The sequence below is a fragment of the Drosophila takahashii genome, chromosome 2L (assembly GCF_030179915.1).
Source record: "Drosophila takahashii strain IR98-3 E-12201 chromosome 2L, DtakHiC1v2, whole genome shotgun sequence".
NCBI classification, from domain to species: Eukaryota; Metazoa; Arthropoda; class Insecta; order Diptera; family Drosophilidae; genus Drosophila; species Drosophila takahashii.
This window is the reverse complement of record NC_091678.1, coordinates 11,069,872-11,138,932: the sequence shown is the minus strand read 5'-3', so window position 1 is coordinate 11,138,932 and position 69,061 is coordinate 11,069,872. Positions and strand designations below refer to the sequence as shown.

General features: G+C 40.3%; 9 protein-coding genes across 11 annotated transcripts; 5 read left to right on the top strand and 4 right to left on the bottom strand.

Annotated features, from left to right (window-relative positions):
* Positions 1-12,151: 12,151 nt before the first annotated feature.
* lace (serine palmitoyltransferase long chain base subunit) lies at positions 12,152-17,461 on the bottom strand. Its single transcript, XM_017147442.3, has 4 exons — positions 17,182-17,461; positions 13,434-14,549; positions 13,114-13,376; positions 12,152-13,043 (listed from the first exon to the last, which is right to left on the bottom strand). Exons 1-4 carry the CDS (start codon positions 17,392-17,394, stop codon positions 12,827-12,829), a joined length of 1,809 nt encoding a protein of 602 aa, XP_017002931.2. The 5' UTR covers positions 17,395-17,461; the 3' UTR covers positions 12,152-12,826.
* Positions 17,462-17,753: 292 nt separating this feature from the next.
* Positions 17,754-20,479, top strand: LOC108061338 (PAT complex subunit CCDC47). The gene is made up of 4 exons (XM_017147463.3): positions 17,754-18,181; positions 19,087-19,635; positions 19,701-20,048; positions 20,105-20,479. Exons 1-4 carry the CDS (start codon positions 17,885-17,887, stop codon positions 20,342-20,344), a joined length of 1,434 nt encoding a protein of 477 aa, XP_017002952.2. The 5' UTR covers positions 17,754-17,884; the 3' UTR covers positions 20,345-20,479.
* A 466-nt stretch (positions 20,480-20,945) lies between these two features.
* LOC108061331 (myosin-6) lies at positions 20,946-23,896 on the bottom strand. The gene is made up of 2 exons (XM_017147456.3): positions 22,452-23,896; positions 20,946-21,946 (listed from the first exon to the last, which is right to left on the bottom strand). The coding sequence occupies exons 1-2, from the start codon at positions 23,642-23,644 to the stop codon at positions 21,082-21,084; spliced, it is 2,058 nt and encodes a 685-aa protein (XP_017002945.2). The 5' UTR covers positions 23,645-23,896; the 3' UTR covers positions 20,946-21,081.
* Positions 23,897-24,420: 524 nt separating this feature from the next.
* On the top strand, positions 24,421-26,851 carry LOC108061333 (myosin heavy chain, clone 203). Of its 2 annotated transcripts, XM_070211748.1 has the most exons (3): positions 24,421-25,525; positions 25,708-26,055; positions 26,107-26,851. In XM_070211748.1, exons 1-3 carry the CDS (start codon positions 24,608-24,610, stop codon positions 26,698-26,700), a joined length of 1,860 nt encoding a protein of 619 aa, XP_070067849.1. In that variant the 5' UTR covers positions 24,421-24,607; the 3' UTR covers positions 26,701-26,851. The 2 variants fall into 2 exon arrangements, with proteins under 2 accessions (XP_070067849.1, XP_017002946.2); XM_017147457.3 differs by having other exon boundaries at positions 24,427-25,525; positions 25,708-26,850.
* Positions 26,852-31,353: 4,502 nt separating this feature from the next.
* Positions 31,354-33,122, bottom strand: Sr-CIV (Scavenger receptor class C, type IV). The gene is made up of 3 exons (XM_017147338.3): positions 32,828-33,122; positions 32,134-32,620; positions 31,354-31,996 (listed from the first exon to the last, which is right to left on the bottom strand). Exons 1-3 carry the CDS (start codon positions 33,072-33,074, stop codon positions 31,354-31,356), a joined length of 1,377 nt encoding a protein of 458 aa, XP_017002827.2. The 5' UTR covers positions 33,075-33,122.
* A 1,732-nt stretch (positions 33,123-34,854) lies between these two features.
* LOC108061320 (TLR4 interactor with leucine rich repeats) lies at positions 34,855-38,160 on the top strand. Its single transcript, XM_017147441.3, has one exon. It carries the CDS (start codon positions 34,980-34,982, stop codon positions 36,975-36,977), a length of 1,998 nt encoding a protein of 665 aa, XP_017002930.2. The 5' UTR covers positions 34,855-34,979; the 3' UTR covers positions 36,978-38,160.
* Spindly (spindle apparatus coiled-coil protein 1 spindly) lies at positions 38,128-40,946 on the bottom strand. Its single transcript, XM_017147440.3, has 6 exons — positions 40,327-40,946; positions 40,108-40,273; positions 39,835-40,050; positions 39,598-39,739; positions 39,359-39,457; positions 38,128-39,294 (listed from the first exon to the last, which is right to left on the bottom strand). Exons 1-6 carry the CDS (start codon positions 40,843-40,845, stop codon positions 38,232-38,234), a joined length of 2,205 nt encoding a protein of 734 aa, XP_017002929.2. The 5' UTR covers positions 40,846-40,946; the 3' UTR covers positions 38,128-38,231.
* A 24-nt stretch (positions 40,947-40,970) lies between these two features.
* Positions 40,971-43,575, top strand: IFT57 (intraflagellar transport 57). The gene is made up of 5 exons (XM_017147355.3): positions 40,971-41,006; positions 41,506-41,851; positions 41,910-42,590; positions 42,665-42,746; positions 43,307-43,575. Exons 2-5 carry the CDS (start codon positions 41,555-41,557, stop codon positions 43,462-43,464), a joined length of 1,218 nt encoding a protein of 405 aa, XP_017002844.2. The 5' UTR covers positions 40,971-41,006; positions 41,506-41,554; the 3' UTR covers positions 43,465-43,575.
* An 8,665-nt stretch (positions 43,576-52,240) lies between these two features.
* Positions 52,241-62,230, top strand: drm (odd-skipped family member drumstick). 2 transcript variants are annotated; one of them, XM_070219498.1, is made up of 3 exons: positions 52,241-52,380; positions 58,371-59,113; positions 60,551-62,230. In XM_070219498.1, the coding sequence occupies exons 2-3, from the start codon at positions 58,893-58,895 to the stop codon at positions 60,573-60,575; spliced, it is 246 nt and encodes an 81-aa protein (XP_070075599.1). In that variant the 5' UTR covers positions 52,241-52,380; positions 58,371-58,892; the 3' UTR covers positions 60,576-62,230. The 2 variants fall into 2 exon arrangements, with proteins under 2 accessions (XP_070075599.1, XP_017002938.1); XM_017147449.3 differs by lacking the exon at positions 52,241-52,380 and adding an exon at positions 52,758-52,958.
* Positions 62,231-69,061: the final 6,831 nt, after the last annotated feature.

Sequence of the window (69,061 nt, the reverse complement as noted above, 5' to 3'; positions counted from 1 at the left end):
TTTTATTCTATTTTAGCTTCAAATAGTTAATAAAATAAAATAGTACCAGCCTGACATATTTTGTTGATTTAATTATATTTTCTTATATTTGATTATATTTTATTAAATTTGCCTACATTTTATTTTAGATGGAAGAGCAACTGTAGTTTGTAGATCGCATTTCCACAGCACTGGTTTTACGCCTTCCGCTCGCCGGATTGTTGAAGTTGTTATTTAATTTTTCACTTGCACTTGTGTTTCCCCAACCCCAGCCAAACCAAACAAGACCAGAACAGACCGGAGGACCCAACCCGACCCGAACCGATCCGATCCGGCCAGAGAGAAACCAGCTGATGTCTGACCACCGAAGTAAAGTTAGCAACTATAAATTCTAGTGGAGCTGCCGCTGCTGCTGCGGTTGGCAGTGGCCAACTTTAAGGCATAAATCGATGTCAACGCCGTTTAAAATCCCATTTCGAGTGGCCCCGCAAGTGCGCAACTCTAATTATGAGTGCCACTCATTTCCATGCCGCAGAATCCGACGATTCCATGTTTGATTAGGCAACACTTACGGACGAAGTTCTGCGACTCTTCGGCTAATGCGTTTTCAATCATCTCAGTCGAGAATGTCAATTCGAGCGCATCGAGAGGACGTCTAGAGCTGCGGGATTTTATCCTTAATGAAGGATGCTGAAGAGTGTTCGGGCAGCAGCGGAATTCATTTCAAAAGTTTTCCTAATGGTTATAAGCGTAATGAAGCCGGAAATTAGTACACATTCCGCACTGCGGATCGAGCTTAAAGACTATTGGCAGTTTAGGGAGATAAATTTCAGGGTTTTTTGGTAAGCAAGATTTAAATATTCAAAATAGTTGAATTAATTTAAAGGGTCTGAAATGCTATGAAAATTATCTTGACAGGAAACAATTTTTATTAGCAGTATTGCCTTTTATTAAAATGATTTTTAAATTATAAAGAGTAATTTAATTTAATTTAATTTAAATTGAGAGCCAGAAAATTATATTATTTAAGCACATACTTATACCACAACAATATTCTTTCATCAAAAACATTAGCAAACTTTTATAATTTTCGTTTATTAACACTAAAAGTATAAAATGGAATATAAAAGAAATGATTAATTCTGTTCTTAATTGCTTGGTTAAGCGGATAATAAATAATCTGTGAAAATTGCGCAACCCATTCGCCGTTTATCTCGCCTTGCGGTTTTTCCACTTCCTAACAGCCTTTTCTATATTCCCATCTCAAAGATTCCTCCAGCGGCTTGTGCTAGTTAATTCGTTTTAAGTTTGAAAACTAAAAGTTTCAGTGTTAGCGCTTTGAATTTCGCCAAAATGGATAATTATTTTAGCAAATTGCGCGAAACGCTTAAGCAAAAACTTGCAGACTCTTGGCTGACTTGCCAAGTGGCTCACCTAACGCGAGGTGTCCGCCCGTCATTAGGATCCTGGATCCAGGATCCAAGGCATCTAGGCCCCGAGTTCAACAGTTAAACAGTCAACAACAACGGCGGCTAAAAGTCATAATTCAACTCCGACTTTCGGCAGACACGGAGAACTTTTAAGACGCCCCACGCCCTGTCCACATTTTAATTAGTCGCATTTGTTGCAAGCCAACCGATTTAATGCACTCGAAATCATTTCGCAAAACTTTCCAGCGGCAACGGTTGCGGGGCAAGGCACTCAAAACCTCCTCTTCGAAATGAAATAATTGCTAAACGTTTTCAGAATGCAAAATAGGGATAGTTAACGGAGTGGATGTGTAAGCGGGCAAGTGTGTGAGTGATAAGAGAGCTGGGATGGGAGTGTTCTCCGTTTGGAAATCTACTAAAAATATTTTATATCAAGTTTCACTTGCATTATTAAATTTCTTCCTATGCTAGGAATCCTAACATTATAGGTTAAGAACATTTTGAATTGTAATAATATTTTTATCCACGTTTGAATTTTATTAGATCTTTAGACTATTGCAGTCTTACCATTATATTTTTGGATAAATTGAAATTATCAGTTAAGTGTTATTTTTTTGTATTTCACCGTCAATAATTACAATCGCTAATATGAAGAGTACGCAATTTATAATTTAACTATTTTAATGTTCTTACAAATAATTTCCTCATATAAACTGTTAACCTGTAATTCCAGAATATATAAAATATTTATTGAAATTATAAACCTATAATTTGTGGGTGGATTTTGGGAAGTACTCTGTTTCCGGAACACATCTCCCCACATAAAAGCACGTGTAAAAGTCTCTCACAGAAATCGGCGACAGCGGGAGATACAACCAATCCCACGGATGCCACAACTCCCCGGGAGTTGTCGCTACGTGCAGTGCATGGTGAATTGCGGAAAGTCCCCGCATTGGGCACAACTTTTAACACAATTTATAAATGCTACACAATTTATAGAATTTTTGAATTAAACGCAAAATGTACTTCGGTGTGTGTGTCGCCTGGTGGCACCGCCAGCCATCATAAAAGTTGAGACGGCCGCAAAACGCAAAAGTTGCCCAGATTCAGACTCTCGCAATTGTCGAAAACAAACAGCCAGTCGCTTGTGGCAATTACCGCTGTCAAACGGGCGAAACGAAAAAGTTCCTCAGACTCGCCAGCTGGGCCTAAACTCTTAAATTCTGGACCCAAAATGCAATTACGAAATATTTACGCATGCATTTACATAATTATTTAATTGGGTTATCAAACATAAACCGATTTGTATTTGCATTTATGTTTTACTTTGCGTTGCCCACTTGCAGCTTAATTGGTTTTTCACGAAGCCAAATGGGAAATCGCAGCCCACAAACAGAAATATCAATTACTATTAAATTATAAATATAATTTCAAATTATTTACACCAAAATCAAATCAAATTCAGTGATAAGGCACGAGTGGAAAAAAACGCAGGATTTAATTTGTAAATTCCGAATTTATGGAGAAATTGGCAAAATGTTATTGTGCGGCGTGAAGAGCGTAAATTGAAAATCTATTCAACGGAATATTTAATTAGCAATCCGAGGGACTAATGCAAAGTGCTTGGATGCATTTTATATTAAAATATGTAGTATTGTTGATAAAAGTGTAAACATTCTGTAATAATCTTATTTTAAAAATTAACTTTTACTTTGATTTTAAAATTATATTTATAATTCAATGATATTTTTCAATAAACTTGAAATTTTATCCTTGAAAATGATTTCATAGCTAATCTGATTTATTTCATTTTAAATATTTTCGAGGGGATGTTACAATGGGCGTGAGAAATGGAGTTTACTAAACAAAAATCGGGTCTTTCCCAATTTGGTATAAATTTACAATAAATTGGCGCACGCAACTCCAGCGCCGCACAATGGAAATGAAGACATTACGTATACGGCACTTTGTACCTGCCAGCGTGGAACGTGCTCGCCAAAGCCGAGAACGAAAGGGGAAATGTATTAGAAACGGAAACAGCTCAAGGGAAACACTTGAAGGGGCAAAATACGATTACGATTACCCCCGAAAGAAGGTCGATTTCGGTAAGGGGGGAAACAATTTGTTGAGTGCGAGCAACAAGTAAGCGGCAAGGACGAAGGTCCTGTCCCGGCCAAAGACCAACTATCGAAACTAGGCAACTGTAACTACGGAGCGACTTGCTCCTCGGAGCGACGATGGGAGGACGATGGGCGGCACATTCCTTGCAGACGGCGCGCCGCATAAAAATTTATGATTATGTTAAAATGTAAAAGTGGCAGCCAGGCGAGCGACGGAGATGCGGAGATCCTGGCACAGCGCAGCAGGTGAACGAAATCGTGTTAATGTCCTTGCAAGGGATGAGCTAAAAACACAGCTGAAAACGTCAGACAATTTTTCTTGTACTTTCATAGAGTAATATTTATACGAAGCCTCAAAAACTGGTACTTCATATTGGGAACCACTTTCGTATTATTAAATGCCAATTTTATTGCCATAAAATAATACTGTTATCGTTCATGAAATAATTAAAAAAAAACAATCATTTAATCCTTAATTTAATTATAACTAAAATTAAAAAATTTTTGTTATTTTGTTTCTTTAATTTACCATCTTTTTAATTTTTTCACCTATTTTAGTATTTTCTAGCTATAACTTGCCGATGGAGTATAAAATACGAAAGGCACGTGCTCCTCTCTAGGCAGCTCACTCTTTTCTTGGCCAACTGGGTCGCCTTGTGGAATATAAAATATGATTTTTGTGCTTAACAAAAATGCGACAAAACTGATGACGGCAACATCGCGGGTATTATGGCAAATAATGACACTACAACGGCATCAGTAAGACCAACAAATGATAGCAGCTTGCTGCATTATAGCAATTTTTAGCATTTTCTTCGCTGTTAGTTTTAGTTGCCGTTTACGGGGCCTGTCATCCTGCCATCATCCTGTTCGCAACAGTCGCTGTGTTTTCAAGTTGTCAGGATTTGTGTCGACTTTAGTTGTCCATCAAGATGATTTTCACACATGGAACGCAAGAAATTTTAAATTTTTGCTTATTTTGTTATCGAGCATTTTCCATCACTTCATTTCAAATTTCCGCACATCTGGCACCGAAGACATTTCAACTAAATCCACTTAAAATGCGCACAAATAGTTCGGTAATCGCAGCTGGTAAGCCGATTGAACAAAGCTCATCGGCTTGGGCATTTCCACAATTTTCAATAACCAAATTCAGCGCCTTTGTGCCATAAGCAACCTTAATATTTCTCAGATTTGTGACTGTTGGAAAATTACTTCCTGCCAAGAGCAGCAAGCTTCCGTATCCGAATCCGAATCCACATCCACATCCGCAGTCTGCAAACTGCATCGAGGGTAAGGGAAAGGCATCAAATCGATTATGTTGCTATTACTTCCGCCAGATGTCGCTGCCAGCTGCATTCGCAGTCGCCCTCCTCCTCCCCTCCCACGGTTTTCCTTTGATACGGATGCGTTGCATACTTCTCAGATCAAGGGCAGAAATATAAAGAAAAATCACAGAACAAATTTTAAATTGTATTACGATTTATTTTTCAAGTGGGCTTACGGATTTCCCAAGGACCTGGTAGTATTCTCTGTTTCATTGTAGGAAATTAGGGGATATAATATTCGGAATCACTAGAAATAATATAATTTTAATTACAGATTTTGATCTGTGATTTAGATTTGTAGCTTTAGAATTTACGTAAAAAACATATATATAACAAAGAACCATAATCACCTAAAAAATTGTGACGAACCACTTTTGCCACCTTTAACACCTTTAATTAGCTTGGCTTACACTGACTTAAATGACTTAAATGCCACACTCAGAGAGATAATGACAAAATCTTGGCATAAGAGAAATACTCAATGAGCTGCAGGAATTTTGACTAAAGCAACAGCTGTGCAGCTCACACATGTTGCCGTACTCACCATATCCATTCCTCCCCGGGCACAGGACTTCCTACATTCAGTCATTCCTCTTCAGGGCCACTGCAAACTATTGTCGATTTCACAATGGGAATTTTACCCCAGCCAACATGCAAAAGGCTATTAAAACTCCCCCGGGCAGGGGCCTTTCGATTGGGCTGGGCGGCCCCTTTTGATTGCCTGGCAGGTGGCCCTGCATCCCCGCATCATCGTCATCGTCATCTGTCGCGCTTCTGTTGGCCATGTAGTGTAGGAAGTGAAGGTGGGTGGGCTGCAGGGCCAGGGCCCCAGTTCCAGGCCATTTTCCACCCATTCCCGCACCATTTCCGGTGCCAACCAGGTCAGGCTGGCATTGCCCGCTGGGCATTCAATTGCGAATTCAATTGGCAGTGGACACCCGAAATGCAGCAGTTCATGTTGCCCAAATGGCTAATTAGCTGGGAAATGCGCTAAGCACTTGCACATAATTGCCCCATAATCCTGTCCCTGTTGTTGCACGGATCATGTTCATCGAACTCGACAAGATTGAAGACAGTTTAGTCTTTGATTGATAACAAATTGTGCTCGAAAGACTTTGCTTCAGAAAAAGAAAGCACTGTGAGAAATATTACTCTTTTCAAGGCTAAAATTTAAACCATTAATTAATGGAAAAATAATCTTTAGTGTTAAATACAAAAAAAAAAATTTTTTTTAATAAGATAACGAAAAAAACCTATTCAAAAACCGTTATATTTTTATAGCGTCTTCTATTTAATGGCAAAACAAACTTTAAGTTCTTAGCGGTTTGATTTTTTTGTTTAATTTTATGTTTTTAAAAGCTAAGCATTTTAATCATTTTAAGAAGCATTAAATACAAATAATTAAATTAAATTAAATTAAAACTAAAAGTAGAAATAAAAGATAATAAATTATAATTTAATAATTATTTAAATATAATAAAATTCTTCGTATTTTCAAAGCCCCTTTATTTATTTATTTCACATTTAAACTTTTAATTTAAAAGTACTCATTGCTCTTTAAATTTTGAGCGGTGTTTGTGACCCGAGTGGATTGATCTTTGCCATTTCTCCGAGTGGCGAGCAAAAGGCGTCTGCTAAATGAGGCGCGTTAATTAGAAACCATTTCCGGGAATTGGCTGGAAACGGAATGATGGAGGCTGTGGCCGAGTCCCGTGCGTGCCATCTTACACTCAATTGATTTAATGGTCTTGGAGAATGGAGCTTTGAGTCCATCCGAAGGATTTTCCAGGGAAGGAGCAGGAGCTCTGCTCACATGATGTCCCCGCTCGTTAAGCCGTGCGATTGTCCTCGTTTTATGCGTGTCACATAATAAATCTCATTTGATTTGTTTACTTCCCATTACTCCTTGGACTGCGGCGACTGTCCTGTGCTGTGCTGCTTAGGATCTGTCGGCCATTGTCCTTTGTGCCTGTCATTAAACACAGGTCATTGTTTTTGTGGCCTCAGCATCCGGTCAGGACTTCTTCTTCCTCGCCCCTCCTGGCCTAATTCGATTGGCCTCCGTTTAAGTGGCCCCGTTTGTTCGCTCTTGGCCGGCAATTTAATTAATAATCAAATTACGCATACGCCACGTGACACGCTGCTTTCAATTTTAATGCAATTCTTCACAGATACCCGTGCTTAATAAATACCCACCACCACGCCGAACTTATTTCATTCAATTAAAGTCGTCTAGGAATCCAATTAGGCCCGATTAAAGCGTGATCTGAGTGGATAATGCCCCGAAAGGCATCCGTATTGTCCACTTCCTCCTTTTATTGACAAACCAATGGCAAATATTTTGCAGTTATCAAATTAATTGGCAACAGAAAATCTAAACAATTCAAGCTGCCTCCATGAGATTAATTCCCTGCGTATATAAGCTCTTTATTAATTTTATTGTTTGAAGAAAACCAAATTTACTTCATTTTGTGTACGAAAGAGAGAATAAACAAGATAGTTTTAATTACAGTAAGAAATTAGATATTGACAAACAAATATTGAAAATACAATAAATTTCAATTAAACGCTGCAAAATATTAAAATTAATTGTTTAGTATAAATTAATTAGTTCTAACTGATCAATATAAATTTTTTAATTTGTTCTTAATAATATAGAATATATAGAACAGATTTAATTTTAATAAAAAATTATTGCCTTCAATCATATTTATTATAGTTAAATTGTACATACACTCAGGGAAAAAATTGTTCTGATTGTGTCTGAAAACGTGTCTGTTTGAGTCTCAAAAATAGCTTTATACCGTTTGGTATCATTATAAGAATTTATGGTATTATTTTAAGAACGAATTTTTAAGACCGCTGTTCTTACTCTAAGAACGAAACGTACTTAAATTTATTTTTATTTTTAGTACCAAAATAAATTTCTTTGAATGCTCCTGTAAGCATTCTGCCATGGAAGGAAATAATAAGGCCATGGCCCAGGGGCCAAGGTGCTGGATTCTAGTATTATTTTGTGTTTGGGGGTACGAGGTTCAATTCCCGCTCACAACACAACTTATTTTTTTTTTTTTTGTAATTAGTAAATTAACAACTTAACTTTTTTAATACATTTTTGTTCTTAAAGTTATAAAGGAAATGTTAATTGAAATACATTTGAAAAACTTTTTACTTACTTTGACTTATTCGGGTTTTGAACCGGAGTCCTCTCGCATCAGAGTCAGACGCCTTACCAACTGGGCCATCGCACCGTGTTACGCGCGCGTGCATAAGTTCAACTTAAATCTAAATTTACTGGTCTTAAATCAATACCCTTTGGTATCAATATAAGAATATGGTCTTAAAAAAATAAAAGAACAAAACGGTAGTAATGTAAGAAATTCGGTCTTAGATTTTTTCGGTCTTTTTTTTCTGGGTGTACCTACTTAAAATAATGCAAACAGCTTTAAGCTGTGAAAATTATAATGTTAAGTCTCAACAATTGCACATCCTCCTCATCAATGTGGCAAATATAAACAGCTGGCGTTAGCATATTGGCCCAGCAGATATTTTAATTCGGGCCAGTAAATCGCTTGCATATTTGGGCGACATTAGCCCTGACCACGCCCACACATCGTCTGGAGAAAACAATAGCCATAAATGTTAACAAGAAGCCGACGCGTCGGCCCACAAAGCACAGTACTTAATGATGCCCAACCAGGGGGAGTCACTCGAGCCGAAAGTTGTGGGCCAGGACATTTAGCATGTGCCGGTGACAGGTGCTAATGCTAAGGCGTCTGCCTCGGATTCGAATGCCATTTCTATCTGCCCATGGAATTAATTAGAAAACTGCGGTCGGGTCTTTTCCCTTTCCATGTCCTTCAGAGCATTCGGCAGCAAATTTAATTTGCGGTTACCTCAGCAGGCGCAAGGACACAAGGACACACACAGCCAGGCAGGCATTTAAATTTGCTGGTGAAAATCTCAGGAAATTCCTTGATTAAATCTCATCTTTTTTCGGGGGGTCGAGGCTGTGATTGATTAACGTGTGTGTCGAATTGAAAGTGTTGAACGTAAAGTGAGTGCAGACATGTATCCTCATATCCTTATCCTTGAGCAGCAACAAAAGTCAAACTACGTCTCATTGCCAGCCTTTATGGCGAATGACTGATTGTCCTTGGCCCTCGTCTGCAGCCAGGATCCCCTTTTTTTTGTATCCATAACTGAGCAGCCGGGCGAAGGCGACACGTTTGCCATGAAAAATCGTTCCAGCGAATCTTATTACAAAACATGTGCTTAAGTAATAGCATCCGAAGTGAAGTCGTGTAACAGATTGCCAATCCACTCCGGGCAAACGGGGTTAAGATTAATTTGTTTGCACTTTGATGGCTGATGGAAGTCAAAATTGAATCGAGGACGGGAGTCAAGGACAAGCTTTGAAGTCTTATTGATTTTTTATTGGATCAGGTAATAATCCCTGAAAAAATAGCAAATTAGAGATAACCCCTTTATGAAATTGATCTAGAAAATATATCAATATCTTATATCTATATCAATATTTCTTGAATAAATTCTATAGATTGGGTATTGTTATCAATGCCCTTAAACACCACTCAATCAAGCCTTCAGCCCAGCACAGTGACTATCAAAAGTATGCGCATAACTCAAAAGGCGCCATTTGCATGCTTCAAGTGTTCACAAATGGGATTCGGACTTGGATTTTTCCGCATTGCATAAATTCCCTTTGCGCCAGCTTGACGAGGGGAAAACTTTTTGCAACATTTTATCAGATTATGAAACACACAAAATGCAACTTCCCGTGCCGGGGATATGTACTAAGGAGAAAGAAAAATAGAACTCGAATGTGTTCTTACCGTACCCACATATTTTGCCAAGTAAGCGGAAACATTAAAATTGTATTTGCGAGCCAAAACCGCGGGAGCTGAGGGGCTTGAAAACTGAAGCACAACAATTGCGTATCCAGGGGGAGCAACATAAAAGGTGCACAGGCGAAAAGTCCTCTGAAAATAGCTCAAGTTTGAATAGAAAACTTGTGATAAATTACAAATAAAAAAGTATTGAAAATACACCGCATTGTAATTTGATTCTTAGTTTGCTGAATATTTCTTAAAAAGGGAAGAAAAATAAAAAATTTAAAATGTTTTTTTAATTTATTGCTAATAATAATAATATAACCAATTAATTGTGCACCGAATTTCCTTTCTATTATTAAAGCTTCTTAAAAGTTATTTTTAAAAGTTTGATTAAAAATCCAAATGGCAAGCTAATATCACGAATTTATGGATTTTTCCGCCAAAATATCTCGTGAGCGAGTGAAGCACGCTTACAGTTTTTCCCTGAATGAAGAAGTAAAAAAACACAGGTGGTAAAACAAACAAGCTGCACGCGAAAATCGCATCAGCAATTTGTAAAGGACAGAAGATATGGAGGCAAAAAAATGAAAGCATGCTATTGAGGCCACTGAAATGCTGATGCTTTGCGATAGTCCAATCGGTGACCCCGATTGGCCGCATATCCTTATCAATCTCTATTAAACGATGCTTTGGAAAACAGCATTTGAATTCGGGCGCTCGGGCTGTTGCGGTGTTGAAGATGCAGACTCTTGTCTGCGGCATCGGGCAAAAAGCCATGACAAATGGCCAACAGGATGCATATTTATGATGGCACATACTCCTCTCGAAATGTTGACCACACTCAAGGGCAGGCTAAAATGGTGACGTTGTTGCTGCAGCCACTTTGGCAGTACTCGGGTAAAATGCCAGCACAAACTTTATACGCACGTAGTCAATTACTCACACCAAGTTGGCTGGGAAAGCAGTACCACCCACTTAGCCACCCAACCACCCAGTAAACCCACCGCCCACTCACACGTGCTTGCATAGAATACACATATTTGTGTACCGACGTGTATTGTCATTTTCCATTTTGGCAGCTCGAAAAAAGTAAACAGAACGGAGCAGATAAATTAAACCCGTCCAAACTGATGCGGCCTTGTCATTCTATTCAATCTGCCAATCCCTGGGGTATTTTTTTTAAATTATCACAGCACTTTCAACGGATTTACATACACGTTTTTAAAAAAAAATTATAAAAATGTTTCATTAGATTCAATTTTTTATGGCATATAAGCATTTGAACTGCATTCGATAGTTAAGATTTTCGAGTGAATCATAGATTAAAGATTTTTAAACAATAAATAGGTTGTATAAAAATTGAGATAAAATAATTTTAAATAGAGTAATATACCTTGATTTTATTTATATAACTTAAAATAAATAATTCATAACTGTGCACCATGTTACTTTAAAATCAATTCGAATGGCCTTTTAACGAGCCTTCAAACACATTCCTACCCGTCCAAAAATTTAAATTCGTTTTGCATGTATTCCCCACAGAACAAACAAGAACAACTCAATAAATATTGCCCAGGATATAAAATTGAAAGTATTGCCTAAGCCCATAAACCAACAAGACTCTTAGCCTGCTCCTTCGACCTCCGGCCTCTTGTTGTCTTTCGATCTGAACCTTGTTCGCTCTTTGTCTTAATTTCTTAAAAGGCCGAGACAATTACAATTGGAATTTATTTGGCATTGTGGTCAGCACCGGAAAAGGAAAACAGGGAGCGATGCTGCAGAGATGTCATGAGTTACTGTTAATTAGAAAATTGTTATTCAAGGGATTGAAGTCTGGTTTCGAGGTTTAAAGTGTAAATGCGTGTTGCAGATAGATTAAAAACACTTAAAGTTTAACTTCCAATTGAATTATAGGTAGATTTAATCATTCAGTAAATGACATAAAACTATATTTTGTTTTAGTTCTCGGATTGTATAGCGTATACGAGAAGAAAAACATTGTTCCATAACCTTGAAGTAAGGAACACTTCTGTTTTAATAATGCCCTACAAATAACGAAATTGTTTGTCCTAAGACTTTGAAAAAATTCGATTTATATAATTTGTTGAATTGCGTTTTAGTTTTTAATATTTCAAAACATTTTTGTTGACTTTTTTTCGAAATGGTGGACGGAAGCGCCATTTTTTTAGGCAGAATCGAGTGGCGCCCCCTAGTGTCAGGAATACGCCATCTAGGAAGCAAAAGTATGCACATGTAAAAAACATTTTGGAGACATTTACAGAAATTTTTTTTAGCTTTTACAATCTGGACGTTCATACGGAGATATGAAAGACCAAGAATACATATACTTCATAAAGTCTGAGAAGCTTCCTCCGAAATGCAACACAATTTAAAAAAATACCCCTCTATTTTACAAGTAATTTAAATTTAAACTCTTCATCTTCAATAGATAAAGCAACAGTTATTTATTTCTTGATAGAAAAATAAAATCATTAATACATAATCATTATATATATATACGTTCCTGACAATGCCTCAAGCCGTGGCCCAAATTTTGGACTCTAGAAGGGCTAGCAGAATGGTGTTTTACAATTATTTCGCTGATGCTCTAGACGTTTTCTTTTGGCTCAGCTTAAATGGCTTAAATGTTAGAAGCGAGGTGCTCGACTGTCCCACGAAAAAGGGGTTCCGTTCCCTTAGCTTAGCTCTGAATGTAACCAAAACCTGATTTTCTTAATACATTTCGCTGTAACTATATCATCTACAAATACTCAAAATACAGCTGGTGACTGAAGAAGACATTTGGAGTTTACAATTACAATAACAACTACGAAGAGGTAAATGCTAAATAATTAATAATATTTTATCATTTAAGCTATGTGCTGTACTGTAGTTTTTGTTTCTCTTGCTGTTGCGGTATTGATGCTCCCTTTGAAGGGAAATTCCCAGGGAATTAGTCATAATTAGAAGCCCAGTGCAACTGAAACTCGGTCAACGTAACCAAACGTTCGTGATTGATCTAGCGATTTCTGGACTGTGCTTTAGTTTTGGTCTAGCGATCAAGAAAGGTACCTTTCTAACCCAACCTTAACTCCTAAGTGCATTCGAATGTGCGTCTAGTAAACGACGGGATTCGGATCGCGTGGCTTGCGTGAATACTTGAGGCCCAGATCGTCGGCGATCTCGTCTATCGCCTCCAAGGCAAAGTCCAGCTGCTCCTTGGTGTGGGCGGCGGAAAGGCAGAAACGGATGCGACCTTCCATAATGGGCGTGGCCGGGAATCCAGCACCCACCGCAGCAATGTGCCGGGTAGTCAAGGTGCGAACCACAGCGCTGAAAAATATTACAAATTTTTTAATTAAATTACATTGAAAACTTAGATGCTATTAAAACTCAAACCTACCCAATTTTAGAAAATAGGTAGACCAGCATAGGTACCACTGGGGAGTCCTCGTGACCATATGTGATCACTCCCAGCTGGGCCAGTCGTCGACGGAAGTAACGCGTGTTCCTGGCAAGCTGGTGTATCTTCTTGCGGCCAATTTCGGTGCCATCCTCACCCATAATGGTCTTCATGGAGGTCAGGATCTGCTGGGCTATGGGTGGCGAGATGGACGCAGCATAGCAGTGGGCGTGGCTGTTGGTGCGGAGGAAGTCGATCAGTTTCTAGAGAGAAAAACAGATTAGTTTGGGGTATTCAAAAGAGTAACCTTATATCCTTACCTTTGAACCTGCCAGATAGCCACCGGCACTGCCGAAACTCTTTGTGAAAGTGCCCATCAGAATGTCCACCTCATTGGGATCCACATTAAAGTAATCAGTGACTCCTCGCCCTCTTGAACCCATGGCTCCAACGCTGTGAGCTTCATCCAGATACAAGTAGGCCTTGTATTTCTTTTTCAGAGCAATGATCTCGGGTAAACGGACAACTGAACCTTCCATGCTGAAGATGCCCTCGACACATATCAAGACCTTGTCCCATGGCTGGCCGCCTTTTTTGGGATTTCCATAGCAAATGCCCTGGCGAAGGACTCGCTCCAGATCCCGCACGTTGTTGTGCTTGAAGACCTTGGTAGTGGCTCCGGACAAACGCAATCCCAGGATGATGGAGGCATGGTTCTTTTCGTCACTGATCACCAGACTATTTGGTCCCAGGAGCGAGGGAAGGTTCAAAGCATTCGTGGCGAAGCCCATGCCGAAGACAATGGCATCCTCCACGCCAAAGTATCTGGCAGTTTGGGCCTCTAGCTCTCGCAGCTGCTCGTTGTCACCCAGCTCACAGCGGGAGCTGCAGTAGGCCAGTCCAGCATCCCGAGCACTTTCCTCCGAATCATCAGCACATCGTCCAGTGGCGGCGGCAAAGCCCAGGTAATTGTAGGATCCCAGATTCAAACAGCGCGTCTCCGTTCCGGTAAACTTGAAACTCCAGCCATAATCATCGGTCACGCGATCCTTCAGAGTGAGCTCCTCCCCGGGAACACTGCAGATCGGTCGGTTCCAGCAATCCTTGATCCGCCTGTAAACATACCGCGAGTAGAAGCTCTCGAAGGCATCGTACAAGCCCACATAACCCTCTCGACCCTTCTCGGTGGCCACTTTGGGAACGAAGAGCAGCTGGTTGATGTAGCCCAGGATCATCAAGAGGTAGAATCCCAGGTACGTAAGGCAGGCCGTGTGCAGGGGCACCTCCTCGAAGGAGGTCTTCTGGAAGTGCTCGAGTTCCGGCGAGAGTTTGCCCTCCGCCTGGTTGGGCTTGGACTCCTGATCCTGATTTTGGAAGGAGGCATGTCCATTGGGCATCGACTTCTTCTCCGGATGGTAGTTGATCAAGCTGGGACTCTGTGAAAGGAAAGAGATTCACGATTAGTTTTCGGTTATGGGTTATTGACTAGTTATATCGCTGGGAATCTACATAGCACTCATTGAAATTCACTTATCAGAGGGCTGATAATCACCGTTAAAAGAGGGATCGGCAGAGGGGATTGTATGACCAACAGGTGCGAAATATAATTAATTTCGAGGGGAGCTACACTGGGAAAATAATTCCATAAATGAAGTAAACAAATATTAAATGGAAATATCAGATTACTCCCTTGAAAAAATACTCTCCGTCATATTCATGAAGTCTCTCAGATAGCACATCTTAACTTGCTTGCCCTTTTCATGTTTTCGCTCAATTCCCCAGCCAATTAACATTAAACTAACAGATCCATATATGCAAGGTACCATCTATATAGTCACACGACAACTGAATGATGAACAATTTGCTCCGTCGCTCACATGAGCCGAGCTCGACATGAAGTCACACAGAGAGAGAAACAGACACAAAATGGGGAAGCCATATATTTCTGAATGCGACAATTGCCCAACTTGGCACACTTCAACCTCACTGGCTAACAAATAGAGCGTTATAATTAACTTACTTATTTGTATGTACATATCACTCGCTTATTGATTTTGCAGGCCAAAGGATCCGATAGGAGTATCTCCCATTAATTGAGCCATTCGCTTTGCTGATATATAAAGCGTTGCATATATGCAAACTTAATCGTATAACAATAACGAGTCGGCGACAATAATATTTCGTGTTTATTATCATTTGCCACCGGGCTTGTTTACTAAATATTGGAGAGATACAGTGAGGGGAGGGAAAGATCAAGTGGGTTACGCGCTGATGGGTTTTTTAATGGACTGACTGGGTTAGGGTATGTATGTGTATATAGACGAACAAGCGGAGTAAATAGATAAAAATCGAAACCGAGTTGAACAAATAAATAAAAAATGTGTAATACTAATTACGCGATTGAGTGGGTGAAAAAGGAGGACAGGAAGGAAGGAAGAAAGGGGAAAACGGGGGGTGAGAACTAGATAATGACTTCCATATGTTTGCGGATCCATGGAAGCCAAGATAATGGACTGACAATCGACCAGCGCACGCCAAAGTTCTAAAGACTTTCATGGGGATTCCAAGAAGTATTACCTGTGAGTCATTAGGTAATTGCTTTGAGACACTTCGAGTATTTCTCTTTTAAAATAAATTTACTCATATTTTCTAAGATTTCTTTCTTAACATGGTTTATTATCCAAGTCACTATCTAAAACACCTTTGCTATTTAGACTTAGACTTTTTAAATAGTCTAAGCATACTGATAAAAATTAGCTATGCCTTGATACGAAATACCAAGGTTTGCACGCGCGGACATTCTAATAGCCCAAATAAACAGTACCACATGGTGAGAAATGTGTAAACTTTCTGTCTTATTCTGTACCAACCGTGTAAGGTCTTATATTCATTAAATATAGCAAAGAATAAATTCTACGGAAAATATCTTATTATTTTTCTAAGAAGAAAACTCAACTATCGTTTATGGGCTTGAAGACGTCACCTATAATGACTTATATTTCGAAGTTCTTATAGATTCCAAAAAATAGAATCATTATATTTACTTTATCTTAATAAAATATAATATAATCTGTTAAGTAAACCTTTAAAATACTGCCCCAGACATTCTAACTCTCCCCAAAAATAACAAAAAAAAATCTTATCACCGACAAATCAACGCCCACCCGAAAAGCACTGCCTTTGGAGATTGCGGGAGCATTGTGATTCACCTCGAATAGCATTCTGCGAGGCTTTACGTAAAAGATTGGCCGGAATGGGCCCGATAAGGCGGGCCCGGCATGGCATGGCATGACAATATTATTACCAGACCACGGTGTATCGGGTATTTAGGGGCGCTCTCCACAAACAATGTGCACCCAAATATATGTATTTGTTTTGGGGACGGACAACCAACCTCAGGGAAAATTACGAATGAGTACAGGAGTGCTAGATTACACAGTGCATATGATTACATTAATGTTAAATACGTAGAAAAAATGATATATTTACTATTACTTATAGTATTTATTTTAGTTCTTTTTGGATAAGTAAGATTACTATATTCTCACGATACCATAGAAATTCCCCAAAATGTGGGGGGAATCATTATACTTGATAAAAGTACTTTTTATATTAAAGAGCTGGTAAAAACCTAAGCTGACTAATTTGATAATCGGCTTTAGTTTCTTTAGAAAATTATTATTTTTACTTTTCTGCTAAATTTAAATTTGACCCCTAAAAAATAGCCAAAATATTCCAATTGGCCAGCACTTGCGGCGAATATGAAAGCATGCGAGGAAAACACTGCAGTAAGGAAAACAGCTGTAGCTGTGGGCTGACCCAGAAAATAGGAAAAGCCAAGGAAATTCGCCCCAAGAATAATTGGGGCGAACTTCTCCAGCTGACGCACCCTTACTCCCTCTCTCTCTCTCCCTCACTCTCCCACTCACAAAATCGCCGGCAGAAAGAGAGAGCGGGAGGGAAGGTTAGAGGAATGGAACCACATTTTCGGCCAATTTTAATGGGCTTTTTATTATGGTTTTGGTCAGGTTTTCGGCTTCCTACACTGCGCGAAAATGTTGCGCTCACCTTGGCGTCGCCTGTGGGCTTTGCTGCATGGCAGCGTCGCGTGCGAATTTCCGTGTATGCGGGTGCCGAGAATTTTCGCTGGCCGAGAAGTTCCTCCTTTTCCGGAGGACTGAAGTGCGCCGCCCCGTTTCCATTCGCCACCTTTCCATTTCCGTTTGTCGTCGCGTAGCTCTGCTCGAAAACCGTACCAGAATCGCCGTCGAAATTGCCCATTTTTCCGATCCTCCGGTTCCCGATTACTCAAACGCGCCCAAAAAATTACAGAGAAAAAAAATTGCGTTTAGGTTTAAATAGGTTTTTTTTCCAGAGGTGGGGGAACGTCGATATACCGAAAGTGACTATCGATGATTCCACATCAATAAAATGTTAATAGCCTCTTCCCACAGACTCCATCCGATAACAGCTGACTTGAACAGCTGTTTACATAAGACTATAGTTAAAGAAAAGATAGTGCAGACTATTATTTTTTAGTTTTTTTTTTGTTTTGATTAAAACTGTTTTAATTGTACCGCCGATGCTTCGCAAAACATCGATACATCGATATCAGCCGTAAAATATCGGCAAAAACATCGATGCCCGATGTATCGTCGATGTATTTAACCTAGTTTTTTTTTCTTAATTAGTGAAAAGTTTTAAAATTTAGATAAATTGTAACTTAAGTGAACCGAGCAGATTGCGCCCACGTAATCTTATTGCCCTGAAGATGCGACCAGTATTTGCCTTCCTGCTCCTGGCGCTCCTGTGCTTTGCCAGCACAAAATCGGAGGAGAGTGATTTCGAGGAGGATGACAGCGATGATTTTGCCGAATTCGACGACGGCAACTTCTACGCGGAGCCAGCGGCCAAGAACGCCGATTCCTTTACCGGAGGAGCAGGGTCCAGCCACGGGGAATCCCGCGAGGATCCGCCCGCCAAGGAGCCACGCAAGCCAGCACAAAATGTGGAGAGCGACGAGGAGGATGGACTCGTGGAGGATGACGATGAATTCGAGCACTTCCAGGTAAACAAAGACAGGTGTTTGCTTTATAAGGGGGTCGTAAAGGGTTAGGAACCTTGATGAGGTGTTAAATTCCCTTTGTATAATGTTTAATTAATAGATTTCCATTGAGATTGTTAGGATTTTTAGGTTTTCAGTTTTCTTTCGTCATACAATTTGCATACTTTTCATTTGGATCTTCAAAAAATCATTAGCTAATTAATTAAAACTATGTTTCTAAACTTTCACCTTTGTGACAAAGTGTTTTTCTTTAGCTTTATATAAGTACTTCTTTATAATTTAAGAAGGTTTATCCCAAAGTCACCACCTATTTGTAAAACTTATTAAAAATGTGAGTTACTAAATTATGTAACTTAGATACTTATCATTTGTAGTTACTAAAGTTTGACTGTACTCAGTTACTGAGTCTCAATGGGTAGTACCCTCATGTTTTTATTCATAGTTTGAACTTCGAACTCAGGAAAACAAATTTCTCCTCAAAGATCCAAAGTTTACTAACCACTGTATATATATTTTTTTTTGACAATATGATAAATTGATTAAAATTAGTTTTAAATATATATTTAAATATATATATATATATATATATATATATATATATATATATATATATATATATATATATATATATATATATATATATATATATATATATATATATATATATATATATATATATATATATATATATATATATATATATATATATATATATATATATATATATATATATATATATATACATATATATATATTTAAATATATATTTTATATATATATATTTAAATATATATTTTATTGCATTCCATTTTTTTCCTTTAGTTTAAGACACATTAAAATATATAACTTATTGCCATTTCTGAAATCAAATTTTAAATCTCCCAAAAACCACTTTATAATTTTTCCAGGACGAGGAGGAGTTCGAAGGCTACGATGGCGGCGACTCCAAGGACCCGCCCATCGACCACAAGGTCGAGCCCAAGCTAAACATACCCAACATCCCGCTGCACTTCCGCACCCACTGGGACTCCTACTGGATGGAGATGCTCATGGTGGCCGGCTTGCTGGCCTACTTTGCCAACTTCTTTGCGGGAAAGGCGAAGAATGCTCGCTTGGCGCAGCTCTGGTTCAGTACCCACAGGGCCCTGCTGGACGAGAACTTCGCTCTGGTGGGCGACGATGGCAAGGCGGAGAACGAGAATCCGGGCCTGATCAAGGAGAGCGAGAGCCTCTACACCCTGTGGTGCTCCGGCAGGACCTGCTGCGAGGGCATGCTCGTGGAGCTAAAGATGATCAAGCGCCAGGATCTGGTGTCCCTGGTGGCGGGATTGATGCGACCACAGCTGGATCAGGCCCACATCAAAATTGAACTCACGCGCGGCGTAGCGGATGCATTTGTATTTGCAGTCGGTACCAAAAAGACCATCACCAAGGTGTTTAAGGAATACACGGATCTGGTAGGAGGATACACTTCAGTACTCCAAACTTATATTTACTATATTTTACCCCCTTTCGCTTGCAGAGCAAGTTTTGTAGCCTAGTCGGCAAGCCAGAGGATCGCTACAATGTGCCCAGCGGCTTTGCCGTGCTCTCCGAGGTCCCGGAGGCCACGTCCGCCATCCTCGAGTCACGTATTATCACCGCACTTAACAAGTACCAAAGCTATATCGATTACCTGCACATCTCGGACCAGTTCAGTGGGCCCATCCAGCAGGAGGAGGGCGGTACCCTCAAGCAGCCCGAGACGAAGGCCGTTCTCCTCGCCGGCTTCAATCTGCCGAAGCACGCCGAAATGGAGACCATTAAGCCGTTGTTATTGTTGATCTTTTATTTGATGGAGCGCCTGAAGACCTACCGCATGTCCAAGGAGGTAAGAATCCATGACTATTGAAATGAATTATAGCTAAATTAATGTGGTTATTACAGGGCAAAGCCAAGTCGGACAAAAATCGCCAGCGCGTGGAGGAGGAGTTCTTGAAGAGCACCCATGCCGCTCGGGCCGAAGCTGCCGCCCAGCGACGCGAGGACAAGCGCAAGCAGGAGAAGGAGCGCATCCTGGCCGACGAGGATCCGGAGAAGCAGCGCCGCTGGGAGGCCAAGGAGCAGAAGCGCCAGGCCAAGCGGAATGCGCCCAAGATGAAGAGGCTGGCCGTCAAGTCCCTGTAGATTTATCTCTAGTGTGCCATTAGCCGCGAGGAGCGCTCCTCCTTAACGTACGCAAACCGACCATTTGTAGCTGTTCCTCTCAAATGCCAGAATAAAGCAATATCTATTTGTTTCCTATGGAGCGCCAAAACAAAAGCCACAGTTGTGCTTATGTAAGCTGGATTATAGAAAGAACGAGGTTGTTACAAAAACAGATAAGCAACGATGAGATAATGAGTAAGATAAGTGCCAGCTATTGTAAAATAAGTTCTTTATTTTCTGAACTCATTTTTCTGTCTACGATTTGTGTGAGTCAACAAACTAAAGTTGAAACTTGTACTAATTTAAATGTTCTTTAAATCTTTTCAGTCCTGCGTGAATCATTCAATTTTTGTTTTATCATAGTATGCCATGAAATTTCTGATTTGTTTAATTCAATTCTATGTTAAATAAATTGCATACTTTTCTAATTCATTTAGAATTGAATGAATGAATAAATAATTTCAATCATTCAATTCTATTAAACTCAAAATTCTAATTCATTCATTTATCAAAATAATTCATTGAATCCATTTATGCAGGGCTCTAGTTCAAATCCCTAATATTTTAATAGTTTTCCAAATTGGCCGAAAGAATACTTGTATATTTATTAGATTGACTAGGATTTTGTTTACAGCTAGATTTATGTGATACGTTTTGTGAAGAAACGAAGGAAAGCAACACTTGTTTTCACAGGCACGCCAAACATATTTCATCATTTAGCACTTGACGGGAAAGCAGTTCTCGTTGGACACATAGGCGATATGATTGCGCAGCGTTTTGATCTGCTTCTGGGCGGCATCGAAGCTGTAGGAGAGGGTATTCAGCTGGCCCTGCATCTCCCGGATGACCGCCTCTCGATCGTTCACAGACAGCGAGGCAGTTGCTCGGCACTGGGCCAACTCCTTCTCCAGCCGATTGATCTGCTCCTGCTGCTGGGACTTGATCAACTCGGCCCGTTCCTTGGTGCCGGCTATAATCTTGGCCGACTCGGTGCGCAGCGTGTCCAGATCGTCTTGGGTGGACTTGAGCTGTTCGCAGAAGAGATCCCGCTGCCGCAGCAGCTCCTCCAGCTCGTTCCTGGCCTGGGTCAGCTCCATTTGGCACTGGGCCAGCTGGGGACGCACATCGACATTGGGCTGCTGCTCCATCTGAGCCTTGCAGGCCTTCAGCTCCTTGCAGACCACCACCAGCTTCGTCTGCATCTCGTCCTTCTCCTTGCACACCTGGGCCAGCTTCAGTTGCTCGTTCTCCAGGAGCTTGGGGAAGTGCAGCAGCTCGTTGAGCTTCTCCTGGAACTTGGCTCGGATCTCCTTGACCTCCGTATTGATTTGCTGTTCGATGCGTTTGTTGTTCATATTCAGCTTCTCCAGCGAGACGCACTGCTCCTCGACCTTCTGCTGGGCCAGCAGGTACTTGTTGCGGTAATCCTCCAGCTGCTGCGACTGCTCCTTCATGATGCACTTGAACTCCAGCTGCTCCTCCTTGAGTTCGTTGACCCGGGCGCGAAGAAGATTTAGTTCCGCGGCATCGGCATCCCCGTCGCCGCCTTTCGAGGGGCAGGGACCGCAGATGCCCTTCATTCTGCAGGATTAATATTTTTATTTATTTATGTAAATATTTATACCCGTTACTCGTAGAGTAAAAGGGTATATTGTATTCGTGCAAAAGTATGTAACACCTGTCTGTCCGTCTGTATGAACGCTGAGATCTTCGAAACTACAAAAGCTAAAAAGTTGGGATTACCCACTCATATTCCTTGGTTTCCTACGTAGCACAAGTTTGTTTCAGCCGAGCGCCACGCCCTCTAACGCCCACAATCGCCCACAAACGATTTTAAAAAGTGTCTGACGGCCATATCTTTTAAGATTTTAAAAATGTTTAAATGCCATTCTATAGTGTTTATAAATACCTATCGCAATGTAGAAGACATTATTCAAATCGGACCATTCGTTAAAAAGTTATGCGCAATTAAAATTTTATATATCCATATCCCTTGCACTCCCTTTAGCTGAGTAACGGGTATTAGATAGTCGGGACACCCACCCGACTATAGCGTTCTCTCTTGTTATTTTAGATTTTAACCCACCGCTTCTGCATCTCCTTCATCTGGCAGTCCTTGCGCTGGAACTCCGTGAGCAGCCTGGTGTAGTTCTCCTTCATCTTCTCAAACTGGTCGGCCTTGGTGTTGCGCTTGCCCCCGCAGATGACCAGCGGATCGGGATCCTCGGGACATGGGGGCCTGGCCGGGCAGGGCCTGGAGCAGGGATGATCCTCCTCCCCATCCTCGCTGTCATCGTCACCGCCGCCGCCGTCACAGGGCTCTGGACCATCGCGGTTGCTCACCTCCTGGAGCAACTTCTTCACCGAGCACTGCATGCTCTGGATGCGTCGCTTCAGCTTCTCCAGGGACTCGCACTTGCCGGGCGAGGATTGGGGCATGGGGCAGGGTGCCGACTTTTGGGGCCTTTTCTTGGTCGGACAGGGAGGCGAAGGATGTCCGCAGGGTGCCAGGCTGCTGCTGCTGCTCTCCGGACAGGGACCTTGGCAAGGACCTGGACAGGGTGGCGGGCAGGGCTTCGGGCAGGGTCCTGGCACGCAGACCGGCTGCTTCTTGCAGCTCATGATCGCACAGGCGATCTCCTCGATCATCTTCTTGTCCTCCGGACAGGCGCCCTTCATCTTCTGCATGGCCTTCTGCAGGGCGCAGATCAGCTTGTCGTCCTGACCGGCCACATCCCGCTGACCTCCGCCTCTGCCACCTCCACAAACACTGGCACAGGAGCTGGACTCATCGGCGCAGGGATCCGTACCACTGCCAGCCGGGGCACAAGGTCCAATGCCGCACATATACGGCGACAGGTTGTCCTCGTCCACGGTCGTCGTCATCGGCAGCTCCTTGTAGTGGCGATGGGAGCCAAAGTTCTGCAGCTGCACCGCCCTGTTCATCATGGTGTGCAGCTTGATGTTCTCCTGCTCCATGCAGATCCTCAGGCGCTTGATCTCCCGCAGCTCGTTGCGCGTCTTGCAGGGCTTGGCGCACATGTCCATGATGTTGCTCTTGATGTCCTGGATGATCTTGTTCTGGCAATCGATCTCCTTGATCAGCGCCAGGTACTCCATGTACATGCGCTTCTGCTCCGGATCGTCGGAGGATTCGCCCAGCTTGGAGAAGAGGTCCTCGTCGGGACCCTCCTCCATCATATGCTGCTCGCCGATGAACTGGGCCTCATCGTCCTCGTACTCGCCGCCCTCATCCGTGTACTCCGTGTTCTCCGCCATCGCGTCTCGGGTTTACTAACCAATTCGGCCCAAAAAAGCTAACTTTTATCGCGTCGGGAATTTTAAAAATTTTTTTTTGATTTTTATCCGTTTTGGACTACTAACGATTTTGGTCAACTTCTAGTCTGGCGAGAAAATTTAACACATATTCTGAAGGAAAAAATTTCGAAAGAAGTTTTAGAACGAATCAGTTGTTTTCTTCGTTGACGAATAAAATGAACTGAAAAACCCTCGGACGCTCTGCCTGGGCAGTTGGCAACGGATTTGGAATGGCCTACTCGGACTTCGGAGAAAGGAACGAAAGATCCCAGAGCACTTGGTTAGGCTACGACCAGGTGGAGTGGTGCTTCTCGGGGAACCCTAGCTACGGGAAGGTCCAAGAAAATGTGCTGTACAAAGAGCAATGTGTATCCAGGCATTTGTTCGGCGAAACCAACAACTATATTTACTACTGCCGCTATTTGAATTGGGTCAAAATTAAAACTCAGTCTAATTTAAAGGCGATGGAATTTTTTAATACATAATTAAAAGTATCATAAATACAAATTTTATATAACAAATTAAGGAAACTTTAATTAAATTTTTTGTAGCTTAGGTGGCTTTTTTATAACATCAATAAGGGTTATAGATTTTAATAATAGAATATTTTTTCTTACGGCTTAAAATGTCCTTGAAAATAAGTGTGTTTTTAAAATGATTGTAATATTTTAAAGAACTAAGCTTAGGGTAACATCTTAAGGTCATAACTTTCCTCCAGTAGCGATTTCAGCAGTAAGATGCCATATGAGTAGGCGTAACAGCATATTTTCCATCACATAATTTTCGTAACGTCTCACGTAAAAATTATTATTTTTTTGGGAAACGAATGTGTCATAACGTTTTAAAAAAAATTCTCTGTTGGCCAAAAACAGTGCAAAAAATTACTCAAGTGGATATAAAACCAAATAGGCAAAATTTTCGTAGATGTTAAGGCCATCAAAGGGGTCGCTAGCCACAAGACAACGCACACTTGGATTCCGTCCGCAAAATCGAGAAAGAATACCATCCACATCGATGGGATTGGATTTTGTATTGGATGAGAAGAGGGAAGATATGCCCGATGAGAAGAGCAGCTATGTCAGCTTGTCCCGACAGAACTCCAATATCCAGGATTCGATGAGTGCCAGCAGTTTGGGCTTCAGAGATCATAGTAGTTCTGGTGTAAGACCCAAGAATAGCAAGGAAATCAAGGAAGTTGATCTAATCATGAGTGATGGCGAACCAGAACCAGAAGATTATCGGGAAAATGGGGACTCGGAGCGGAGGTTACCCAACTCAGAAGCTATTGGAAGCAAGCTGAAGGAGGAACTCTGCAAATACAAGCAGGAACTCAAGGAGTACAATGAAACCACCAAGGATCTGGAGGAAAAGTATATGAAAATCAATTACGAGCTGTCCGAAATGCAACAGAAACACCATGACTTTGTATCCAGCCGGAGGCAAACTTCGGAAATGAATATGGGAAGTGAAGCGGATCCGCATAGTTTCTATAGCTCGGCCAGCAGTGTGGCTTCACAAATGACCATCCGACGAAAGAGTCCCCAAATCCTGCGGAGCAATACCAGTTTCATGACCGTTCTATCCGCCCAGAGTTCCTGTGATCAAATCGGCCGAAAGAAGTACTCATCCGAAAGGAGTGATCATCGGCCGAAGCATCGGGGAAACAAAGGCAGTCTCTCATCCCAGGTAGACAGTGTTTTCAATAGCCGAATTGTGGAAACACTGGCCAATCGTCATGTGAAACGTAGGAAAAGCTCTTTGGAGCAAGAGGATCGGGAGAGGGAGCCCGCATCTTTCAAGGACGTGTATCATGTGCTGAAGGATGTGATCAACACCTCACAGGTAGGATTTGTTTAGGGTAAAATCATTCATAAAGGTGTCCAAAAGTATGCTAGTTTTTAATTTTTTACTGCATACTTTTAGACACCTTTAAAAGTGATTTAAAAACTTTTGTGATTTCTGTGGCATAAATTATGAAATATATGTAAATATTTAACTATTTCATTTTTATTTTTATTAAATAGGACCACAAGTACAAGCACGAACGGGATCGGGATAGAGACAGGGACTCGGGAGACCTCAGCCAACTGCTGACCACCATTAAGAGCCTGAAGAGCGAGCAGCTCCAGTTCCAGACTCTCATTCGCCAGCAACAGGAGCGGATTGCCGACTACCATACGCGGTGTCTCAAGGCCCATGACATTATGAGCACCCAAAAGCACGAGATTGAAAAGCTGCACGTGAATAACAAGCAGCTGGAGTCGAGCATCTATCACGACATCGACAGTCTGCGATCCAAGATAGACACCAAACTAAAGAGTGTGTCCCATTTGCCCAAGATGATGCGGGACGAGCACACCAAGTACGAGAAGGTAATGCGGGAAAATTGTCTGCTGGCGGATAAACTACATGCCCTCCAACAGGAAGCCATGAAACTGAAGGTCAAGATCGATGATCTGGGCCGAAGAAAGCTCGTCACCATCAATAGGCTAAAGGCCGCCGAAAGGGATCTGAAGATATTCAAGAACTACAACTCGGCGTTGAAGACGGAGAAGCGGAAATTAACGCAGGAGCTGTCCACAATGAAGGATCAACTGGAGCAGCTCCAGGCGAGTAGTAAGCGGCAACTTTCCCGCCATCGCGAGCAGAGTGAAAAGCAGCGCAGAGATCTGCAGAAAAAGATCTATGATCTTGAGCTGAAACTGAGCAGGAGCCAGAACTCCACGTCCAGTTTGATCCAGGAACGGGATAGCCTGATAGCCGAACTCCAGACGCAGCTGCACACCTTGGTCCACAATTTCGAAGTGTCGCAGAAACATATAAGGGTTCTCCGGCGGCACATCTACTCCATGACGAATCCTGGTGGTGCGGGCATCGGATGTGGTGGCGGTGGATCGGCTGGCATTGCCCACCTGCCTGGAGGTGGTTCCCATCGACCTAGTCTGATAAGGATAAATCAGCAGGCTTCTAGCACCGGACGGCTCGGTAGCCCGCGAACGCTGAAGGCCAAAATCTAGAAGCTCTAGAACTAGATCGGGTCCTTCAGCTGTCCAGGCAACTTGATGATATGGTTTAAGTGCTGACAACCGTATTATCAAGTTGCCTGGATATTCTCCCCCGTTATCGAGACACCAATACTTTCACTCAAAGGATGTAAACTTGACAATTTTAAAAAATCCTTTCGTTTGGTTTCAATGGGTTGCGGGAATTTCCGTTCCATGTGCCATGTTCCATGTGCCATGTTCCATGTGCCATGTTCCATGTTCCATGTGCCATGTTCCATGTTCCATGTTCCATGTGCCATGTTCCATGTTCCATGTTCCATGTTCCTTGTGCCATGTTCCATGTTCCATGTTCCATGTTCCATGTTCCATGTTCCATGTTCCACGTTCCATGTTCCACGTTCCATGTTCCATGTTCCATGTGCCATGTTCCATGTTCCATGTTCCATGTTCCATGTTTCATGTTCCATGTTCCATGTTCCATGTTCCATGTTCCATGTTCCATGTTCCATGTGCCATGTTCCATGTGCCATGTTCCATGTTCCATGTTCCATGTGCCATGTTCCATGTTCCATGTGCCATGTTCCATGTTCCATGTGCCATGTTCCATGTGCCATGTTCCATGTGCCATGTTCCATGTTCCATGTTCCATGTGCCATGTGCCATGTTCCATGTTCCATGTTCCATGTTCCATGTTCCATGTTCCATGTTCCATGTTCCATGTTCCATGTTCCATGTTCCATGTTCCATGTTCCATGTTCCATGTTCCATGTTCCATGTTCCATGTTCCATGTTCCATGTTCCATGTTCCATGTTCCATGTTCCATGTTCCATGTGCCATGTTCCATGTTCCATGTTCCATGTGCCATGTTCCATGTTCCATGTTCCATGTTCCATGTTCCATGTTCCATGTTCCATGTTCCATGTTCCATGTTCCATGTTCCATGTTCCATGTTCCATGTTCCATGTTTCATGTTCCATGTGCCATGTTCCATGTTCCATGTACCATGTGCCATGTTCCATGTTCCATGTGCCATGTGCCATGTTCCATGTGCCATGTGCCATGTTCCATGTGCCATGTGCCATGTGCCATGTGCCATGTTCCATGTGCCATGTTCCATGTTCCATGTTCCATGTTCCATGTTCCATGTTCCATGTGCCATGTTCCATGTTCCATGTTCCATGTTCCATGTTCCATGTTCCATGTTCCATGTTCCATGTTCCATGTTCCATGTTCCATGTTCCATGTTCCATGTTCCATGTTCCATGTTCCATGTTCCATGTTCCATGTTCCATGTTCCATGTTCCATGTTCCATGTTCCATGTGCCATGTTCCATGTGCCATGTTCCATGTTCCATGTTCCATGTGCCATGTTCCATGTTCCATGTGCCATGTTCCATGTTCCATGTGCCATGTTCCATGTGCCATGTTCCATGTGCCATGTTCCATGTGCCATGTGCCATGTTCCATGTGCCATGTTCCATGTTCCATGTTCCATGTTCCATGTTCCATGTTCCATGTTCCATGTTCCATGTTCCATGTTCCATGTTCCATGTTCCATGTTCCATGTTCCATGTGCCATGTTCCATGTTCCATGTTCCATGTTCCATGTTCCATGTTCCATGTTCCATGTTCCATGTTCCATGTTCCATGTTCCATGTTCCATGTTCCATGTTCCATGTTCCATGTTCCATGTTCCATGTTCCATGTGCCATGTGCCATGTTCCATGTGCCATGTTCCATGTTCCATGTTCCATGTTCCATGTTCCATGTGCCATGTTCCATGTTCCATGTTCCATGTTCCATGTTCCATGTTCCATGTTCCATGTTCCATGTTCCATGTTCCATGTTCCATGTTCCATGTTCCATGTTCCATGTGCCATGTTCCATGTTCCATGTACCATGTGCCATGTTCCATGTTCCATGTGCCATGTGCCATGTTCCATGTTCCATGTTCCATGTTCCATGTTCCATGTTCCATGTTCCATGTTCCATGTTCCATGTTCCATGTTCCATGTTCCATGTTCCATGTTCCATGTTCCATGTTCCATGTTCCATGTTCCATGTTCCATGTTCCATGTTCCATGTTCCATGTTCCATGTTCCATGTTCCATGTTCCATGTTCCATGTTCCATGTTCCATGTTTCATGTTCCATGTGCCATGTTCCATGTTCCATGTACCATGTGCCATGTTCCATGTTCCATGTGCCATGTGCCATGTTCCATGTGCCATGTTCCATGTGCCATGTTCCATGTTCCATGTTCCATGTTCCATGTTCCATGTTCCATGTTCCATGTTCCATGTTCCATGTTCCATGTTCCATGTTCCATGTTCCATGTTCCATGTTCCATGTTCCATGTTCCATGTTCCATGTTCCATGTTCCATGTTCCATGTTCCATGTACCATGTGCCATGTTCCATGTTCCATGTGCCATGTGCCATGTTCCATGTGCCATGTTCCATGTGCCATGTTCCATGTTCCATGTTCCATGTTCCATGTTCCATGTTCCATGTTCCATGTTCCATGTTCCATGTTCCATGTTCCATGTTTCATGTTCCATGTGCCATGTTCCATGTTCCATGTACCATGTGCCATGTTCCATGTTCCATGTGCCATGTGCCATGTTCCATGTGCCATGTTCCATGTGCCATGTTCCATGTGCCATGTTCCATGTGCCATGTTCCATGTGCCATGTTCCATGTGCCATGTTCCATGTTCCATGTTCCATGTTCCATGTGCCATGTTCCATGTTCCATGTTCCATGTTCCACGTTCCATGTTCCACGTTCCATGTTCCATGTTCCATGTGCCATGTTCCATGTTCCATGTTCCATGTTCCATGTTCCATGTGCCATGTTCCATGTTCCATGTGCCATGTTCCATGTGCCATGTTCCATGTGCCATGTTCCATGTGCCATGTTCCATGTTCCATGTTCCATGTTCCATGTTCCATGTGCCATGTTCCATGTTCCATGTTCCATGTTCCATGTTCCATGTTCCATGTTCCATGTTCCATGTTCCATGTTCCATGTTCCATGTTCCATGTTCCATGTTTCATGTTCCATGTGCCATGTTCCATGTTCCATGTACCATGTGCCATGTTCCATGTTCCATGTGCCATGTGCCATGTTCCATGTTCCATGTTCCATGTTCCATGTTCCATGTTCCATGTTCCATGCCATGTTCCATGTTCCATGTGCCATGTTCCATGTGCCATGTTCCATGTGCCATGTTCCATGTTCCATGTGCCATGTGCCATGTTCCATGTGCCATGTTCCATGTTCCATGTTCCATGTTCCATGTTCCATGTTCCATGTTCCATGTTCCATGTTCCATGTTCCATGTTCCATGTTCCATGTTCCATGTGCCATGTTCCATGTTCCATGTTCCATGTGCCATGTTCCATGTGCCATGTTCCATGTTCCATGTTCCATGTTCCATGTTCCATGTTCCATGTTCCATGTTCCATGTTCCATGTTCCATGTTCCATGTTCCATGTTCCATGTTCCATGTTCCATGTTCCATGTTCCATGTTCCATGTGCCATGTTCCATGTTCCATGTGCCATGTTCCATGTTCCATGTGCCATGTTCCATGTTCCATGTGCCATGTTCCATGTTCCATGTGCCATGTTCCATGTGCCATGTTCCATGTGCCATGTTCCATGTGCCATGTTCCATGTGCCATGTGCCATGTTCCATGTGCCATGTTCCATGTTCCATGTTCCATGTTCCATGTTCCATGTTCCATGTTCCATGTTCCATGTTCCATGTTCCATGTTCCATGTTCCATGTTCCATGTTCCATGTGCCATGTTCCATGTTCCATGTACCATGTTCCATGTTCCATGTTCCATGTTCCATGTTCCATGTGCCATGTTCCATGTTCCATGTTCCATGTTCCATGTTCCATGTTCCATGTTCCATGTGGCCATCAGTTCAGCATATATTTCTTATCAGCATCAAGAGTTTCTGGTTAAGTTAAGGGTCAATTTTAAGGAAATCAATCAAAAATTTTAAGATGCCTAATCTAATAAGTTCTAATTTCTTATTTCTTTGTTTCGTCATTTCCAAATGATGATTCTACATTTGTTTGTTACTTGAATTCATTATTATCATTTATTTTCTTACTCACTGGCACAAAAAGGTTTTTTGCCACGAATTCTTCCACGATCACAGGTGTAAACCTTTGTCCCTTGTAGAAAATAACCAGGATTGCATTGAAAATGAATCGATCCATTAACCTTTTCACTAAAACCATTTTCCAACTGAAAGGATTCTTGGTGAGTCTAGATGAGATGGGTTTTATATATTTCTTATCAGCACTAACATAACATTGTTTTTGCTTTTATTATTTTTTATCTTGATCAAATGTCATTGCGTAAAGATATTATTAATTTGCCAAATGTGAGTCAGATATTCTTTTAGGGTATTCATATGCGTGATTGTTTCTAGCAGCATTGTTGAAACGTTTTTAAGCGATGATGTATTACTATTTTAAAGAATAAAAACAAAATATTTTGTGTTTTTGGGTTTATTTGTACGCAACATTTTTATGGAATTAACGATAAAAGATTTAAAGTTGTAAGATTTAAAAAGGGTTAGCTTTAAAAATTATTGCTCTCAGAAATTTGGTTTTCATAAGAATTTAAATTTTTTAATAATTCTTTCACTTAAAATATTTCAATTTTACATAATATATAACGGCTACGCCAACTACAGTCAATGCTATAATCAAAATAGATATAGGGATCCAAAATCCAACTCCATTTGTTACTTGTGTCGATTTTGGTTGCTTGGTTGGTGTGCTGGTTGTCGGTAGTTTCTCAGTGGTGGGCTTTGGAGATACCGTACTGTTGGACCTTGGTTGTTGCTCAGTGCTGGGTTTAGGAGATACCGTACCGTTCGTCCTTGGAGGTTGGGTACTGTTCGATTTTGGTGGTGGCGTACTGTTCAACTTTGGTTGTTGTGTTGCTGGTGCCGTACCGTTTGGTGTTGATTGTGGCCTTTCAGTGGGTACTGGTAAGGTACTGCTGGTTGACTTTGGCGGTTGCTCACTACTGGCTTTCCTTGGTTCTGAACTAATGGTGTTTGGTGGCTCCGGACTGCTGGCAATCAATGGACCCTTGGGGATGTTGGCACGCGGAGGACAACTATCATTCCACAGAAACTCTACATCGTCGATGGCGATATCTCCGAAAGCGCCCTTCGAACTTTTTCCCGTGAATACCACTTTGAAGTCCTCATACTGAGTGGGGATAGGGATCTTAAGAGTTAACCACCCGTAAGGTTGGGAACCAGTTATTTTTGTTCTGAAGCAGAAAGAGAAACATCATTAAAAAAGAAACAGAAAACTTTGTTTAAATAAATTAAATTATTTTAGATAATTTTTGTTGTACCTACATTTAAAAAAAATCAATAACCTGATATAATTTTAATTTTAACTTACAGTTCCTCAATCTCATTTATCAGTTTTGAAGCGGGAAGAACGGATATCTGCAGTGAATCAACTCCTTTACCGTAAAGGAAGTATTTGAACTTAAAGCAGGCGTTGTGCTGAGTATATTGCCAGGAATATTTCGGCGATAAGAAGTGGTAGCTGTCCAAGGTCTTGACTCCCCTCGTCGACATCCGCATGTAGTATCCTTGGGGCTCGGCATCAATGGCTTCTGGTCCCATTCCGGTGTAATGAAAGTGGGTGGCAGAACTGACTCGTTCCCACTGTTGAGAAGTGTATTCCATCCAGCCGCATTGATCCTCGGTCTCGAAATTGCAGAAGTAACTCTTTCGGGTTTTATTCACACAAATTCCTAGATCGGTGTTCCAATTTATACCATCGCAATAGACAACGGTTGGTCCAGACGCCACTTCTCCATGCTGGCAGTAGTTTACGTTCCTATCTGAAATCGATCCGTTCTCTAGTTTGCAACCGCTTTCTAAAATTAGGAAAAATAATATGGGATATTTATTGTTGTTGCTTAATATAAATTTCAATTCAAATTGTTGCTTTTATTTTTTATAATCATTAAATTACTTGTCAGCTTGGCTTGCTAATATTTTTATATCTATATTACCTATATTAATATTAAATATTAGTTTATTAAGTTAAATCAGTATTAATTGGTAACAATAGCTGCACTTACTGGCACAAAAAGGCTTTGATTTTCGAATAAGACCATCTTCATCACAGTAAAGCAATTCACTTCCTTGCAGTTCATAACCGGGGTTGCATTCAAATTGCACCGAAACACTATTTGGATATGTGACTTTTCCGTTGGCTAAATCTATGGATCTTAGACAAAGTCCATTTGTTTGGTCTATACTAAATATCAGAAGTATTGTGAGAGCCCAGGACCAGGACCAAAATGCCATATCTGCAAGTACCGCCATTCTAGTTGTATATTCCTCGAAAGTGGAAGAAAGACTGTTTGATCCGTGGTTCAGCGATCAAACTCAATAACTCCGACAAGCGGAAATTTATAAATTTGGGTAAAGAAATATCGGCTGAGCCGATAAAACTCTGTGAAACTATTTTTAAGAACTTGAAATATTCCAATGGAAGATTAGTTCAGCATACATTTCTTATCAGCATCAAGAGTTTTGGGTTGCGAGTGCTTTTTCAAATACGTACAGGATATTGAAAAGTCGATTTTGTACTTATCCGAATATATTGAGTCATTCCAGTCATTCACGTCACTCTCCCGTAATCAGTATAATTGGGGTCTCTAGAGTTTTACTTTAGCTGAAAACCATATTTGATTAAAATTCAACAAAGTTAAGATGCCTAATCTCATAGGTTTCAAAATAAACATATATTTTCTTGTTTATATTAGAAGAGTTTAATACTCAACATGTGCTTATGCGAGTTCCGAGAGATGTCGACATCTGGAAACTATAAGATTGGATTTGGAAAAGCAGCTTCTTTGATATCAGTATCAAACGCCTAATTTTTTATCGTACGCAAATGAATGAGGCTCTGTGAGGCTTTAAAAAGTAATTCTAGTTTTCTTGTTTGCAAAGGATGGAAAATACAGTAAAAATCCTAACTTCCCTCCTGATTACAAATCCTATTTCTCGCATTTTTATTAAACTTTTCACTAATTTGGCATTTGTGATCTCATTGGAAACCTAAGTACGCAGCCAACAATTGCTGATCAAAATGTGCAATGTAAACAATACTATTCCAAAGAAATCCACTTTGCGTTATTCTACAGCTTATTCACATTGTATATAGCATCGGTCGGGGGTTGTATATATATGCATTAATATGTAAACAATTTCCACAGCCACTTTGGAGCGTGATTCTGTGCGAAAAGTGTTTGGAATCGGGTGGTTTTCGTGGGCGCCAGTGGAATCAAAGGGGCAGGGAATTGGGGCCGATGACAGCTGAAATAAAAGAAAGAAGTGTGCACTGCGAAGAAAATAGGAAGCATTCTTCTGCGAGGGAAGAGAGAGAGCAAAGAGCGAACGTCAGCCGGTCTAAATATAAAACAACGATTCTCTCAGAAATAATTTTTAATATTAAAACCACTAGAAATTTGAAAAGTTGTCGACTAGAAGATACCTTCTATAACTTTAAAGTTTACATTATAATTCAATTCAATTTTGTTGAATCAAAAAGGCTAATCTTAAGTAAATCAAAAGTAAATAAACTTATTTATAAGAAATATGATCTCAATCATATTATGAATTAGGGATACATATTTTTTATAAGAACACATTTAAAATCAAATTCAATTCTTGAATTTCAGATCGAACTTCTTTCATATGGATTTCTGGTCCATAGAAATTTGGTCCTATGAGACTGCGTGATTATCAGCTTTGGCAATCTGTTTCTTATGCATTCCGATGTGGTGAGGAAATCCGCAGCATTTCAAATCTGATTTTCATCCTATGGACTTCCGGTCCATAATAATTGTTTTTTAAAATATGACAGATTATCAGCTTTAAGAATATTTTCAATATGCATAAGACAGGCCTCAATTCAACAGTTTCATTGCTTTCTTACCTCCGCCTTTAAATAATTGAATACATTTTATTTAGCCCTAAAATGAGATAAATACAGCATACCTGTTCATTTAAGAACAGTGGGTAGCATATTATCGGAGATGGCCAGCGGGGAGCATATTGAAATGAAGCCAAAGGTGCGCCGATGTTTTCTGCTTTTCAGTTTGGCTTTTCCAATGTGAGGGTCGCTCGGCGATTTGTTCTCGCCTCAGTTTGATTTTCGCTTACGACGCGGCCGAACACGGATGAGTTGTGGATAGTTGGGCGGATTCGCAGTGACACGCTCCGATGGGCAGTTCGCAGTTTTCCGAGATGATGACGCAGTGCGTCTTCCTCGTTGTCGTATCGCTGATTTTGTCACACGTGCGGGCAGCTGGCGATGAGGCGATTTCTTCCGCCTACGAATCCGAATCGCTACCTTCTGCTTGCGTCATTCGGGCCACGCTCTATATAACATCTTCATCGAAAAGGAGTAGTGAGGATTTTGGACTGCCTTTGGATATAGATTGCAGTGGAAACAATACCCTGGAATTGAGTTCCTTCGATATGGGCGCCCAACGAGTGGCCGGAAAGAGGCATGTTCTCCTCGATGGCTCACAAACCCCTCCCTTGGGCATCTCTAGTTATGGCCTAGAGTATCTGGATAATTGTGTGGATCTCGAGAGTCTGGAGATCCAACGATTTGTGGGTGATTCCACCCTAAAATTAAGTTGTGGTGGAGCTTTAATTCCCAATCTGACAACAGTATTCCTAGAAAACAATGAATTGGGCTCGTTAAGTGAAGATACCTTTCAGGACTTGCCACATCTGAAGATACTCAAACTGCAGAAGAACTCTTTAAGATACCTGGAACACCTCAAGGGCTGCACTGAACTGGAAGAGCTACTCATGCAAGACGAAAACGATCTGGTCCTAAAATATAACGACTTCATTCTGCAAATGCCAGAGTTGAGAAAACTAAGCTTGAAAAATATTAAAAAACTAGAGTCCTCATTCTTAAATGTCTTACCAGAAAATTTGACGGATCTAATAGTCGAAGATACGCCCATCCAACCGGGAGATTTATTTCTGAATAAAGGTATAGCCAAACTGGTTAATGTCACCCTCACAAATTGCCAGCTGCGAAACTTTGCTCTGAATCCTCCGCACAATCTGGACATTATTTATCTGAACCTAAGTGGCAATGCTTTGGTGTCTTTGAATATAAGTTTTCTTGACGGACCAAGTACCCTTGAGATCTTGGATCTAAGCAGAAACAAGTTGGAGCACTTGAACATCACGTGGTTCTACAGGACCACCAGTCTGCGGACTCTTCACCTGCAGGAGAACCACTTCCATTCGCTTTCGCTCTTCCATTTGGGCATGGTTTCCCCAGGCACAATTCATCTCATTGATTTGAGATCCAATGAACTGATGAGCTTCAGGGATACAAATAGGGCAAATGATCCCTACTGGAATCCATACCTACGAATTGCAATCGATGGTAATCCCTGGAGCTGCCAGTGGCTGCAGAACTTCTATCACACAGAGCCGCAATTATTTCGGCTCTTCCAGTACTCCAAGTATATATCCCATATCAATGTCAACGGATTGAGCTGCAAGCCTCAAGAGCCGCCTACGGAAGAACCGCCCAAGGCGAGGAGAATTATGCATGTAAGGATCAACGGTTCGGATGAGGACACTCCGATTCCCGTGTCCCATCCCCCCGGTAATGTTTCCAGTTTTACTGTTCTCTACGGAAACCCGGTGGAACTGCACCGAAGTCAGCGATCTTTGGCGCTGATAATCGTATTTATGTTGCCCCTGGGAATCGCCTTTCTCTTCCTGTTGCTATATCTTTACCTTCATTGCGAACGACTCTTTCATCTTTCGTACTACGCCTCGGGATTGCCCTGTTTTGGTGGCGAAAAATCCTCCAGTGGTCCCAGATTCGTGGATCACGTGGATATAGTGCGCTATCCCATTGCAAATGGCAGTGGTTCTCCAGTGGATTTTGAAACGGATCTGCCCGATGGTTACGAGACTCCAGTGAGTGGAGGCGCCTCGATTTGCAATTGCACGGGTCACAGGGAATCCACCTGCTCGAGGACCCATCACGTCACCTACGAATCTCTGCCAGCTGAGCTGCCTTATCAACTTTACGCGGAGATCAAGGAGCAGGCGGATGAGACTGGAGACGCCGATGAGATCCTGGCAGGCACTCCAGTCCCCACGGCTCCCATCTACGATCATCTGTCGTTTGTTGAGGAGCTGCCGAAACTGGACGAACTGAGAGATATATCATAGATATTCTTTACACTACATTCGAACTTCTATATCAACAAAAAAGAAATTAATACATATATTGTGGGTGTTGCTAAATTGAATTGTTAAAAATGCAACAGGAAAATTTAACAACAGTTTTGGAAATGCCTTTAGTATATTTATATATGAACTTGTAAAAATTATCTTATCAACAGAAGTTTCGGCTCTAAAAACATTACTAATGTAAGATAAACAAGAGAGAACGTTATAGTCGGGTGCCCCGACTATCAGATACCCGTTACTCAGGTAAAGGGAGTGCGAGGGGGATGGAGATAGAGATAGAAAACTTTGATCACGCATAACTTTTTAACGAATGGTCCGATTTAAAAAATTTCTTCTACATTTCGATAGGTATTGATAACCACAATAAAACTGCATTTTTACTTTTCCAAAATATTAAAATTTTTAAAATCGTATATAAGCGATTGTGGGCGTTAGAGGGGGCGTGGCACCATTTTGAAACAAACTTGCGCTGCGTAGGAACTCCTAGAATCTGCATGCAAAATGCCAATCTTCTAGCTTTTATAGTTTCCGAGATCTCAGCGTTCATACAGACAGACAGACGGACAGACGGACAGACGGACAGACAGACGGACAGACGGACATGGCTAGATCGACTCGGCTAATGATCCTGATCAAGAATATATATACTTTATGGGGTCGGAAACGCTTCCTTCTCCCTGTTACATACTTTTGCACGAATACAATATACCCTTTTACTCTACGAGTAACGGGTATAAAAACGTTGACGAATCAGACAAATGCTGTTGATTGGGTACATATTTCACTTATGTGTAAGAAAAGCTGTCGTGTGCATTGATCGTTTTTAGTTTGTTCTACGGAGCTGTCGTAAAAGGTTTAAAAAAAGCTGTAAAAATCCAAATTCTGAATGAAGCTAATTTCGTAAATTTTAAGTTCGCTCACCGGCAGTAAATTTATAGTAAGTGTCATACGGGCATTGGAAATGTGACGAGAATGCCCTATGACACTCCCTGTAAAGTTGCTCGCTGATTACGTCTAATAGATTATAAATAAGGGCCACTACATGCTTCAACCTTATTTATAAATCATTGTTTTGTTTTGTATTTATAAGTATATTTAGTGAAAAGTTTAATAACTTAATAACCCGAAATGCATAGAAATAAAAAACATTTTATTGCTATTAGGCATTGTATTCTGATTTTGTTTGGCTTAGTCTAAATTCAAATTAAGGTTTATATTAGAAAACTGAAGAAATCATTTCATTTGTGGCTTTCGGGAACTAACAACAATGCGACGTATGATATTTGGTCGCTTTATTGTGGGTTTAACGTCGTTGGATTCCCCAGTTTTCGTAGGCATTTCATTTTCCTTGGTGACCTCCTCACTTTGACTTTTTTCAAGAGGACTCAAATTGTGGATAATAGGATCATTTGCACTAAATTTCACCGCCTTTTGCAAATCTTCAGCGAAGACATCACGTTTTTGGGTGAGGATAGAGCGCACATTGTTGTTAGTTGTGTCTTTGATGACTGGAATTCTCACAGGAGTTCCTTTGCGATGTGGTTTTTGTGGAGCGGGACTGTCCAGTATTTCCACGCCCTCGATTTCTTCTCCCTTCAAGGGAGTTTCTTTGAAGGATTCTTCGCCTTCAGATTCAGTTTCCACCTTTATGAGCTTTACAGGAGTTCCCTTGCGCTGCGGCTTAGCCGGTGTGTTCAGTAAGTCATCGTTGGACTTTACTTTGATGCCTCCAAATCGTTGCTTAACTGGAGTACCCTTCATTAAAGGTTTAGCTGGGGTTGTGCTCTTTTTCTGGTCGTCTTCTTCCATTTCATTTTGGTTCATATCCGTTTGAGGGGTTGCTTCCGGCGCTTCCTTTTTGATATTAGCTTCCGCTTGTTGCTCGAAGTTTAAGTTGACTTCCCTTTTTATTTTAACACCCATAATTGTCTTAATTGGAGTGTGGTTTTGGATAGGTTTGATTCCGGGTTCTTCCGCTTCCTGTTTGACTTTAACAGGAGCTTCTTTTAGCTCGACTAACTCTTCTTTAACGGCTGGTTTTATGGGTGTATCGAGAACTATAGTTTCAGTAGGAGGTGGAACAGATATAGAAGAGGTTTTAGCTGTGGATAATTGAGCTGATGAAGACGGCGATGACGTGGCTACACTGACAATGCGAGGCAGCGCAGCTTTGAGCTCCGCCTCTTTGATGTTGAACTCCATGGCCTGCATGGGTTTGAAGCCGATCTTGTGCTCCGTCAACAGATTTTCGCGGTCAATTAGCACACAGCGAGATTTCAGCGACTCAAAGCGCCAGCTATTAATAGGAATACATAACAGAAATTAGTTTTGGAAGAGGATACACCTTAAGATCTCCCTACCGTGCCATTTCCTGCTGCACGGACCGCATTCGCTCCTCCAGTCCAGCCTTCTGGATGCGCATGCTGTGCAGCTGCGCCTTCAGCTCGTCCGTTTCGCGTCTAAATGGGGATGAGGATTAGGCATTAGGGGTCTGGAGGCTACCTAACTGGTCAGCAAGAACAGGCCGAAGCTGGTGAGGCTCAGCAAATGATTGCCGAGCGAGGCCAGCGCGGTATCGACCAGTAGGGGCAACTCATACTTGCAGAAATCCAGCATTGAGTCCAGCCAGGTGACCGACTTTTCGCTGGCCAACTGGCGCAGCCGCTCCTGGGAGGTATTCAGCTGCTTTTCCAGACTATCGTTGGCAGCCATCAGCTGGCGGATGCGCTCGTTCAGCTTATCTGTGGGGGGAAAATATATAGAAAGTGTTGTAAAAGGTATAACAATTAAATGGTTGCATTTTGGACTTATTCTAAAGCTTCTAATGAACACCCACTTTGATAAGTCTTATCCGCACTGCAGAAAATTGTGCTGCAGGCTTGCAGCTCTGTGTGCATGGCCACGTTCTCCCGCTTGAGGCGTCTGATCTCGAACTGGCTGTCCGAGAAGGTCTTCTTCATGTCCAGATAGCTCTTCTTCTGGGCCGCCAGCAGGTGCTTCATGGCCTGCCTTTGATCGTCCACCTCGGCGAACAGGGAGTTGCCCTTGCGATCTTTAAAATTATCTAGTTAAATTCTAGTTTTTAAGGAAGTGCTTCCCCCATAACTACCATTGTTTTCGGGGGCGGAGGTTAGCAGCGCTATCTTCGCATTGGCATCCACCAGCTGCTCCTGGCAGCTCTCCAGCAGCTGCAGCTTCTCCTCCAGCTCGTCCCGCTTGCAGTTGAGGTTCTGCTCCAGGCAGCTCACCCGATCTTGCAGACACTCGATGGTTTTCTGGGAATTTAGGGGGTTATATTTGTGGTTTTCGGTATTCAGATGGTTAGTACCTCTCTTTCGGCCACCGCAAAGGTGCTGGCCACCCGGGAATCCTCGTATTCGGATAGTTTTTGCATCAGTTCGCAGTTCTCGAGTTCCAGGGCATTCAGGCGGGCCAAACAATCCTCGTGGAGATCCGTTGACCTGGTGGATGATCTATCCGCCAGTTGCCTTTCCGTGGCAGCCAGTTTGTCCCTTAACTTCGCAGTTTCCTCCACTTTGGCGTCGTAGTCCTGCTGCCAAGTGTCCTGCTCCTCTTTCAGCGCCTTGTACTTGCGACGCAGTTCCTCCAGCTCCTGGGAATCCCCTCCAGAGCTGCTGGCCACCGGCTGGCTGCTGAGCTGCTCCAGTTCCTGGGTTAAATACGATTCGGCCGCCAGGGCGGTGTCCAAACTCCTTTTCAGCTCGTAGATCCTCTGGGCATCCTGGTCGCTCTGATTCTTCAGCTGCTGGTGGCGATCGTGCAGCAGCTTGTACTCCTCCACGATGTCGTCCACGCTCAGTGCGTTCAGGTCCAGATTTTTGAACATATTTCGGGCTTTGTTTTCTCTCAGATTTTTAACTCGATCGTTTTCAAAAATAAATTGTTTTTTTCAAAAAAATGACGCCAACAGTGTGACCTTGGAGTAAGCGATACCAAAAAGTATAAAATATACCAAAAACGGTCAAATATCGATAGTGTAATCGATGTGTAAGTTGGCAATCGAATCGAAATAACAGCGATAACATTGCCATGAGTGCTGTTAGGCGCAGATTAACAGAGGTGTTGAGCGCCACCTGCCGGAATACCTGTGCATTTTAAAAAAGTCCATTGTTATTAAAAAAATCGCAAATGAAATGTATTTAAAGAAAAATATGATTTATCAAGGTTTAGTTTACTCCTGAGAGAAGTATACTTCTTGTTTATTACAGCTAACAGCTTTAATAGAGTCTTGTCTCTTGTGAGCACATTCTAACAGAATTTAAAGTGTCGCCCTCTTTAGGAAAACAAATGCATATTTAAAAAAAAATTAATTATATTTCCAATTTAACTCGTTTTTAAAATTTTAAATAATTAGTTTAACCATACAAAAAATGTAAAACAATAAAATAAGTTATAATAAATAAAAAGTTAACATTTAAAACGCATGCGTCCGTCTTATGTTTATCCAAATTTCGTTGCCCAGGCAACTAATTTGTTTTTCCAACAGCTTGCTGATTTGGAAAAGAAGAACTATTTATCAAAATAAAATTTAGAAAATGCAGCAAGACGATGTCCAGGAGAAAGCCCAGCAGCTGCAAAACTTTCAATCAGATGACTTGTTGGAAAAACTAAAGTTGCTCAACTACGAGAAGCATTTGCTAAAGGAATTCAAGCTGAAGCCTTTGTCGCGTTTCTATTTCGTAAAGGCCACAAATCCCGGCGAGCAGTTCTATATGTTTACCTTAATATGCTGGTGGCTGTGCAAAAAACTGGGAAAGGATATGGAGCGACCACAGGAGTATGATGATCCCAACACGGTGGCTGCGAATATTATTAAAATGCTGGGAGAGATTGTGAGTACTGGAAGTTTTTAATTAAAAATATTTAACGAAATTTTCCCCTTTTTTTTAGGATGTCCCTGTGGATTTTCAACCCAATAAACTCATACGTGGAGCGGGACCCATTTGCCTGATGGTCCTGGATGTCCTATCCACGCAGGCCTGCAAAGTGGCCAAAGTGGGCTACCAAAAGCTGCATATCGCCCAGGAGGAGGAGTTCCTGGGCGATTATCTTGAGGACAATGCCGAGATCATATTGGAGAAACTGGAGGACGAGCAGAACGCAGCCGCCTTGAGTGATGACAGCGACATGGAGTTGGAGGCGCATAATTTCAGGCAACTTAACTGGTTAAATCGACCGCAGAAAAAGTCCATTGGGGATGTTAATCTCGATGAGCGGAACCAGGAATTGGATGCGAGGATGAGCGATCATCAGGAGTGGCGCCTGGAATTGGAAAGGGTTTTGCCGCATCTCAAAGTTTTCGTTAAGGCCGATGCTCGCGATTGGAGGACTCACATCAGTCAGATGGATGCTCACGTAGACATCATATCGGAAACATCCGAGATCGCCGAGGTTCAGCTAAAAAAACTCAACAGCGAGTTCACCTTCAGCTTGGAGAAAATCGAGAGTCGCGAAAAGCATTTGAATAATGAGCTCCAGCCCCTGATTCAGCAGTTCAAGGAACTTTCTATCGAGCTGTCCACCATTCAGTCTGCCCAAAATCAACTGCAGGCGGATACGGAGAAGCAAATGGTATTTGTTTCAGTATAATTTATTTTTTAATATTAACATATAATACAATTTTTATCAAATGTATTTGTAACCAGGCGGAGCTAAATGAGGTCATGATGGAGCAGGAGCTCAAAAAGGAGGAAATGGAGAGACGTGGACAGGTGATGTCCGATGGCAGTAAGTATTTGGGGATTACTTGAAAAGATTTGGAACTTTAAAAAAACTAAAGTGTAAAGAAAATATATGAAATCGTATACCTTTAAAATTCGTTATAATTTTTATATAAAATAATAAGAAGCAGTTTAAGAACATGTCTTTAATAAAGATCTTAAGATTTTGCAAATTTCAGATCTCAACCAAAGGCCAAAAATTAAATATATTAGTAATAATTTAATTTTTATACATTTGATTTTCTAATATAAATCGTAATTCTAATACCTTAACGTATTATCTTGAGTAAGGCAGTAGCTATATTTCCAAACTAATTTTTTTGATCATAAACCAAAGCATTTGGTTATTCCCATCCATGGCAAATAGCATAATCAGTTAGGACGAGGGCCATATACCTTCAAGAGCGACACCTTTCACACTCTATTTGCCCTGCAATGATAAGACGTCCTCTGTTTGCCATCTCTGATCCCTGATTCTGGTCAACAGAAAATCACAGATCCCTCGGAAACCACCCACAATGCTATACGGTGCTAATCCCAACTGAATTGCCTTTCCCTACTTATCAGGTTCGGTGCAGCAGATCAGGAAATCGATCGCCAAGTTGAAGGAGGACATTGCGCAACTGAATTTGGAGGTGGCCCTGCTGGTGCATGCCCACGATCAGGACATTGTGGTGCGGCAGTTGAGCCAGAACCAAACCACCGACCTGACAAACAACCCATAAAATTGAAAACCCAACTGATAAGGAACTGCTTAGCATACTATCGTGGTATTATATGGGGGTTTCGGTATATCCCTGCCAGCCCGATCTTTTCACACCTCGCGAATGGGTGTGCGGTTGCTCTCGTTTAAAATTGTTGTAAAAGAGATAACTGCACTGGAAAATAAAACACAGATAAGAATATAGTTTGTTATTAAAATTGGTTTATGTTTTCTTTTCGAGTAAGAGGATTTTTATGCTACACTTATTTCTGACTTTCATACTTTTTATAAATTCCAAGTATTTTAAAAATATTTGTTATATTTTTTTCTAAGCTCTGCATTTGTTTTATATTTTTTGACTTTATTTCGAATTAAGTACGATTTTTTTCCGAGTGCCTTTTGGGCCAGAGAGGGATGGCACTTGGACCACCGGCGTTGACCCCGCCCGCTTTGACGATCGTTTGATTCGATTGCCGGTGCCGCTGATAAGTTTCGTAATTGGTTGCCAAGCCAATTGGGCGGTCAATTATCACCTCTGTTATCTGCTCCTCGGCCAAAACACACACACACAACAGCACAACAACAAGCGCGTGCGATCTCTATATCCTATCCTTCGCCGATCGATTGTAGATAACGGTACGGGGGTCGCCTAAGTAGCTGCGGTACACTGCCGTCCGTGGCGCACGTACTTGACAAAAGATGCCGCCGACGACGCCGCAACTACCACACAACTACCTCTTAAGTAGATGTGCACTGAGAGAAAAACTATATTGGTAAACATATTTTTCGAAATTAAAAAAGCCTTCCAGAGTATTGAAATTACTTTTTCTAATTTATATTTTATTTTATAAATATGTTAATAAACCTACAATTAAATATTTTTCGTCATTTATTTTCTAAATAATTTATCTTTTTTTTAAGGAACGGAATTTGGAAATAAATCAGACACATAATAAATTATAATAATTATTAAAAAGTTTAAAAAAATTTTAAAGAAATTAAAGAATATGTTTTTGAAATTTTTGACAAATTTGCTTTTGATTTATTCCGAATTTGTAATATCTGAAATAAATTGAAATATATTTTTCCCAGTGTAACCACAACCATAGCCTAAGCAAATGAATTATAACCTGGGAAACCCTCGAAATGCAGTAAAGAGGTGTTTTCCACTGCATCCGCGTCCACATTGCGCATCTGCAGCGGGCATCCCACTTTGCACATCTCAAACACCATATCCCACAATTCCTTGTTTGCCCACTTTTTGGCCCGGCAACTGATAAGCCAAAACGGAGTTCTTAAGGTTGCGTGTGTTTTGGCCAAATGTAGACTCGGTTTTGCCCGCAACTTGTTGTGATTTTTGCTGCGGCCTGCCAAAGGTGCTAAAAGGTTTTTCCTTACCCGCTAGCCGCTCAAAAGAATAACATAATAAGCACGTGGATTTCCAATGGAAAATTAGAGATATTCAAATCAATTGGAAAGCAGAACACTGTTATAAGTAGGTACGTAAACCAATATTGTAGAAAAACAATTTTTTTTTATTAAATTAATTGGAAAAACAGCAGGGAAGTAAAAGTAAGTACAAAACAAGATACATTTTCGGTGCCACCCAAAAAAGTTTTAAAGTTCCTGTAAAAGTAAAATGTTTCCCGAAATCAAAAAGACTGCGAGAGTGTATAGCTCTGATTAAAGTATTTAGAATTTCGAAAAATTGATAATATCACACTTTTTATAAAGTATTAAATATTTTGGGAATATATAATATTTTAAAATTATAAACCGCAAACTGAGAATTTTAGATTTTTTATATTACAAACACTACGTCTTCATATTAAAAACTGAACATTATAAAACCTTATCATTATTTATAACCTCAAATTGTTATAAAAATTTATACTTTTATATGTATGTATAAGAAATTGTTATAGGAATGATAAACGTTCTAACAAAATTAATATTATTATGATTTACGAACTACCACTAAATTCGTTTCTTACGAATATTACGTATACGTAAACCTTATATGAATCCATGCACAACTAACACATGTAAAATCATCACCTTTCTCTTGCATTTCCTCTCTCTTTTCTTTTCACCAGCTTCGCACTTCTCCCACTTGGCATAAATTGCATTATTATTAGAGTCAAAATCTGCCAAGTGGGCCACCCCTGTTCCGAAGGTCCGATTTTCATCGAACTTTTTTACTTTTCCGGTTCACAACGAAAATATAAGAACTTCATTTGAACGGTTTTGCGAAATTTTGAGTTTTACCGGAGTTATAGGGGTCAAAACATGGCATTTTTGACACTTTTTCGAAAAAGTTGCACTCAGTCAAAAATTCATAACTTCGGAACGGTAAGAGATATCTTTATGATGTTTTCACTAATCGCTCAAGAATTATTATGGCTTTCCATAAAAAAATTTAAAAAAAAATTAAAAATTTTTTTTCTTAAAAATAAATCAACATTTTTTTTTAGTTTTTATTTTTTTCAGTGTTCTTCACCAGCTATAGAGTTTAAAACCATTTGAAAATGAAGTTTGATTCATTACGAAAAAGATCAAAAAAAAAAAAAGAGGGGCCCGGACAAAGGTTTTTCGCAATATCGATTTGAAGAAGGGCGCACAGCGGATTCCCATACAAAACGACAAAAAGTGCGTCATTGACAGCTGCAGTCGGCTGACGCTACGCGCGCAACGGCATGTGTTGACCAGCCAATTTTCACGAGCAAGCCGTTTTTGTATGGGAATCCGCTGTGCGCCCTTCTTCAAATCGATATTGCGAAAAACCTTTGTCCGGGCCCCTCTTTTTTTTTTTTTGATCTTTTTCGTAATGAATCAAACTTCATTTTCAAATGGTTTTAAACTCTATAGCTGGTGAAGAACACTGAAAAAAATAAAAACTAAAAAAAAATGTTGATTTATTTTTAAGAAAAAAAATTTTTAATTTTTTTTTAAATTTTTTTATGGAAAGCCATAATAATTCTTGAGCGATTAGTGAAAACATCATAAAGATATCTCTTACCGTTCCGAAGTTATGAATTTTTGACTGAGTGCAACTTTTTCGAAAAAGTGTCAAAAATGCCATGTTTTGACCCCTATAACTCCGGTAAAACTCAAAATTTCGCAAAACCGTTCAAATGAAGTTCTTATATTTTCGTTGTGAACCGGAAAAGTAAAAAAGTTCGATGAAAATCGGACCTTCGGAACAGGGGTGGCCCACTTGGCAGATTTTGACTCATTAGGCTTATTTGAAATGCGCCGACAACAACAACAAAAGCAAAACGATGCAGTGAAATTGCAAAAGCTCACTCAGCGTACAACAAAAAGAGAAAAAGGAGAAGAAGAAGCGTTTGAAGAGGGGGTGGAGGCGGGTGGGGGAGAAGGAGGAAGAAGGAACGTCAGTAAACTGGCTGCTGCTCATTGTTGTTGTTGCTCTTATTGATGTTGTTGTTGGTGGTGCAAAAAGCCAAAAGGCGACTACTGTTCATTTCCCACGGTAGGACTCCTCTCTCTCCCTCTCTTTCTCTCTCTGCTCGGATGCCATTCCAGTGAGACAGAAGACGACAACAACAAAAGGGGAGCCTCTCTTTGCAGCTCTCACTCATGTGGTTTTTGTTGTCTGGTCTGAGCTCGATTTGAGCTTCGTCTTACCTTCGGCATTTTTAAGCTTCGTTTTTGACTTCGGCTGCTTTGTGGGAGGCATCAGCCTCTCTTTCTCTCATCGTTGTTGTTGTTGTGCGAGTACTCGGATGAATTTCATTTTCTCATTGTTAAATTTTACAGAAATTTCAAAAATAGAAACCAGGGAAAGAAAAATCCTTAAATATATTAAAACAAGTTTAATCACTTTTCAGCAAGAAAGGCAATATTGAATTCAGGTAAACGTAATTTAACAGTTTTTTGAATTGCAAATAATTTTTTTATTTCGTAAACCGTTCTAAAGAGGGAGTTTTATCATACAATTTTAAACATAAAAATCAAATTATTTTATGTATTGGTTATATCAACTTAAGCTAAAATTCTTTTTAAACAATAATCAACGATCCGTTAATATTCGAATAAACAATTTATGTAAAACTAATTTAATATAATCTTATGGTAGTAAGTTCCACTGTACAGCAAACAAAAACAAAAAAACCTGTTGGCCGTTTTCGACTTTGAATGAAAAAAATTTATTTTTTTGTAGTTGGTCTTTTTTGAGCCTCTGGCTAAAAGGCATTTTGTGAGCATAAATCGTGAGGGGATCGGATCTCTTCCATAGGTCTCCCTTTTGTGTCTCTCCGAGTTTCAAGCCTCTAATCCCTAAGCAAGGCGCCACCTACCCCAGAGATTCCTTTTGCCCGATGCCCTCCCTTTGTAATTCCTCAATAAAAATGGAAAAACTAATAAATTTTGCCCAAGTAGAGAGACAAAGTGGGGGGTTCGAGACCCAGCGGGGTGGCTACTGGAAGCACGACAGACCGAAAAAATTATTTGTTTTGTCATATATGCAAAGTTCCATAATTTATGATCTAATATACAAAAGAAAAAAGTTTTCAGAGTGAAGGATGAAAACTTCGGCGCTTCCCATTCAACAAAAAAAAGAAAGAAAAGAAAGAATGGGGAAGAGAAAAAGAAAGAAACAAATTCATTGAAAACTTTTAAGATTTTTGGGTTGGGTTTTGACCTGATCGCGGTGTGGGATATCGGGGATCATTGTCAACATTTTGACCGCTCGCGGGGCCCGTAATCATCGGTCTATCCCCCCGCATTAACCTCATATGCCCCTTTATCCAAAATTGGAAAGAGTGACGCCGCCGCCAACATCGATTTAAATGCAAATCAATGTAATAAAACATTTTTTCGTCTTTTCACTAGGTTGCAACTCGGTTTACAGTAAAAAAAAAATTTTTCAAAAATAAAACTACATTGTAGAATCATTTAATAGGATCAGGATTTATAAAGAGACTATAACATTTTCCTATTTTTTTTTTAGAGGTATTACTTCAAATTAAGAATCCATATTAAAGTTATTAAAATTATTTACGGACTATAACGGAGTATTTTTTTTTAATTAATAACTCAAACTACCATTTATTTCTCTGTGCAGCTAACAGTATTAAATGTCGCATAGGTTAACCCTATTCTATCCTATTAATTTCGAATTGAATCTGTGACACCCACGCAGGCGACACCTTCGAGATTATATATCCCCCATGTTCGGAACGGAAGTTCGTGTGGCGCTAAGGAAAAGACCAAAGAACTAAATAGATCGTAAATCACTTAGAATCCAGGTGAAAATGTTCGAAAAGATGTGGGCTGGTAATTTGTATAGAATGGGGATTGTGTTCCCAAGAAAATAACGCAATTTACAAGTTTTTAAGCACAAAGCGGTACGGGAAATGGGGAATTTCTATTTAGACACCGAAGAGACATGGGTTGACACCTTTTCAGATCAATTGGTCAGTGATAAGAGCCCAGTTACAATGGTCCATTTTTGGATGGGGATGCTTTTATATTGTTGGCGTCAAGTGGTAGAGTGATTTTATGGTAAATAAACGATTTAGAAGACATTTGTCCCATTTGATCTATTTGGTCAAGTGATTTAATGGTTAAATCATTTAATTGTAAGTATTCAGGATGAACAATTTGAATAAAAGAGGAATTAAGCCCTTGAAATGAATTTGAAAACCATTTGATTTAACTAAGTTATCAAACTCGAAATTGATTTTAAAACTCAACGAACAACAAACATTCATTTGAACAATGGATTCCCTCCTGTCTACCCACTTTAAAAGCTTTTGCCACACACTTTGCCTACTTCTTTATGGCAAATTAATGACTGAAAAAACGAACAAGAATTTCAAATAAACCATAAATTTTATTAATTTCTATAGCGGCTGCCTCACAAAAAAGATAGCTATTCGTGTGTGTGCGACTGCTTTTTTCTTTTTTTAAAACTGAACAATAGGATCGATTCATGGAGTTCTGCAGAAATACTACCGAACCACTGCGAACCGCACCCAATTATAATAAAAAACAATTCGTATAGGACGGCGGGCGAGTGGAAAAACCTCGTCTGCTCCCACAGAAGTGACAACAAATTTAAAATTTACGAAATAAAAATTAAAATTAAATAAAACACCGCACGGCAAACAGCCAAAAATGAACAATGGACGCGGTCTGAAACCGAAAACCGAACAACGAAAATTAGCATACAAACTGAAGATCGAAACTGCATATCAAATGAGGATCCGATCAAGTTTTGTTCGGGCCAGTTCATTCAGCTGCGGATTCATTGATAGATCGTTCGCCGTTCGGTTTCCGTCCCCCGACTAACTGTTAAAATAGACACATCACCCAGCGATTTTACGAGCCAGCCGACCATAATTCAAATTTATGTGAAAACACAAGTCCGGGCCAAAAAAATAAATCAAGTCACGACTTTGGTGGGGAGAGAACACACTCGGAAAAAATCGTTATATGTGCAGTATATTTCTAACAAGCAATTTCTTAAAACTAAACCCAATATATACATTAGAGATTTTTTTTCAACAAAAATAAAACTTGATTGTTAAATAAAATTAAGTGAAATTTTGTCAAAAAATATATAAAAATTTTAAAATTATAATTTAATTTGCGTCTGAATTCCCATTGAATCTTAAGTAAATCCCTTTGATTGTATGGTAGGTGTCTCGATTTTTCTTCAGTGAGTGATACCCCCAGTTTTTTAGCACTCGCACACCTTGAATGAGGCCCAGAGACACGAAGCTAAATGACAACTCAGCCAACTACCGTGTGCCAAATGAAGAAATGAAGATGGAACCAAGTCGGGGCCTCGTCATCATCGGAATCATCAGCATCATCGTCGCCAACTGTTGACAACGCCTTGCTGCGGTGGCTGCGGTCCAGTTTCATTATTATTAACCAAAAAGTATAAAAAAATGAATCCGAAAAAACCCCAAACGGATCCCATTCAACGCCCACGTCTTCGACATTTGCCTGCTTCCACAGATTCATCCGTATATTTTCGTGTATATATTTATTATATTTTTTTGCATCTGTCTCTGCTTTCAGCCGTGGTCTTTGTTGGTCTTAAAAATTTATGTGACCGCATCGCTGCCGTATGAATTTTTAATTTTTCACCAGTCTTCTTTTTTTTACCGATTCTGTTTGCCTTTTTAATTTTGGCAATTAATGAAATTTAATACTTTTGTGTGCACTGTCTGGGGCAACATTTTTGGGTCGTTGGAATTTTTTCTGGCCTTAACTTTGTTTATTGATAGATTGAGAAAGTTGTGGCAAGGTATTTGGGCAAACTTCAAGGGTTTTTAAAGTGACAGATTGTCTGCAGATGATAGATGAGTGTGGAATATAGAATATGGCTATTTTATGGTTCTAATAAAATGAAGAGAAATTGATGGAAGCTATGGTCCTAACAAAATAGTTTTTATTTTTTATTACATTTTTATTATATGGTAAAGATCTTTCCACATCCAATGAAATATTGCATCATATTTAATACCTCCAAAATGAAGTCTCAAAAATTTCCAAGTAAGCAATATCGTTTTTTTGGGTCTTCTTTGGACGTTTCATAATTAGTTTCTCCTTTATAAAGAAGCTCCTCGCAATTGTCGATACGTCTCCTTTTCGAGTCCGCTGATTGCCCATTTAAAATATGCAAATTTGATCCGAAAAACAATAAGACAGAGCGAAGCGGAGAAAAAACAAAAGCGAGGCGGACAAAGATGAAGCCATCAAAGTGGAGTTGCCAGCGGATTGCACTTAAAAATGCCCAAAAGCAGTCGAAAATAATTTGTTAAACTTTATGGACAGGCGAAAACTTAATTAAAAACAATCCTTTTCGGGCGCACTTAATTAAAAACATTGGGTGTTAAGTTAATGAAGTTTTTTGTTGAATGAAAGACACAATTTTTCAGCTTTCATTGAGAAATCGTAAAAGATAAACAGATATGGTGAGGCAGAAAAGATAAACAGACCATCAATATGGTGTTTTTTTGTATTTTTTTTTGGTCTAAAGAGGCCACACAAGAAGAAGAGAAACAACAAAAGCGGAGGCGGCAAAGCCAAAGGAAATGCGAGAAAAAGTTTCCCAGGCCCTGGAAACAAAATGGAGCTCCACAAAAATAAAAGCGAAGAAAAATATACAAAAAATTCAGTGCTGCGTAATACGGTTGCTCTGCTCTGCCACTGGTTTTTATGCTTCGCCTCTCGCTCGCACACAAAACGGGTTAAGAAGCAGTTAAAAAGAGGGTGAGAGAGAAAGAGAGAGGGTAAGCCAGAGAGAGGGACAGACAGAGCGCCGCCCAAAGCCACGCCCACATCTATAAAAATATGCACAGGTATAAGTGAAAGAAAGTTACTATTATAACTAAACAGCAGCTAGAAGGAAAGAGAGGAAGTCCAAGGAAATGCCAAGAAATCTTGGAAATATTAAAACTTGTATTTACCAACACACCTTTCACTCATTAGTACCCCGAACTTAATTGAAATGTTGACTTACTTAAGCTTAATTAACAGTCAACTCAGGTAACGCCTTCGAAACCACTCAACTCAGGTAGCCCTCTCTCGCTCGCTCGCTCTCTCTCCCGTTCAGTCTCTCAGCTCGCTCTTTAGCTCATTTTCCTCTGACCAATCAGCTGAAACACTCAAAACTCGTTCGCACTCGACCAAGGCAGTGCGATGAAAAGAGACAGCCAGCCGAGAGAGGGCTGTAAAAAAAGAGGGTAACGAAAAAAAAGGAAAAACACAGAAAGTTCAACCCATCAAGCTGAAGTTTTCGATCGTAACTTTGCAGTTGACTCTCGCGCACAGAAGCGTTCGGAAGTGAAATATATTTTATTAATAATATTACCCAACACAGTGCTACCAAACAGAAATCGCATTTTATTTGTGCTTTGTTTTGGCAAATAGCAAAAGGATTTTCGAGCTTTTGCAATAGGTAAGTGGTGACGCCATTTTGTGGCTTTTTCGTTTCGGCTTCCGTTAGAAGCGACGCCATTTTGTGGCTTCTGTTCGCCAGCTACTGTACTTACGCATAAGAACTTAGGGCGAGCGAAAGAGACGGCTAGCGAGCGCTGCGCATGAGCAGTAGCTTCGGCTACTGGTCTTCGTTTTGCTTCGTTTCTCTTCGGATGACTCACACACTCACACAGTGCCACCGAATTGAGTAACAGACAGGGACAGAGCGATGATCTCGCTTCCTCAAGTTGCCAGCAGCGACGCCGGCAGCGACGCCGACAGAGGACGGCGGCAGAGGCGACTACTATTTCTTTCAGTTATTAGTAGCATTCATTCATTCAACTTTGTGCCGCTCGAGCGTGCGTATATAGAGTTCCCTCTCATCAGTATCAGTAACAACATCAGTAACAGTTCCTTCGCGAGTACCTTCAAAAGAGATACAAATCGATTCATCTTACCAACGGACATACGAAAATCGACCGGAAAAACAGCTAAAGCAATCGGTTAAAGACACATTTCGAACCCGAAGAACGCGTAATTCCAGTGCAATCCCATTGGGTAAGTCTTTCTTCCGCCTCTCTCTTCAATGGCGTTCTTCGTGTTCTTCTGCTCGTCGTTCTTCCCCCTTCCACACTTGTTTCGCTACCAGTTTTACGCCGCTTTCATTGGACAACTGAAAACTGAGCAAAGAAGAAGTAAAAACCCCACACGTAACACGGGTGCGTGTATCGCCCTCTCTTTCTGCCCGGTCCTCTCTGTTTGGGCACTTGGTGCGCCAGAGGGAGAGAGGGCGATGCGTCTAATATGGCGTGCGTGTGGCCAACGGAGCTTTTTCGGCCTCTGTGTGCGTGAGAAAGTGTCGCCATTTGCCAAAATGGCGGACGCCAAGTTTGAACATTTCCCTATTGGATTGTAAAAAGTTTTTACCCAAAAGTCTTGACACAAATTCTCAAATGGGGTGATCTTCATTAATGGCAAAACTCTGAAATGAATCCCTACTGGGTTATAAGATTTTTACAAAGTCTTGACATAAATTTCAAAATCTTAAATTGCTTAGTAAAGATCAAATATTTCCCTATTTAATATCATTATTAAGGATACAAATATCATAACTAAAATGTACACCTTTATTGGAAAACTTTCAACACATACATATTTTTAATGCATAAAATTAATAACAAATTTAACAGAAAAAATAAATTTTCAGTATTGAATAACTTCTTTTACCAAGATTATCCTATGATTCTATTGAACTTTTCATGATATTATACCAACAAGTGTCAGATCCTCTAGCAACTTATAAATCCGTCGGCATTTGTTCAAATCGAAAGAATGGAAGCTCATAAAGTTGATGAGTCAGCATGAAGAAACTTCTTTGAGATTGGACAAAAGCCTAGTTTGTCGAAGGTTGATCGCAAGACGCACAAAACACAGCGAATCATCGCCAAGAATGTCCGACAGATCATCATCAGCCGTTTTGGTACAAGTTTTTTAACTATGAGTCATGGAGTTGTGCTTTTTTCATTCGATTATGAAATACCAATGAGCACGGCTCAAGCTACCAACAGATGTTCAAAAAGTTTGGTGAATGTCGAAGTTTTTTTAAATACCAAAGAGTTTATCAAGTGGCCAACACTTGTGTAAAAACTCCCATGATTCTAGAGGAAAATTGTAGAAATCGGAACTTTTCGTAGGTGCAAACAGATTATTTCTTTTTCTCACTTAAAACTATTGTTAAAAAGTCTCCAAAAACCCATGATTCGAAGGGAACTTTTAAAACTTTGTCACTTTGAACCATTTGGGAACTGTGAAAAAATGCATTTAAATAATTTATGTGCGACTTCTTGATTCAGGTTTCTTGCTCTTTGCATTGAGGAGTTCTGGAATTTTTACCGCTTTTCTCGCGACCATTTTTTTTCCGTCTGTGTGATCTTTGACCTCGTCTGGACCGCCCGTTGCGCTTCATCAATTAGAGTCTAATTAGCTAAGCGTTTACGGTAAATGGGCTCAGCTGGCAGCTAATCTGCGTCGACTTTTGAGCAACTGTCATATCTTAACGGCTGAAGGTGAGAAGCGGTCGAAATCGACTTTCTTTCGTCCCGAAATTCCAAACCGATTTGCGATGGATCTAAAGGAGATTCCGATCCCTCATACCATTCCATCATTGTATCTTTGTATCTTGTGGTGTGTTTGTGTTTGGGGTTACCTTCCTTTGTTTGCGCTGAAGTGGCACTGCCACATATCCTAATTGTTTCCACCGACTTATTGGTTCTGTTGTCAGGACAGGACCCCGTGTGTGTGTGGGTGTTTTTCCCGGGAATTTTGCGCCATTAGCACAATTAGATTCGTATCAAATGGACTTCGGTGCCTTTGTCTTGCCATCCTTATGTCCTTTTATTGTCATTTATTCTCGCTTCGGTTTTTTCTTTTTTTTCACTTTTCGGTTGTAATTTTTAATGGCACCTTGCCAACTCACTGTCCGCCTCCTACAAAAAATAAAAAAAAACATAAAGGGATGGTCAGAGATGAGAGGTGAAAGAAGTGTGGTAATCGCTTTTGACCATATCCCACGTCCTTCGACGTGTGTGTCACTGCTTTGAGCCCTTTTTTGGACCCAGTTTTTGAGCCTGTTATCGCCCATACCGCTACACATTTATCTCGGGGTGTTAAACTGTAACTCTCGAGGTCCGAGGTTCGTATTCGTGGAAGTCCCCGACGCACTTACTCTGCACTTCTTGTGCTGGCATCTCGCCAGAGATCTCTTCCATATATAATCTCACTCTCTGTTTGCAGTTTGCCATTTTATTTCTCTTTCCCATCGGTGCAAATCTAATTTCACGCAGCATTAACGCCTTTCGCATGCCCTTCACACGGAAATCCAAAGTCCAGAGTCAGGATCATGCTGTGCAAAAGATCTCCCAAAGATCTTCAGATCTCCATATCTCAACCTTGCCGTCCAAAAAGTATGTGTGTGTACAACACTAATTATTTTCAGTGCGGATTAATGGGATTATCTTTGCGTTGGACAACAGTTTATTATACAATATTTGGGCAGTTTCCCTCCGGTTCTGTGGGTGTTCGTTTTTCGCTTAAGCGGATTGCTATTTGCAGTTGCCAAATACTAACAGTTGGAGATCGCACGGAATCCTGGATCAAAAAAGGTGCCAAGTAACGCCTGTTTGGATTTTGGCATGGTTTTGCACAGGTTGTCCGTTAAGTTGTAATATTGTTTGGCTTGGATTTTTAACGGATTAGAAAGATCTGCTTAGTTGATCGTAAGATTGGGTATGAACAGAGGTACTAAGTATTAAAGTAAAGGCAATGAGATTGACTTCCCTGGTAAATTCATGTATTATTCTGGTTTTACAGTCATCTTCAGTTTAAAGTACTTAATGTTTACTTATCTCATCTTCCGTAAATATTAAGAACGCTTACTTATCACGCAATAGGATAGTCCTTCTTTTTTACCTTTATTATTTAACTTCCCCAACTCACCTAACCTTCCAAATTGATGGGCTCACTCAATTGTCAGCTCGAATTTCACCGCTCTCGAAGGTTTTCCCTCTGTTATCCCCAGACTTCAGACAATCCCATCGTCATTCGACGCATCCAGCAAATGGCCAAATAGAGTGCTTAACCCCGGAGAGCAACCCGTGGCTAATGGTGCTCCACTTAGGCCCACGCTCCCAGAGACAAACTGAATACAAATACAAATCCACGGCCAAATCCGAATCCGAGTCCAAATCCAAAGCAAGGCATGGCCAAATGCGAGACCGATCGGAGCGGAGAGACCCGGACCCAAATGAATCCATATCGAATGGATGGCCTTATGCAGGCGCCCTGTGTCGCATGATTAACGGCGTTAAAATGCCAATGTGACGCCACATTGTGTACACAAATTAACATTGGAGGAGTCCCTCTTTTGGCCAGGCTTTTGAGCCGATCTGAGCCGAGTCCCAGTCTCCCGCCAGACATGACCAATGCGATCAGCGACCCAAGCTCGAACCTCTGCACCGCGCCCACTGTGGAAAAAAGGGGTATCAAAACTAGGAGTTATATTTGAAAGTTTAGAGATTAGAGTCAAGGGTTAAGTACAACTTTTAGAAAAACTAGTAGAATTTTATGGATATTTTGAAATAGTAAATTATATCTTGTTTATATTAAAAGATATAACATTTTAGATTCAAGATCTTAAGATCTTAAGGTTACAATTTTAATATAATAACAGTATACAATCCCAATCAAGAACCATTTTCTCTGAGTGCCGGTCTCAAGCGAGACCCAGTGTTATAATTTGAATATGTTTAGTGGGCATTAATGTTATAATGACAATAACTACGTACCGTCTGCGGCTGGTGCAGCACCCGCTGTGACTTTTGCCTTTTGTTGTCAACGTTAGCTCCCCGATCGCCGATCCCCAAAACCGTACCCGTTTCCATTTCCATTCCCATTCCGCATCTGAATCCCAATCCCAATCCCATTCTCATTCCCATTCCCAAAAGTGTTCCAGCTGCGAGCTGAAAGCACCATAACATATAAATAAATATCGAAATCGGGTCTTGCCGAGACGCTTGTCGCTACCAGTCAGCGCTGGCTTTTGTTTCGCGCAGAAAAAATCCCGAATACCCCGAGCGAAACAAAAAGGCCAGTAAATCTGGGAAATATATATCCCAAAACGATGAGGCCAGGGGAAAAAATCCAGAAATCCAGCGGCGCCGAAATGACAAAAATAAAATTACATAAAAAATAACAGTTGTTAACTACCGCGCGGGTGAGAAGGGAAAAAGCGCATCGATGGGCATAAATTTCGTTCGGCTACGCAAGGCGCCAATTAAAAATAAACTTGTTACAGCGCCACCTTAATGAAGTGGCCAAAAACAGGGAGATTTTGGCAACTGTACTTGGTCATAACGCGGCGGGGGAGTTTTCAAAAGGCATTGGCTCGGCAGCGAGATGACTCAGTTAATTTAGAAATGCAAAACCGACCATGGGAACTTGGGTATTAATGGAGATAACATTATTACATTTGGTATGGGGAGTCTTTTTGTTAAAGACATTTCTTTCAAAATGATTTTATTGCAGTTCCATTTACTAAGCTTTTCGGATCCTGAGAAATCTTGTGGATATGGTTTTTTAATAGGTAAATATTCTCTTGGTGAAAAGTACAGAAAGTTGGTACTGCCAAAAGTACCTACCCCACTAATTGAATAATTGTGTTTGCGGAAGTATAAACTTCCGTCAATGAACTTCGCTAAAAATTTTAAAGAAAATGTATACAAGTACTAAAGTATTTTAACCCAGAGACAATGGTGAACAATCGTTGGTGTCGTTGAAGACAAATTATTATAAAGCCCGCCGAAGGTTGGCAACTGTGAAAAACAGTTGTCTGGACGTCGGGGTGATTTGTAAATGTCAACACCGCGTCCGAGGTGCGGATTTGGTTGCTTTTAATGAGTCATTGCCGATTTCATGTTGCGTGATCTCGACATATTGTTGTTGCCGCACATATGCATACTGTTGTGGTTAAAGTAATGACACTTGGGTTTAACCATAAATTAGTATTGTTGATTAACAGAAGCTAAACACAATATTAATAACAGAAGTGTTACTAGATACGAGATTTCTAGTATTCAACATTATTCATATGATTTGATTTGCATATATCCTCTTGTTCTTTGATAACTTGGCTTTTCCTTAACAAATTGTTTTCAAAACTGGAATACCATTTTTTAAACGTTAACTATCTGAATTTAACAGACTTTAAGTTTATAAATTGAAGTTTGTTTATAGCTCAGAAATGTGATACGAAATTAATCGAAATCACGAATTTAAGTTGCTATTCATTTGACCGCGGCTGTTTAGATATAAGCCGGGACATTTATATATATTCCGGCTGAAATTTATTAACCCATAAAAGTTGTCGCAGGCGTTGCTAACTTTATTTAAACTTTGCGTCTCCCTCTGTTTTAGGTGTTTGCCTTAAAGTGCGCCATAAACTAAAAGCCAAACCTAAAAGTCGGCGGAGAGAAAAAAAATAAATAACGCCCACCGAAACGCAACACCACCTACTGGTCACCCGTGAAAAACTGTGAAAAAAAAGGGGAGGAGAGGTGAAATCACAGAGCAGCGATATACGGGCCAAAAAGATAAAGTCGGCAGGAGGAAGAGGAAGCGACGTTGCCGCTTTTCACCGACCAATCAGCCAAAAAGGCAGCAATTAAACGCGGTGTTATCTGGGTAGATAGCGATTAGAGGTGGCGAGAAAATAAACCCCATTGAGTGGAAAACCCCCTTCTGTGGAGTCGAACTGAGCGCAATAGAGCGAGGGCTGAAAAGCGGGAGTGGATCCTATAGAAATACCCATTTGCCGAGAGCGCGAGTATACGGTTTGGAGAGCCCCGAGCAATATTTAGCAGCCACACTTGGAGCACCCCACTCAAGCACTCAAACACTCAACACCGCCGAGCAGAAGTACACATATCGCCTGTCAAAATGTTTGCTGTAATGCGAATCGACAACGATGACTGCCGGTCCGATTTCCGCCGCAAGATGCGTCCGAAGTGCGAGTTCATTTGCAAGTACTGCCAGCGGCGATTCACCAAGCCGTACAACCTGATGATCCACGAGCGCACCCACAAGTCCCCCGAGATCACCTATTCGTGCGAGGTGTGCGGCAAGTACTTCAAGCAGCGGGACAACCTGCGCCAGCACAGGTAAGCAATATCCCAGTTCCCAAGTCCTCAAGTCCAAATTCACCCCATTACTACCGCACAGTAAACGTTTACCGGCTAAAACTGATTTTATATGATTTTTATGCAGATTAATTCAGTACTAGCATTTTTCAACGATTCCATTAAAAACTTTATTTCTTGTTAAAGGCTAAATTAATTTTTAAAGTCCATTCAAGTCTATATGTTTAGATAGTCATATCATATATAACAGATACATTGTCATTTGAGAATAGTCGAATACTTATAAAGGTATTCTAATAAAAATCATCTAAAATCAATATGGTTGGTTAATATACGAAAAAAATATGAGTCAAATCGATAAAGACCAATATGATTAATTTCTGCGTGTAAATATACAATTATCCAAAAATATAATGCATGAAATAAGCTAACTGAATCTACCCAAATTCGGGTTTTTTTTAATGGTGTTGGATATATAAAATTAAATTTTTTTAAAATTATTTTCTTTAAAATATGTCACAAAAAAAGAATATAAATATTATTATTAGGTGAGAAAGAAAAATGTTTAAAAATATTACAAAGTATCAGTTTGTTTTGTAAAAAAAAACCTTTAAAATGTGATAAGTTCGTTGTAGGTATGTACATTTTTGTATATAAATGCATATTATTATAAGTACCTAGGGAAAGTTAAAGTCCCCTGGTATCTATAAATATTAATGTAGAATACAGTAGGTAGTTCATGCATAATTGCACAGCAATACCAGGAAAATATAATTATTTAAAAAATATAGTTATAACCATAGTTATTTAGTCTCTGTAATCTGACAGGTTAAATTTCATCTTAGTTTTTCTTTCAAACAATTTAAACAACTAAATTTGTTAAAACTAGATTCAACAATATAAAAAAAACCTTGATAAAATGGAACTCAAATATAGAAAAAGTTATTTTATCAATAAAGTCGATACATTATAACAAACCTAGCCGAAAAAGTTAAGATAACTCCCGAATTTTCCAGAGCAAAAGCTTTTTTTGATTGAATAAAAAGCTTAATCACATTATCAGCATACTCTCATGTATATACACACAAAAAAAAAACTTGGTAAAATCAACTGTAATAATTGTCAAACAGGCCCCAACCAGAAAAATTGTCAGTTCTACTAAGTAAATAGTCATTTCACAACAACAAAATACACACAATTAGCAAAGACACAAACCCAAAGCAAAAACAAAATACACGCAACTATTTTAATAGTTACGTAACTATCTTTGTTGGTCAATTTTACCAAGCAAATTTTTTTGTGTGTACATACACGAACACATAACAGTCCATGAAAAAACCGAAAACATTTTTTGGGCAGTCAGCAACGCTTTGTTAATATTACTTAGAATTATTGAAATTTTTTTGCCACATCACGAATTATTCTCTATTTTTCTGTTTCTCTCTCTTCTATTTGTAGATGTAGTCAGTGTGTTTGGCGATAAGCTTAAATACCATATAAACATATATATAAATATATATAAAAAACACACACAGAGCAATATATAAAGTAAAACCGATATCTAAGCACCGCCGCACCAACAACAGCACGCAATATCACAGCTATATCTTACACACACAAATTGAATGAATGGGATCTGATGAGGCAACTGCAACACACCCCGCCTACTTCTTCATGCACCACTCTTTAAACATATATAAAAATACCTGCAACAGCAGCAACTGCAATATTGCTTAAACTACTAGATGCAATCTACAGCCACGACAAGCGATTATAGTGAATGGAATGCTAAGTTCAGGTGTTGGTTTTCAATCTATTCGGTTATCTGGTCTATACAATGCACTTGCCACGCCCCCATCAACAGCAGACAAAAAAATCCAAACGTTGCGCAGGCGCAGCACAACAGCAACAGTTGCAACAGTTGCAGCAAACATTGCAACAGCAGCCCCATATTATCAAAAATACTTGCAGAAATCTACACATGGACACTTGTGGGCGTGGCTGCTTCGGAAAGTGATGAAGGAGCACAAATAAATCAAAAACCAGAAACATGCAACATCTAATATCTGAAAGCTTGCAACATCCTAAAATGCAGCATTTAAAAGCACACAAGGTTAAGAAAAGAACTGCAATATCTATAAATGTTCTTAGCTGCAGTAATGTAAAAATATAACATCTGGAAAACTTCTATCTGCAATTCTAAAAAACTGCTTACCAACATCTTGAAGACAAATAAACAAATCTACAACAGCAAACAGCCCACACGCAACAGCCGAAAATCCACGGAAATCCCAACTGAATTCACTAAAACACCTAACAGCAAAACATGCAACACAACAGCAACATGTTGCTGCTGGCTTTCTCACATGTGTTGCTCGTGTTGTCAGCGAAAGTGCAATTAAGCCTAAGCTTCTTGCGCTTTTAAAAATGCAGGCAACAGCAGCCACACACAGAGCAACACACCAGCAGCATGCAACGTGCAACACCCATATACCATCAGCAACATGCGACAACAATCAGCTGCAATTATCTTGCCTTAAACAACATTGAAGATTTACACATACACCCACGCTCGCTATATTTTTATGAATAATACAAATTAATTACAATTTAATAATATTATTAAAAATGCAAGAAATCAAAAAACAAACACCCACACACATACATCATAAGTATTTGTATTTTAAAAAAACGAAAGAAAAAACACGTTGAAAATGTATTACATAAAATTAATCATAATTAATAATAATAATGAAAACAATTATTAAATAAATAATTACGATATGCGATTGTTTTGTTTAAGTTTAAATTTTAAATAAATAGAAAGAAAAGCGATAAATTGTGCGTAAAATCAACGAAAAATAATGAAAAAATTGTTTTTTGTTTTTGTTTCCTTCTTTTAAGTGCCCGGCAATAAGATTGTAAATGTTTTCCGCTATTTATAATAAAAACTGATTTAATTAATAATGCCATCCTCACTCTGGACATTTTCTGTTTTATTTTCCTCGAATAAATCAGCTAAAACGATAAACATCAATTTATAAATAAACCTAATGTTAGACGGCGAAACAATAAGTAATTAAATAAACATATTTATACAATTAAAAGAAAATACAATCATAAAAACCCTACAACAAATGTGTATTTTATGGTGGAATATAAGTTGGTTAAAGCTGAAGTGTATTTTCCAATAAGTGTCTATTGGAACTATTTGGACAGTTTGTTTTTTTTTTAACTTTTTTTATGGAATATTTGGAGTGAGGATTTATGGGATCATCATCATCAGCTGAAAAGCAAAGAATGGGAAATATTTTAAATTTAAATTAAAGATTGAAAAATATTAAAAAATGGTATGGATCATAGCAGGTTTTTGCTGGCTATCAATAAAAGTTTAATCACAGGATAAAATTATTAAATATATGTTTCTCCAGTGCTTGTTCTAAAAAAAACACTATAGTTTTCTCTAGAAAATATTTAATTTTGCAGTCAGGTAATTTAATGATTGAGTCATTTAATTGTAACTACTAAATTACGCAGTAAGCTAATTACCGAACAGTTTACAGCTATATTAATTTTATGGTCAATCAGTTTCCTAGCATTTGAAAAGATGGTTCGTTTTTGTTTCTTATGATTTTGGTGATTTTTAGGGAAGAGTATTTTTTACGTACTACTTTCAGATCTTCTATTTTTCTTTAATTAAATCATAAGAAGCTGATGATTATTTTATCTTGTTTATTATGTTAATCTTAATATTAATCATAGTTTCCAATTAAATATCGCAGATTTTTAATCTTTATATTTTAAAATGAATTTAGAATATAAAATACTTTTGAAACAGAACAAAAATTTAAAATACCTTTGCTTTCTGATCGAATTCTTATCTGCAACACGTGGGTGTACTGTGTGCACTGTGTGTTCAGGAAACTTCTCACCTTCGATGTGTGGCTGGTATCTCCCCTTTGCGAGAACCCACTGTACCTGTGAGGGATGCGATAATCAATTCATCGCAACGTTTGCCGAGCATTTAGGTTAACTATTTACCGACAATTAAGCAAACTATTAAGACCAACTGCTCCTTTGTCGGCTCGCACAATTGGTAAATACCAGAATTCCGACGGGTAAAGGAGAGGAGCATATATAATTTCACATGCGATCATAAATCATTTCTCAAGTTCGAAAACCGAAATTCCCTGTTCACTGTTCCCTTCGGCCCGCTGCGTTCGTGTTAATTAAATATTGACTATGTTTTGATAAGCCGTAACATTTGCCCCGCGGAGGGAGTCCTCACTCCGATTTCAGGTTCGATTTTCCACAAATTTAAATGTTAGCACTACGCGGCAGGATCCCAGAGAAGGGAGAAGAAGATACCAAACCCACGGCGAGTTGCACATAATGAAAGCGTTTCCAAATGCGAAACGAATGCTGGAACAGCTACTGTGGCGAGTGTGGGCCAGGACATATAGACATATAGATATAAGGCCTGTGGTCGGGATGTGGCCTGTGGTTATCTCGCAGGTACAAAACTGGACAAAATAATAGGTAGATCCACCCGACCAACGGGAGATCGAAAAAGTAACTGAAATGCTGACTTTGGCGTTTAATAGTATTAAACCTATAGAAAATAAAATATTTTTAAAGCAAAGAGTAATGTAAAGAAATAAATATATTTAAGATATTATTCTATATAACTTATTCGATTATAAAATTTAACTAGCTATAACATGTGTTTTATTTTATTTTCCTAATAAAATTAAATAAATTTAATTGTTCTTATAAATAAATTAATTAAAGATTATATTTAATTTGCCTTTAATAACTGTAGATTCGAAAAATCTCCAAAATATATATTTTTTTGCAATGTTCTTTTTAAATATATGTATAGTATTTAGAAAACTATGCATCTACTACCGCGTTATTTATTGCTTGTCTTTGCCAAAGAAAAAAGTGAGCAGCAGTGAATTTTCGCAATTGGCTTGCACTGCGATTGGTCTCGCATTTCTCGGTGGCACTTCTATTATTTTAACCTCCGCTGTGGAGCGGCATGTGGTCGCCTTCCGAGGCACGTGTGGTTTTCCAGCTAACCGCTGGAGAGGCTGCTGCTGCATCCGCCGCTTCCTGCTGCTGCTTATGGCATTAACCTAAACTGTTTCCACCTTCCTTCCCGGCCAAAAGGACGACGGCCACGCAGTTGGACTTCGGAATGGCATCGAAAAGGAGTCGCTGGTATCGGTGGTATCGGAGTCACATTCAGAGTCAAATCCGGGTCAGAAAGGAGGCCCAAACGGAGGCCCGCTGTGTGCGCCGTCACCCGCTGATATTGTTGGCCGCACATTGGTTTAGGTCCGAGGCCCAGCCAAAACTGAACTAAACCAAGCCGATCCTTTGCGATACGACACATATCGCCAATGGTCAGGGGCGAGTCACTGCCCACCCACTCGCAGTCAACTAAAAAATTATATAATGCTACAGAAAGTGAGGAGCAAACACAATGTATACAAATCTATAGGACATTTTGCAATATATAACTGAAAATTGTTAAAAAAAAATTTAATTATAGCTCAATCAATTTCGGTCATCTTTTTGGCCAGGCCCAAAACTGATTCAACACTTCGGTAGCGCAATCATTATTTCCGTTTCTCACAAGGTGACAACTTGGGTTTTTTTAAGTGCAAATGCAGATTTCTTTTATGGCCTGATTCACCACTCTTCATAGCCGCTGAGTGGCTACCAAAAAGAAAAAACAGTTTTCTCAACCAACTGACTCATTCAAATTTCTATCCAAGTCTGCGGCTAAATCTCACGCAGTCATATCTAAGCGACATATTTGGCAACAGGTTCCAGTGCCAGACTCCTCCAACTGATAAAAAACTGATCTCGAAGGTGCGACGAGTCAGCAGCTGATATATCTGGGCAACCTGAGCAGCAACCTCAGCAGCAGATTCCAACTCATCAGACCTTTCGGCATTCGGATTCAGACTTTGGGACCCGTTAAGCGACGGTGTCTAACTTATTAGATGTCATTTGCTGATAAACACTTGAAATACTCTACATGAGGGAGGTTTAACGGATTGCTAAAAATTAAATACACTTTAATAGCATTTAGTTATGGAGGGGGGAAACAGAAAAAGGTTCTTGATAATAAGATTCTTAAGAAAGAGTATTACAGATGTCTTATTTTCCTTTAGAAGAGATAGGTTCCCAAGAATTATAAACTAGATGCATTAAAAAGAGGATCCCGACGTCGGTGTTTGGATTCCCCTAATTTGCACGTAATAAGTGACAGTGGGTCTGGCCATATATGTATACGTTCATACACCCGAGAGTCGTTTGCCCCGATCCGATAGCATCAGTGCGATGTATTGGAATGCTTCACCAGGTTGTCATCACGTAGGATCGCATAATTCAGCTTTTTACGGCTAACGGGCGGCCGCTCCTGTGGCGGCTGCTGTATCTGCAATTAAAAGATCCCAACTACCATAAAGTGCAGAGAGCAAGGCACTCTATATAAGCAATCTACACCCTCATACTTACTTATATATATACATATGTATAACTGAACGGATTCCAAAGCGGCACGTACAAACTCGCGGCTATTTGTCTGCTGACTTGTCTGCCTGCTTCTTAACTTATTTTCCTTTATTTATTTATTTTTGTTCCGCATTTTTTCAGTTGCCTTTGGTTTGTCTTACTTGGCATTGTGATTGTGATTGTGGCGGAGCCGAAAAGATTTGTGGCCGGCCAAGACTTCAGATCCCGGTCGAGGTCCAGGACCAGGTCTCCAGGACCAGATCTCCAGCTCTCCAGATCCCCAGCCCCAGCCCAATCCAATCCATGTTCACTTCCCAGCCGCAGTTCCAGCTTCGGCTGCCTGTCGCTTTTAATCTAGCAAAGCAATCGTTGAATGCCACTAAACTTTTCACCACAACTTATATCAATTGTCGTCCAATGTACGACGTCAGCGCGCCCCTGATATATTGGATCTAAAAGTGATCGTAATCGCAAAGCGGAGCACACACGCCCAAAAGACGCAGTCCCAGACCGAGTGTCTCAGAGGAGTTGGAGCTGAGTTTGCTGTTGGCTTTGGTTTTGGCTTGGTTTCGTTTTGGCCAAGTCCAAGGCACCCAGGCACCAATTTGTCTGCACAAATTTGAGGCCAATTGAGAGGGGGGCGGAAGTTTCACAGCTAAGGAATAGAACAAAAAAGTTGGTGGGTATCCAAACTGAACATCTGTTTTGAGGGATATTAAACACCGTAAAAACCCTAAATCTATACAAGATGTCGCTCACCTAATTCTAAAAAATCCCTTAATTTTATAGGGTTTAATACTGATATGATTTATTTAGTTTAATATATTTTAAATATTAGTGCAAAGCTTTTTTAATATTATTCATGATGATTCCAATGTTCATATACTTTTATTATCTTTTATATCCCTTTTTTTCTTGGTGCACAACTTCTGTTTTTTCTAGATCCCCTTATACAACCTTCCTGGTGGAGAAAATAAGTTAAAAACCCACTGCTGGTCTCCGGTGTCTCCTGATCTCCTCGTCTCCTGGCCTCCTGGCTACCTCCTCGGTTAGCATTAATTTATGAAGTGATGATGACAAGTGGGATAACGGGGTCATTTCGCGCTTAATGTCGCCAACACGTAAAATGATTTGCATCGAAAGTCAAAACCTTAAACCCAATGCCGCGTAACTTTAGAGTCTGTGGCAAGGCTGCCAGATTGCGATTGCGCAGCTCCAACTTGGCAACTTGGCCCGACTCGGATCGGCTCCAACTTCATTTCCATCTGAAGGCAAAACTTATCGCCGCCGCCCGATCATAACAACACATTTTAAAGGGCTTAAAGGCGGGACTGAGAAATCTGAGGGACTGCAGCCGGTTGCAGCTGAAGCTGACATAAGCAGACCGCAAACGTGACAGCTCACTTCAGTTCGGTTGACAATCTAAGGGAGATCCCAAGAGATCCCATAAGAACCGAGTCTCCGGCAATTGTGCTTCAATATAGCTCCTAATTTGGCACTTAAATTCAATGAGATCGGGGCATTCTCTTCTTTTTTTTCGGCCGAGGTGAGGTGAGGGATTCTTCGGCCGGAGAGCCGGAGACCATGCGTTGACATAAATCAACGCGACTTCCAACTTTTATCACGATCTCCTAAATAAGGCGACGCGGCCTGCAGAAATCCGCTTCATGCATTACACACACACGGAGTCGCAGTCACTAAGTAAGCTATCATCAGGCTCGGGCTCAGTCTCAGGATCGGAATCGGATTCGGAATCGGAATCGGGCTCCTCAACTTCATGCAGAGGCTCTTGGTGCACTGAGAAAATACTTCATTTTGTTGGATTATGAAGGAGTATTTTTAATATCCCAAAGAAATATCGTTGATATTTATCTTACAATTTTTATTTGCTACTAAATTTAAAAGTATTACAACTCAAACAAAATTTGTCTAAGTAGTTAGGGACTATAATTTTAATATTATTATTTATAGCTTCTTTCTTTAAGTGTACACTTTGTCACAGTGGGCCAAGAAATACACCTGGGTGAGCTAAAAAAGAACTGAGGAGGGAATGGGAGGCAGATCTTGCGGATTGCCGCTGACTCGTAAAATGCGTGTGCGAGTCGCGCGCGTTCGCGATCCTCTATTTTAATGACAGTCGTAGAAGGAGACTCCACCTGGAAGTTGATGTTGCTATAGCGAATATTATGTCTATGAAAATGGGTATAGTAACTATAGAGATTCGTTGTCCAAATCTATTTGACCAAGTTACTTCTAAAAAATCACAGTTAAATTTATATAGAAATGTAAATTTAACCGATTATTTTAATTACTTTAAGTTAAGATTCTATAACTATATTTTGCAAATTTAGCTTATTTGGTTCTTGCATTTTCTAGACCTTCTGCACGTTTTAGAGTATATAAATGTGCTACTATTTTATGAGCGAACCCTTTCTTGATTTCCCCTCAAAAGGCGAATTGTTCAGTGAGTTTTAGCAAATGCGATTAAAATGTCACAGACAGCGAAAGGGAGAGACTTTTGGCTTGAGACGACGGCAACGTGTGAAGTAAATGTGGCGCAAATGTTGTTGGCCGTCTGTCAAGTGGTAAAGGGGCCTAGAAAAAGGTGGCAGCAGGAGCCCCTTTTTACTCCCTTTTACCCCCTCCAGCCGCCGTCCGTGTAATTGTAAATGTCTGCACCAAAGCGGCAGTCTTCAGAAAGAAGGAGCTGAGTCTCCGTGGAGGCTCGCTTTTATGCATAATGATGACATTCCGCCGCGTATTTGATTAAGAATTTTGACAGGCGACATAGTGTCGCTTTGACGGCCACCCAGGCCAGAAATATCCGATGTCCCAGGCCGATCCCGAACCTCTCTGAAATCGAGAATAAAAAGGCAACTTGGGACCCCGTCGTTTTAATCAACAGCGCTGATCAATAACAATCAACATGTTTGCTGATAATTTCGCCAGTCTCTTTTTGGGGGAATGCTTTCTTACACAGAGAAAAATTTGAGATTAAATTTACAAGTAATTGTTAAGTAATTATATCATTCATGTTTTGGATTACCAGAAAATTATAAGAAAATCAATCTATTATACAGAAAAAATATTTTTTAAACAATATAATATAAGATTGACCCAGATTTTATCTTGGTGCAAACACCCCAGTTCTGAACCCTCCCTGATTTTATTTTTTGGGACTCTCCTTTGTCAGCCAACGGATTTTTGTAGGTGGCGTTGACTTGACTCATTTTGCGGTGCATTCTTTTTAATGGTTTGATTGATGGCTGGCAGTTTTGTGGCTGGTTGCTGCCTTGAATTTGTCAGCAAATTTGTCAGGCCTTAACCCAGAAGAGGGGTATCTTATGTGGATAAGCAGCCGAAAAAGTTTAATACATCACGGAACTGGTTTCCGAAGGTTTTTGTTTTATGGTCAACTGAATCATTAGTCAATGGCATTTC

Excerpts from the sequence above, each read along its gene's own strand:
- lace (XM_017147442.3), bottom strand. The coding sequence starts at position 17,394 with ATGGGCAATTTCGACGGCGATTCTGGTACGGTTTTCGAGCAGAGCTAC. Across the intron at positions 14,550-17,181 it reads AGCCCACAGGCGACGCCAAG|AGTCCCAGCTTGATCAACTA; the intron begins GTGAGCGCAACA and ends TTCCTTTCACAG. Across the intron at positions 13,044-13,113 it reads TACCTATTTTCTAAAATTGG|CGCTGTGGTTCGCACCTTGA; the intron begins GTAGGTTTGAGT and ends AATATTTTTCAG.
- Spindly (XM_017147440.3), bottom strand. The coding sequence starts at position 40,845 with ATGTTCAAAAATCTGGACCTGAACGCACTGAGCGTGGACGACATCGTG. Across the intron at positions 40,051-40,107 it reads CTCCGCCCCCGAAAACAATG|ATCGCAAGGGCAACTCCCTG; the intron begins GTAGTTATGGGG and ends ATAATTTTAAAG. Across the intron at positions 39,458-39,597 it reads TCAATGCTGGATTTCTGCAA|ACGCGAAACGGACGAGCTGA; the intron begins GTATGAGTTGCC and ends ATCCCCATTTAG.
- LOC108061331 (XM_017147456.3), bottom strand. The coding sequence starts at position 23,644 with ATGGCGGAGAACACGGAGTACACGGATGAGGGCGGCGAGTACGAGGAC. Across the intron at positions 21,947-22,451 it reads ATGAAGGAGATGCAGAAGCG|AATGAAGGGCATCTGCGGTC; the intron begins GTGGGTTAAAAT and ends TTAATCCTGCAG.
- LOC108061320 (XM_017147441.3), top strand. The coding sequence starts at position 34,980 with ATGGGCAGTTCGCAGTTTTCCGAGATGATGACGCAGTGCGTCTTCCTC.
- LOC108061333 (XM_017147457.3), top strand. The coding sequence starts at position 24,608 with ATGTTAAGGCCATCAAAGGGGTCGCTAGCCACAAGACAACGCACACTT. Across the intron at positions 25,526-25,707 it reads ATGTGATCAACACCTCACAG|GACCACAAGTACAAGCACGA; the intron begins GTAGGATTTGTT and ends TTTATTAAATAG.
- LOC108061338 (XM_017147463.3), top strand. The coding sequence starts at position 17,885 with ATGCGACCAGTATTTGCCTTCCTGCTCCTGGCGCTCCTGTGCTTTGCC. Across the intron at positions 19,636-19,700 it reads TTAAGGAATACACGGATCTG|AGCAAGTTTTGTAGCCTAGT; the intron begins GTAGGAGGATAC and ends TTTCGCTTGCAG. Across the intron at positions 20,049-20,104 it reads CCTACCGCATGTCCAAGGAG|GGCAAAGCCAAGTCGGACAA; the intron begins GTAAGAATCCAT and ends TGGTTATTACAG.
- IFT57 (XM_017147355.3), top strand. The coding sequence starts at position 41,555 with ATGCAGCAAGACGATGTCCAGGAGAAAGCCCAGCAGCTGCAAAACTTT. Across the intron at positions 41,852-41,909 it reads TTAAAATGCTGGGAGAGATT|GATGTCCCTGTGGATTTTCA; the intron begins GTGAGTACTGGA and ends CCTTTTTTTTAG. Across the intron at positions 42,747-43,306 it reads ACAGGTGATGTCCGATGGCA|GTTCGGTGCAGCAGATCAGG; the intron begins GTAAGTATTTGG and ends CCTACTTATCAG.
- Sr-CIV (XM_017147338.3), bottom strand. The coding sequence starts at position 33,074 with ATGGCGGTACTTGCAGATATGGCATTTTGGTCCTGGTCCTGGGCTCTC. Across the intron at positions 32,621-32,827 it reads ATCAAAGCCTTTTTGTGCCA|AAAGCGGTTGCAAACTAGAG; the intron begins GTAAGTGCAGCT and ends TCCTAATTTTAG. Across the intron at positions 31,997-32,133 it reads ATAAATGAGATTGAGGAACT|AACAAAAATAACTGGTTCCC; the intron begins GTAAGTTAAAAT and ends TTTCTGCTTCAG.
- drm (XM_070219498.1), top strand. The coding sequence starts at position 58,893 with ATGTTTGCTGTAATGCGAATCGACAACGATGACTGCCGGTCCGATTTC. Across the intron at positions 59,114-60,550 it reads GACAACCTGCGCCAGCACAG|ATGTAGTCAGTGTGTTTGGC; the intron begins GTAAGCAATATC and ends TTCTATTTGTAG.